At 42.6% G+C, this 71,548-nt stretch overlaps 6 protein-coding genes across 8 annotated transcripts; 1 reads left to right on the top strand and 5 right to left on the bottom strand.

The window, feature by feature from the left end:
• Window positions 1-11,380: 11,380 nt before the first annotated feature.
• On the bottom strand, window positions 11,381-24,686 carry mst1rb (macrophage stimulating 1 receptor b; the record flags this gene model as incomplete). The annotated part of the gene is made up of 20 exons (XM_084440748.1): window positions 11,381-11,612; window positions 12,359-12,495; window positions 12,799-12,964; window positions 13,186-13,295; window positions 13,458-13,639; window positions 14,232-14,312; window positions 14,481-14,693; window positions 14,838-14,927; window positions 15,257-15,410; window positions 15,589-15,735; window positions 15,984-16,202; window positions 16,598-16,697; window positions 16,845-17,024; window positions 17,571-17,707; window positions 17,864-17,999; window positions 18,316-18,476; window positions 18,651-18,821; window positions 18,948-19,070; window positions 19,237-19,413; window positions 23,478-24,686. The coding sequence occupies 20 exons, from the start codon at window positions 24,684-24,686 to the stop codon at window positions 11,381-11,383; spliced, it is 4,125 nt and encodes a 1,374-aa protein (XP_084296874.1).
• Window positions 24,687-28,571: 3,885 nt separating this feature from the next.
• Window positions 28,572-33,594, bottom strand: mon1a (MON1 secretory trafficking family member A). 3 transcript variants are annotated; one of them, XM_084440474.1, is made up of 7 exons: window positions 33,505-33,571; window positions 33,219-33,280; window positions 32,961-33,115; window positions 31,093-31,488; window positions 30,217-30,982; window positions 29,944-30,091; window positions 28,572-29,721 (listed from the first exon to the last, which is right to left on the bottom strand). In XM_084440474.1, the coding sequence occupies exons 3-7, from the start codon at window positions 33,085-33,087 to the stop codon at window positions 29,581-29,583; spliced, it is 1,578 nt and encodes a 525-aa protein (XP_084296600.1). In that variant the 5' UTR covers window positions 33,088-33,115; window positions 33,219-33,280; window positions 33,505-33,571; the 3' UTR covers window positions 28,572-29,580. The 3 variants fall into 3 exon arrangements, with proteins under 3 accessions (XP_084296600.1, XP_084296601.1, XP_084296599.1); XM_084440475.1 differs by lacking the exon at window positions 33,219-33,280 and having other exon boundaries at window positions 33,505-33,594; XM_084440473.1 differs by having other exon boundaries at window positions 33,219-33,587.
• A 377-nt stretch (window positions 33,595-33,971) lies between these two features.
• Window positions 33,972-37,757, top strand: traip (TRAF-interacting protein). Its single transcript, XM_084440577.1, has 16 exons — window positions 33,972-34,111; window positions 34,259-34,371; window positions 34,494-34,551; window positions 34,786-34,875; window positions 35,137-35,176; window positions 35,298-35,425; window positions 35,535-35,629; window positions 35,749-35,862; window positions 35,971-36,058; window positions 36,208-36,297; window positions 36,427-36,515; window positions 36,639-36,794; window positions 36,911-36,956; window positions 37,090-37,191; window positions 37,398-37,448; window positions 37,630-37,757. Exons 2-16 carry the CDS (start codon window positions 34,274-34,276, stop codon window positions 37,741-37,743), a joined length of 1,359 nt encoding a protein of 452 aa, XP_084296703.1. The 5' UTR covers window positions 33,972-34,111; window positions 34,259-34,273; the 3' UTR covers window positions 37,744-37,757.
• A 2,179-nt stretch (window positions 37,758-39,936) lies between these two features.
• On the bottom strand, window positions 39,937-54,223 carry grm6b (glutamate receptor, metabotropic 6b; the record flags this gene model as incomplete). The annotated part of the gene is made up of 10 exons (XM_084440991.1): window positions 39,937-40,176; window positions 42,266-42,577; window positions 42,761-43,384; window positions 43,647-43,786; window positions 44,574-44,774; window positions 44,893-45,033; window positions 45,373-45,527; window positions 45,639-45,774; window positions 46,095-46,311; window positions 53,681-54,223. The coding sequence occupies 10 exons, from the start codon at window positions 54,221-54,223 to the stop codon at window positions 39,937-39,939; spliced, it is 2,709 nt and encodes a 902-aa protein (XP_084297117.1).
• Window positions 54,224-56,229: 2,006 nt separating this feature from the next.
• Window positions 56,230-57,632, bottom strand: comtb (catechol-O-methyltransferase b; the record flags this gene model as incomplete). The annotated part of the gene is made up of 5 exons (XM_084440990.1): window positions 56,230-56,409; window positions 56,540-56,671; window positions 56,792-56,985; window positions 57,092-57,209; window positions 57,462-57,632. 5 exons carry the CDS (start codon window positions 57,630-57,632, stop codon window positions 56,230-56,232), a joined length of 795 nt encoding a protein of 264 aa, XP_084297116.1.
• A 2,801-nt stretch (window positions 57,633-60,433) lies between these two features.
• Window positions 60,434-65,545, bottom strand: LOC311311309 (SRSF protein kinase 3-like; the record flags this gene model as incomplete). Its single annotated transcript, XM_084440989.1, has 15 exons — window positions 60,434-60,618; window positions 60,768-60,860; window positions 61,010-61,079; window positions 61,284-61,391; window positions 61,550-61,647; window positions 61,873-62,278; window positions 62,668-62,724; window positions 62,956-62,981; window positions 63,169-63,334; window positions 63,482-63,588; window positions 63,840-63,927; window positions 64,047-64,134; window positions 64,241-64,349; window positions 64,585-64,730; window positions 65,508-65,545. The coding sequence occupies 15 exons, from the start codon at window positions 65,543-65,545 to the stop codon at window positions 60,434-60,436; spliced, it is 1,785 nt and encodes a 594-aa protein (XP_084297115.1).
• Window positions 65,546-71,548: the final 6,003 nt, after the last annotated feature.

Raw genomic sequence — 71,548 nt, 5'->3', positions numbered from 1 at the left:
GTAACTGGACGGAATAAAACAGTAACCACACAGGCACTTCATAAATCATATGGTTTATAGACATATTTTAATCAGATTTATTGTAGGTTACCATTGTAACAGCTGCTGTTTTCTGTTATTTTGATTGGCACTTTTTAGGTGGCTGGAGGAACATTAACGCAAGCTAGTGTTAGTTCAGCCAGCCAAAAAGACCGTTTCACAATCCATCAGGCAGCGCTGTACCTGACTCGCACAAAAGTTGCAGAACCTACTCGCGCTTGTGGTGTATGTCTCCTTGACAATGCTCGCTTGAAGGGCTGACTGACAGACAGACAGACAGCAGCGCGTAGCTCAGATGGAGCAGGCTCCGCTTCGGCTCAAACTGTACTTTCAGATAACGTTACGTAACGTTAGCAACACAAGGCCAATTTATCATATTCATTTTTTACTTGTCCGATCAGACAACTGCATGAGGCATTCCTCTTGGCCGAACAGAGTTTACTGGTCCCTGGGAAGCGGGCAAAACTGTTAGCCTACTACAGGTAGCTTGCCTTGTTCCTTAATCGCCCGGTGTGAATCATGGCTAGCCGGCAATAACCTAGCCTACCTGACTGGTCTCATCATTCTCCTCTCTTCCTCTTCAAAAATCGTTGTATGCCCATCTGGAAAATTGTATTGATATATATTAGGTTATAGGATCTGCTAGTTGTCATCAGGTAATTATAAAACCAAAGGCTTTACCAACGTGCGCCTACCTATCTTTCGCTGTAACCTCATGCCGCTCACTGAAGAAAAAATCCCTTCACGCGCCGAGTCTTCCGATCACCTCAGCAAGGAGCAGCATGGAGTGGCACAGAGTGCGCGGCCTATAGGCTCTTTACTGAAAATAAATAGCCTAGTCCTAATGTGGGCGCAACAGTGGTTTTGAAAGCGCATTTAGGCAGAAATATTTAGAAAGTTTTATTTATATATAGCCTAATTTGTATTATTGTTTTTTGTATCAAATGTTTGGTGTAGTGGCAAGGATCTTGCCGTGGCGGTGTGCCACGGCAAAACCTTACCAGCGGAAACGCTGGATACAACACCACTGAGATCTGCTGTATTATTGGTCCTATTACAATACTGGTCCTAGATGTTAAGTTTAGATGTACTGTATGAGAAAAATGGCTCAAAAAGCCAACAAGTAACATTGTTTAATTCTGTACCCTATTTTGTACATTGTTTTATTTTACAGCCTTCCTAGATTGTGTTTTTGAAATGAATCCTGTGTGTGTGTGTGTGTGTGTGTGTGTGTGTGTGTGTGTGTGTGTGTGTGTGTGTGTGTGTGTGTGTGTGTGTGTGTGATGCAATCGGTTAGCTGACAGCACAGATATGCTAGTGTACTGTAGGACCCCTGGGCCTCTAACAGCGAGTCCCACACTTCAGTGATTTAACACTCTCCATGCTCAAGCAGAGGTGAGAATAGACCTGACTTGCCCCCCACACTCCTGTTTACGATTTACTGCTACTCAGGAAGAAGCCTGTAGTACAACCACAGCTTGATAGAAAATATTGACGGCAGGAAATCATTAACCCTCCTCCTCCATCTTTAATGCAGGTAGAACTTGAAAACCGAAGTCTATTGGAGGGTGGTTTGTGGGGACAAGAAATGTGAGGTCAGGAATCTGACCAAGCAACAGAGGGAGTTTCTGTTTGTCCTTAAAATATGGCACTTCTTAAGTTGTGTCAGACAAGCGCAAATAACAATAAGCCAGCAGTGAGACATGTACACCAGACCGTGAATTGGTCATTGATATGTTTGTGTTGACTACAAGGAACTCAATTTCTGATCCACTAACTTTAAAAGTGCTATACATAAAACATTTTATGTATACTTATCATAAAAAAAGACATCCACAGTTTGTAGAAACATAAAATAAAAGTGTTGATTTTCCCCCAAAAAAATATTGATAATGAATGTATCATTTTAAAAATGTTGACGGGTCGGAAATGAATGTTGTTTTTATCTCTGTCGGAGATGTCTGAGGTTTGGTTCCCAGCAAAACTCTAGAAAACATGGGCATTGGGGCAGAGCCAGCGCCTTATCTTTCAAATCCAGCCGCATTTGAACATATTTCATCAGGATCATATAGTCAGGACTGAAAAGATGATGAAAAGAAGAAAACTGCAGCCAACTCCATGAAGTGAATTAACGTGGAAGAGAGTCCAAGTAGCCTAAATCGCACTTAATGTGCCAAATATGTCAACAAGTGTGCAATGGGCATGAACACACATACACACACACTATAGGCTGCTGCCAATGAAATGTTATCTGCACCTAACCCATCCCTTTGTCCTTCCCCCAAGGACAGCCAGGAGCAGACAAGGGTGTGTTGATGAGCTGCATCCAAGTGCTCCTGCCGCCTTCACCAGAGATGGACAGAGTTCTTCTGCATGTTTTTTCGTATTGGGTTCTGGGGAAACCTTTGCGAACACAGGGAGAACATGCAAACTCCACACAGAAAGGCCTGGGAGACCATCTTGCTGTGAGGTGACAGTGCTAAGTATTGTACCACCATGCTGCATATGAGCGATTTTGGAGCACAGTGATTTGCTAAGGCTGTCAAAAGATTTTAAAAATGATCTGTAATTAATTAATTGTGATTAATCACAAATTGATCGAATTTCCATTGTTTGCTGGCAAAAGCCCCCAAATGAAGATATTTCAATTCAAAGACATTACATTACTGACCGACGTCCAGTGATCAGAGCAACGTTCGGCCCGCATCAGTAGGCCTACTCCCATTCTTGTCGTCTTTTATGTGTCATACAGCTGGTCGATGTTTGTAACTGCAGTGCCTCTTGAAGGCGGCTTGTAAGTTGCTTCGGAGGAAGCAATTTGAAACGCCTGCATTAAGCCCTTGTCCTCTACCATTGAAATTGGCCTGCAGTCCACAGCAATCCACTTTGCAATGGAGTTTGTACTTTTTTCAGAGGTAGACTTGCTCATTCGGAGCCTGCTCAGTGAGTGTGGTTTGGCGAAGCCCGCTAGTAGACTATTGGAGCTGACAGCTGTTAACAGATGATAATTTAGAATAGAACTGCTCTGATGGAATGCTCTTATTAACTGTCCCATCTGAGTTAGGAGTTTTTTGAAGGCAAAGCAAAGTTTGATTATCCGCCTCCCTGAGTTTGTTTGAAGGCTTTTTTTTATTTTATTCAAGCAGCATAACAAATATATATATATTACAATATAGTATATATATTGTACTATAATAGTATAATATTTGTACTACATATAGTACAAAAGTGCACATACTGTATGTATACAGTACACATTACAGAAAAAATTTATAAAATAAAAACAAACAAGAAAAGAAAAAACAGCTGGACGAAATCGATGAATGAGATTAATTTGCGTTAATTTTTATTAATGCATTCATGTTCGCATTATTAATTAATCTAATTAACATGCTAAATTGACAGCCCTATCAAGGACACTTTGGCACACTGCCAGGAGCTGGGATCAAACCAGGGACCTTCCAGTCCCCAACCGGCCAATCCCCCCAAGCTACGTGCCACCCCATCATCCTCCATCACCCCATCATCCTCCACACATGAAGTTCAACAGTTTTCTCATTGGTGCCAGCGCACCATCAATAGCATTTGTCGGGTTGTCACTCTCTCCCTCCCTCCTTCCCTCCGTCCCGTTGTTGACCTGCTTTTCTATGCTGCCACCACAAGAGGCAGTGGTCCCAGCACACCAAAATAAATACACTATGACATTGCACACTGTCAAGTTCCTCGGTAGTGTAGTAGCAAAGTGTCTGACTCCCATGTAGGAGATCAGGGGTTCAAGACCCCGGTGGGGAAGATTTGGGGAAACAATACCCACACTCTCTGCTAGCCTGTGGGTTTATTCCTACGTTTACTTTCAGCCTTTCCATCCCTCTCCCTCCCTCCTTTCACTCTCCTTTCCCCTTTTATTTTTAAGGAAATGTACAGTCTGTTTTGCAGATTAATTAACTGTGTAAAACTGATTGCAGAAACTGGGTGACCAATTAAGTGACCAATTACAAGTCCCATTGATATACTAGACTTGTGGTTACTGTTATGTTTCTCTGTGTATGCAACTCTGTGTTTTGTTTTCTGCTCCTCCTGTTCTCGGTCCCACTCACAGATTCCTGGGTGGATCCAGTTATAATTAATATAATTCAAAGCATTTTAATAAATATGAGCATTGTGATTTGTCATTTGTGTTTGTCACTGGATGTTATAGAAGTTATGTAAAAATGTGGTTACCTGGTGGTGCTATGTCAGTTATTGAATTTAAGTGCAGTAATAGAACATTTGAAATACTCCTGTTTTGAAATTATACCTACAGTATAGGTGTCTCAGTAATTACCTATTACTTTGCATGTATTTACCAGGTAAATGTTTAGTAATTGGGGGACTGTGAAAGGAAGGGTTACCAAAATAATGTTCAGAGTAAGTTAATTTAGCAATAGAAATCCATAAGCCAATGGGCCTAGGATATAGACAATAAACTACCGGTGGAATGGTGGTGGAGCAATAGCGGGAGCATTTCAGATAACTAGCAGACCACTGTCCCTTACACTAATAATCCACCAGAGGTCCGCTTGCCATTCGATGTGCAAATGGCCAGGAACCCGCCAGCGGATTCGGCCGGAGGTCCGCCAGCTCGTCCATCGGGGACCCGCTGTAGGTCCGCTAGCCTTGTGTTATATTCCGCCGGAGGTCCGCAAACTCGTCCATCGGGGACCCGCTGTAAGTGTTATCTGGGTGATGCTTCTTGTCTTTGAAATCGAGAGAAATCGAAATCGTTTTTGAATGATTTTTCAAGGTGTATGTATGACCAAAACGGTGGTAGAGCAATTATCAGACTTTCTCAAAAGTGCTAGTTTTGTCTACTTTGATCTGAAACATTGTGTATGAATATACATAAACATGCATTTTCCCTTTACTACTCCTTTAATTTATCAGACATTATTTCATGTCATTTCAATTCACAGCTATTTCAGTGGCATGACTAGCTTCCGTACTACCAGTCCTGAACAGAAACAAGCCAGCCATGCACATAAGCCATGCTGAACCTGGCCTGGTTCCCAGAGGTTCTCCCAGCAGCTGAATGGTCAGAATCTAGAACCTGTTTAGTTATGTGTTTCTAGTGTGTGCTGCCCTCTTGGCCAGGTCACTCTTGAAAAAGAGATTTATTTTTTATCTCAATGAGTTTTATCTGGTTAAATAAAGGCTAAATACTTTCTTCTTTTTTTTTTTATATAAGTGATGCCCTCAGTCAAGGTTCTTGGCCAAGGGGACTTCAAATGCTCTCCACTGTCAACCACAAGCTGCACATCGCACGCAGACTCAAGTGTGTTGGTGTAGGCAGAGTAGATCTGGTGACCATCTTCAAAACATACAGTACATACAACCCATCATTGAGTACTGTACTCCAGTGTGGCACTCCTCCCTATCAGACCTCCAATCAAGTCAGCTGGAGAAAATCCAAAATAGGGATTTCCACATCACTCTTGGCTGAGAGTTCAATCACTACCAGCCCTCCCTCACCACACTCGGCATCTCAGAGAGAGCCCTCAGAGAGAAGGGAAGACCTGAGTCCGAGTTATGCTCAACATCACCAAAACTCACATCTGAGAGAACTCCTTCCCTCCTCCAACATGTCTGTTTCTGGCCACAGTGCAGGCCAGTCAGCCCAGCCCATGAAAACAAGAACTGAGCACTATAGGAACTCTGGGTGCGTTAAGTAGCTGAGCGCTCAGTGATCAGAATTCACGGGTTGCTCAGTTACGCTCAGACTGATCTGCTCAGAGCACAAGTGAGCAGTTTTGAACTATGATCTGTTTGAGCCAAACACCACGTCATAATCATCATCATCACCTGAGCAAAAAAAAAAACAAGTGGTGCGTTTTGGCTTGGGAATTGTTGGGACGCTGCTCGCTATCAAATATGATTGACAACAGGTGAAAAGTTCACGTCTCCTAGCAACTCAGCGCTCGGTTAGAGCAGACCGTTAAGTGGTTTAAAAAACCGCTCAGCGCTCCAAGTGAGCATTCAGAAGAGAGTGAGCGCTCAGTTACTTAATGCACCCTCTACCATCCCCTCTCTGAGCTGCTTAATGAAATTGCATAATCTGAATACACCTCCTTTTAATTATGTCTACCTTAATGTAGTTTATTATACTGTCTTCTTAACCTTTCTATTGTAAAGAGCATGTAATTCATCTTGTGTAAACCTGATGCAATTTTTCCTTAATAAACTTGAACTTGAACAAAGAGCACCTATTTGGCCAACCCCAGACGATGCACCACCAGTATATTTGTTGCCTCTACTGTAAGTATTGGTACCCTAATGTCACTGCGCATGCTGATGACATGTATCATCAGGGCGAATGCGCTCTCCAAGCGACCTTCTATTTAGAGTTTTTTTATGTTATCTATAGCACCTTTAATGAACAAGACTAAAGCCAATTGACCTGGAGATTTGAAAATTACTTCCTTAGGCAACAGAGACAACAAGGAATGTAGAACTAAATGCCGCCACTATACAATTCACTTACCCCTTCATTAAAGGATGTGTAAACTGAATTTCATGTTTAGCCCTATTCCTGGCTTCCCTGGCATGTATCCGACTAGTACAGGTTAAAATATTTCTGTTTTGTCCAGTACAGAGTTCTGTGTCAATAACGTCGGCGCGCGCACCCTGGCTCGTTGCTAGATATGGGCACACTCGAAAAACTCAAAAAAGTATGATATGTGGATTTCAAGCTCAGGAATTACATGGTTTATGCTTACCAAGCTCTGAAGTCATCCTGTAAACACCATAGGTCCTTTCACTTCTGCATTTCGAAACAACAGTAGTAACAACAGTAAACAGTAGGCTAATTCACCGAACATACAACGGCCATCCCTTCAGGCTGTAAACCTCTGTGAAATTCGGATTCAGATGAATTTCGCGGAGGTTTACAGGGTGAAGAGATGGTTGTTGTATGTTCGGTGAAAGTAGTACTGTTTACAAGTTAGCCGTTGTTTCGCCAGGGAAGCCAGGAATAGGGCTAAACATGAAATGCAGTGTGCATATCCTTTAATAAATGTTACTGAGACTTTTTTCAAAAAGAGAAATGCATAATTGCAGTGCATAAATCCATTGCAACCACACTTTACATAGGTCTACTTGTTTTAGTTCTGCCCACCATAGCACAGGCCATGTAAAATACAATATTTTTTTGACCTCACACATGGGTGAAATAACTCTGGCATGTTGCTGTGAAATCAATAGCTTTTAACATCACCATATTTCAAGGCGTCGCCCCAGAACCTGGACCAATACAAGCCTGTCAGAGTGAATTTCCTCCTCGCTGTTGACACAGTCTGGAAAGAAAAGGTTAGATTTTTCTGCTCCCCTTTCAAAAATACCTGTAAATTATTCATGGCTTGTATTAAAGATGCAGGCTGGATCCTCTCTGGAGAGTAAAGTTTTTCCTCTACGAGGAACTGACAGAAACCCAACAACAGTGTGCATTCTTCTCATCTGGCCTGGCCTCAACAGTGCTGGGCCTGGGGGGCTGATGGACACCTCAGACAAACCCTGTCAGCAAGCAGGCTCATTGACACACACTTAATACCACCAGATCAGAACAATGGATGGTATAATGACCTGGTCAGCATTATACAGTAGGTAGACAATGTCAATAAAAGGGGATTGAAACAAATATTTCAACTGCTGTCATTATCATCAGTGTTTAAGTAAACAAGTCAGTTAGAGAGAGTTCGATCTTTTTCCATTAAGATTAATCTACAATACCCTTATTAACAGCACTTCCCCTCTCCGTTAATGCTTTTGGACAGGAGGCACTTATATCCTACTGTATCAACAGACCAAAAGAATAATCAGAACACAATATTGAACTGACACAGCTGTGTTCACACCGGGCGCAAATTTTTCCGGCCGTGTGGCGAGTTTACATAGAAAGTCAATACAATTCGCGCGAACCGGGCGGCACGGGCGGCGCGAATCAGGCGAACTCGGCGGAGCGGCGGCCAGGATTCGCCGCGCGGCGACATTCGCAAAAGTTCAATTTTTTAACTTTCTGCAGCGGATTCGCGCGGCAAACCATTGGATCCCGCGGCGAGATTGGGTCGAACTGGGCGGCGCAAATGTTCTCATGCAGGAAGGGATGGAGCTGATGACAGCAGCGTTCACAGGGGCAGCAGACAACATGCAGCGGAGAGAGATGCTACAGGGCTCTTTTCTCACTGCCATCCCCCTGAAACCCTGGGTTGTGCCCTGCGGGATGTTCTCTGACATGCACACACTTTTGACAATGTGAGCCCTTTCTCTATCTCTATCTCCCTCTCTCTCTCTCTCTCTCTCTCTCTCTCTCTCACACACACACACACACACACACACAACCTCTCTTTCTCTCCCTTCGTATCAAAGGCCCAGTCTTCTGGGAATGCACTTTTGTTCTTGGCAGCACGAAAAAAGAGAAATCTTTATGTTGTGTATTTCCCTCTGGTTTTATTTGTCTTTGGATTCTTATATGGGGAAAGTGGGATTGTTGCATGTGACTTCTGTTTCTTAGAAACACAAAGTTTCAGAACTTTGCTGATATTTGTAAAGGACAGCTTCCTATTCTCTCAAAGCTATGAGGTTGTCTAGGTCTTTTTGTGTAGCAGCATCTACAGAAAATAGTCCACCTGTTTGGGCTTAGCAACTGAAAACCACAGACATTGTGCGTGTCCACCGACAAGTTGTATTTTAGAGCAGGCGCTGTTTACAAAGAGTAATGAGCATAGGGCACCTATAGAGATGAGAGCTGTGTTCCAAGCACTATAGCGCCATTGAGCTTTAGGCTTTTTTAGCAGTTGAAAAAACTTTTTGGCCTAGAGCGCAAGCTGTAAAGGGCTGTTGTGACAATGACAACGGTCGGTTTTTGGCGAAACTGCTGAGATGGCGAATGTTAACACAAGCCAACATTAGCTATATACGTGGCCAGTTAATTTACAGTCTACAAAAACAAAACACTCGTTGCTAACGTAGGTGTAAAACATCGGTAGCCTAGCTCTACTCTAGCTTTAGTGCGCTCCACGCAGCTGTAAGCTTGGCGCTGTTCAGCCTACAGCTCGCCAGTGGATACTCACCAGGCCCCCAGGATTCGAAATCTAAAGTGAAGCCCTATTGAACTGCGCCATCTTTGAAAAAAACATGTCACTGATACCTTTGACATGCGCAGTCAAAGGTATCAATGACGCATTCTTGTAGTCCACGAACAGATTGCATTCATGGCTCTCCCCACTCTGAGTTAGCGATGAAAAGCGGCTTGCTTATTAATCTACTTTCGTCAAATATATCCGTTGGAAAACTTATTTTTTTATCCAGGCATCTTAGTTTTAAAGTATAATTGTGACTTAACATGTTTTGTTTGCTAGTAGGTGGTATTCATTCTGTTCACAACAACGCGATGGGCAGCCAGGCGAAATAGCTCCAGGGGACCTGGTCCCAGGCGAGTTGAACAGCTGTCCACCCAGAGACGGGATCTCTCGTTGCGGCATGAAGTTCGCGGCAAACCCGCCGAGCTCGAAACAGAATGAATACTAGCTACTAGCAAACAAAACATGTTCAGTCACAATTATACTGTTAAAACTAAGATGCCTGCATAAAAAAATATGTTTTCCAGTGGATATATTTGACGAAAGTAGATTAATAAGAAAGCCACTTTTCATCGCTAACTCAGAGCGGTGACCCATGAACGCAATCTGTTCGTGGACTACAAGAACGCGTCATTGATACCTTTGACTGCGCATGTCAAAGGTATCAGTGACATGTTTTTTTCAAAGATGGCGCGGTTCAATAGAGCTTAACTTTTTCGAGCAGTCAGTGAATGGAGTGACCCTATCCAGTTCTATTAATACATCCATGATACTCACCCTTATATTAACCGGAAAATGTTTCAGTATGTGTAGTGAGAATCCAGCCTACATGAAATTATTTTCCATTTATTCAACTTCATTTGTAAATGCTTGATTCTGATTGGCTGGGAGGGATACATTATTTCTGTATATCCCGCCCGATGTTTAAGGACAGCTGTAGATTAATGCGCCGACCCGGAGTAATCAAGAGATCAGACGCAGCCTTGCGGTTAAGCCTAACAAGCTAATAAGCCTAACATAAAGCCTTGCGAGTCACGGAATGCATTGAATGGCTGCTTGGGCTTACGAGGGGCAAAGATGAGCCTAAAGGCTAGAGGCGAGGGATGAAAAACTGACTATTGATTTGACGTTAAAAGAACACATCCAAAGAGATGTAGGCTAATTCAGACAGGCAGTAGATGCCTTGCTATGTTGATTGATTGAGGTGCGCCATAGCAACACAGTTCACCACAAAATGGACTATGCAACTCAACTTCTAGCCTACACTTTTTAAAGCAAATATATTTGAGCAATACTTTTATTTTGTTTTCATAATTATGTTTTGTTATGTTTTCAGTTAAAAAGAAGTTGAATAAGCGAATATTTACCTTGGGGCCAGGCAATATGCTGTTTCAATGCCCGAGCGTAGGGTGTTATCTAGCAGTAACCTTCCGCGAGTGGCATTGAAACAGCATATTTACCCCGAGGTAAATATCCCTTAGATATTCCATATATCTCTCTGTTAAAGCAAAATACACAGAAAGTGGAAGAAAGTAGAGCTATATCAGATTTACAATACATTGGAGACAGGTAGGGCTAGCATAGGTTCCATGGGTGCCTTGGTTTGTGTCAATTACGCTGCAGGTTAGAAATCTAAGCAAGCACTGGCCTCTAGTGGAAGACTCCCACAGTGACAGCTTTTCCCAGCAACGGTTGATCCTGTGTCATAAGGCTTGTTCAAACTGTAGCCTAACTTGAAGAATAGCAAAAATAGCCAACATTTACTCTCACAATAACAAGTATATAAACAAATAAATATATACATTTATTACATTACTCTATCTAAAAGACATTGTGTGGGGCAAACATGTTCTGTAACAGTATAATGTCAGCTCACTTTGGAGACATTTAGGGCCCTTTTCTTAGCAAGAAGTATAATCCAAAATATACAGAACACAATCACTACATCTCAAGAAAATGAAGAGAAAACATGGGGACATCATATGCAATACAGGCAAGGCTTTGCTGGCAGTATTCTATACAGTAAGTTCCTACTTGTCATTAAAGCCTAGTGCAGATGGCCTTTGAAACACTAAACTAATGTTAAGCTGTCATTGGCCACAAGACTTCAGGTACACATAGCCCTTCCCTTCCACATGCACAGACTCCAACTGCCCCCAGTAACTTAACAGCTGGTGAAACAGCGGGAGTTGACCTTCTAATTGAGCACCAATCTACTACCAAGGGTGTCATCAGGAGGAGACGGAGCCTGTGTCTTCTGGGTCTGAGGACTCACATTCGTCGGCGGACTCAGTGAGGGCAGGGTAGGGGCGGGGCTGGTCCAGGTTCACGTAGGTGACCTTGAGGCTGATGTAGTGCTCTCCCTCCAGGCCAGACAGGATGGTGAGGACAGCAGACACCAGTGTAGCAAAGCTGGGCCTCATTTCAGGGTCAGGGTCCCAGCACTGTAACATGATGGCATAGCTGAAGAGAGAGAAGAAAGTTAGCAAAGCAATGAGCACCCAATGACAAACATATTGTTTTAGGTCACCATCACAGAGGTGATGAATTTCATAAATCTTGAGGATATAGCTTGTAATCAGACTGAGATGTGACCCATGACCCATGTTTTCTTCCACATGAAAAAGTCAGCCTTTATGTCCTATCCTCTCTCTCCACTGTTGTTCTCTAAATTAGTCATCTATCCTTCCTGTTAGTCACTGGGCGGAAGACAGTAGGATTTATCATTGATACTGGCACTAAGGTGAAGGACAAACATGCTCTCTCTGGTCTAGTAGATCAATGTGTGTGTGTGTGTGTGTGTGTGTGTGTGTGTGTGTGTGTGTGTGTGTGTGTGTGTGTGTGTGTAAGAGAGAGAGAGAGAGAGAGGGGAAGGGGAGATTGAGGGGACCTTTGAGGTAAGACGTAGTGATGATCATTAACTCCATGAGTGCATTGTTTAACCACATTCGGATATCTGAATGTAGTGGTTTATGGATTTGACCTGTCTAACATCCTGTGATTCCTGGCCAGGACTTTTCCGCTGTAGTAAATGAGTGGGATGTGGGAAATTCATACCATATAACTTTCGGACTTTCATGAAGCGTCTCAGTTATTGTTCAACCTGGTTTTACTTGAAGAGGGATTCTCTCTCTTTCCTTATAATGTGAGGTCCATAGAGTACAGCGGCAAAAAGGAAGCATTACCAGGCAATCACTGTCAATACTTACAGGGGGTCAGGACAGTACTGCGGTTGGGGCAGTCTCCTGCCCTTCAGTAGGTAATGTGTGATGTCATACGGGTCCACCTCTGGGTAGGGGCTGGCTCCTCTGGTCAGCAATTCCCACATCAAGACTCCAAACGACCACTGCGACAGGACAGACGGGCGGAGAGAAACATTGAAGAATACGATGTATTATCAGCAATTGCTATATTACATAAGCAAAATGTTCTTCCTTGAGAGAAAGCTGGAGCACACCCTCTCTTTAGCGAGGTGCCGACTGATGGTGGGATAACTAGAGGAAAGTAGGAAAGTCGCATTTAATGCACCATAATAAACACCTACGCGTTTCGGCCTGTAGCCTTCGGCAGGGTGGTGTTACACTTTCCTCTATATTACATAAGCAGTCATGAGTCTTCAATCAGTCTTCGGCTCGATTATTTTACTCACCACGTCAGACTTGGAGGTGAATTTCTGTGTCTGCAGGCTCTCGATGGCCATCCACTTGACTGGTAGCTTGGCCTTCTTGTGGTCTTGAACACTGTAGTACTCCTTATCAAAGACATCTCTGGCCATGCCAAAGTCTGCTACTTTCACTGTGTAGGACTCATCCAGCCTGAAGGGGCAGCAGAGAGGTGTTACAGAGACAACTGTGTAAAATATTATATTGATGGACATGGACAGAAGCCACACACAACTATTTCTTAAAATGAAATGGAAACCAAACCAGAATCGTTTCACCGTATCACATCTAGATGGTGTCCAGCTAACCCCATGTGGCAAAGAACTGATTGCTGATTGCTCTCTTGCCTCTGGTTGATGACTAGTAGAACTCACATGCAGTTCCGCGCTGCCAGATCTCTGTGCACAAACTTCTTCTGTGCCAAGTACTCCATCCCCTTGGTAACCTGAAGGCCAAAGCCAATCAGGTCCTTCACTGTGGGGTTCTGGAGCAAGAAAATGCAATGTCACATATACCTTTAGATATATATTAATACATTTTCTAGACAAGCCCTGTTACACTGATCAAGTCAAACAATGATAGTGTTATTCTACGATGAAATGCATTGTTTTGAATTGTATTGTATTGCATTGTGAGTCTTCCTTACCCTCCTCTCACAGCGTATGAAGTGGCGCAGGTCTCCGTGCTTCATGTAGGGCAGCACCACCAGGGGGAGCCCCTCGTCAGGCAGCAGGATGCCCAGCAGAGACAGCACGTTGGTGTGGTGGAAACCCTTCATCAGGATGCCCTCCTTCAAAAACTGCTCCACTTCTTCCACATCTGTTATCCCTGATAATACAGGTGTGCATGCACACATGCATGCACGCACACACACAAGCACATCACAATTTCTGGATGATACTTCCCCAGAGCCCCCCTAATGTACACCTGATGGATTTTGCCCCCCCCCCCCATCAGGTGTATGTTAGGGTACACTGAAGTGCTTCGCCAGTGTAGCGGTAATATTAATGTTGACACAATTCATTGTCTCAGATTAATTTGTAGAATTTATATGGTTTTATTGTGCTGTAAATACAAGGCTTTTTGGCCCTTCATCAGATACAGTATAATCATGTATTTTGTAAAAAAATTGCTGTGCCATGTCAATAACATGATTCTTTGACAAATATTTAATTTGTTAATATAATAATTTAATGTTAAAGTTAATATGCTAATATTAAGGCCTCAAATTGTCAGCGGACTGGTGCCCCCAATGAGATCGTTGGCGACCCCTAAGGGGGGGCCCAGACACCAGGTTGGGAAACCCTGGTTTAGTTCATGTTTACCCAGCTGGTCACATGTACCCGTGTCTATAGCTCAGGACACCTGGTGCTGCTCTAGTGCATTGTAAATCATTGTACATCATGGGAAATATGCTCACTGTTCAATGATTTAACCGCACAGTGGATTTCTCGGTTGCTGTGGTCTGTGAAGTAGCCATGGTAAACAGTGCCAAAATGACCTGAGGGGAGAGATGAAAATATTAGGATTTCTAGAGAGATGACTCTCTGTCTGTCTGTCTGTCTGTCTGTCTGTCTGTCTGTCCGTCCGTCCGTCCGTCCGTCCGTCCGTCCGTCCGTCCGTCTGTCTGTCTGTCTTTCCCATAGGTAGCTGCTGAGCTGTGACATACCTTTCCCAATGATCTGATGGTGCTGGACGATGAGCATTTCCGCCGGGATCAGGACGTCTTTCACCTCTTCTAGGAGCTCCGGCCTGAAGCTGCTGATGGAGATCTTTTCTGGGGTCATGAGGGGGGTCAGGGTGGGGTCAATGCTGCCCGCAGCGTAGGACAGGCTGGGGAATGCCAGCGGGAGTCCGAGGGAGGTGGAGGGACTCGGAGACACTACTGTAATAACAGGAGCTAGGATCACTGCCAATAGTGTTGCAGAACAGAACATCATTAACATCATTAAAACATACATTTAACATCATTTAAATAAATACATTGTGTGAATGGTCCTATTGTCTTAACCAGCTAGTGACTCACCTCTTCTGTAGTCCCCTACAGGTGAGAGCTCCACACTGCTGGTCCCAGAGCGGTTCGGGTTATGAGCCAGGCGGGTCTCCACCATGGAGGCTGGGAATTTTCAACACAGTTTTTAGTCATCAACCATAGCAGTGAAATACCCCATTAGAAGGAGCCTGGTTATGGATTCGTGCAGTGTGTGTGTGTGTGTGTGTGTGTGTGTGTGTGTGTGTGTGTGTGTGTGTGTGCATGTGTGCGTGCGTGTGCGTGTGTGCGTGCGTGCACACGAGTGTACATGCGTAGGTGCGTTCGTTCATTTGTGCGTGCGTGCATGGTTATGGATGTTGTAGTTTAAAGTTAAGTTATCCTAATTCCCAGTGTTTGTGGCTGTGTAAGCTGCTCTAGCCAGAGTCCAGAGAGAAGCCCAAGGACAAGCCCACCTTTCTTCTGCTTCCTCAGGTGTTTCATGACCACGAAGGCCAGCACCGCCCCTGCCACCAAGGCTCCGAGGATGCCCAGAACGATGCCCACCATGTAGTGGTTACTGACCAGGACCACTGTCCCTACGTTGTGAACATCCCCATTGATGGTGATCTGCCAGAGACCAGAGAGTTAGAGAGTTGGTCAGATGCAGACTGCTGCCAGGGGCCAACTGCCATGTCTTCTTTTAACATGAAACTTCCCATATAGGTGAAGACAATCAAGTGGAGATGTATTATGTAGATAATGGGAACTCTCCCTTAACCGGCAGCCCTACCATGATCCTACGAACCTGCACAGCCAGTCCCTCACTAGGGATGGTCATGTTTTTAGGGATCCTGCAGGTGATCTCATTATCCAGGACTTTGGCATCACAGTCAACTCCTCCAACGGTCATAGTGATGGTCATGCAGGAACTTACCAGGTTGAGCTTTTGATGCTGTGAGGAAAAGAAGATTTGGAGGTTTATGAAAAAAATGTCTTAATATTACATAAATTGCTCTATCTAATCATTTTATTCTACTCCCTTTAATTCTGTGTGGTCGAATCATTTTCCCCCTTTTGATTGATTTGTATTTCATTAAACCCTTATTTAAGCATGAATCCCACTGGGAAAAATATGTTTTGCAAAAGTGCCCTGCGTACAAAAAACACATACATAAACTATGATGAGACAGCTGCTCTTACATGCAGTGACACTTCATCTAGGCCAGGGTACAGCTTCAGCAGTTGGCCGTCATTCTCAAAAGGTATGGGTTTGCCATAGGGGTGGTAGGAGAACTCTCCATTCCACAGTCGAACAGCCCCATCCATGTCAAAGGAGAGCTGTCCTTCCTCTGTCTCATCCCTGGGGAATTCAGGGGTGGTGCACTCCATCCTCGTGGGAAGGGACTTTCCTTTACACTCCTGGACAAAATGAGAGGCATATGCATAGGTTTTGTATGAGCGAGTTTGTAATAATGTGCTAAAAATAATCACACCCAGGTGGTGAAGTAAGCGGTGCAAGCAGTTTATGAGCAATCTCTACTGAACTCTAGTGCTGGTGTGCAACAGTATTGGCATGATTGGTATCATGCTACAAACGGACACACATGGACACATATCATAATATTATAGGTTATAGAAGCGGCTGCACTTAAGTTTTATGTCATGTTTTTTTTTCCCATTGAAATGAATGATGGAATGTTCAGTTCTTAGACTGGTGGCAGTTGGTGATTTGAAAACATCCTCACCATAATTTTTGCAAACTGCCGCTACTCCTACAAATTTCACAGTACTTTCACATATTATTAATATCTCACCCTGGTAACAGGCTTCAGATGACTCTCGTTGGGTTTGAAGTGGATGATGGTCCGGTAGACAGAGTCCAGGTTCTTCCCTTCAATGATTATCTTTGACCCCCTGGAGTTCCCAGAGGAAAGCACAGAGGGACAGAGAGAGTATTATTATGAATAAGCTCTTCATAAAGTCTAGTGCACTTCTCTTTGTCATTTTGACTGAGAAGGGGAGGCCTATCAAACAGATGGTAGGTTTGACTTGCTAGCCTACCTGTCAAAGCTGCAGTCCGGCAGAACAGCTGTGATCTCTGGGTTCTCTTTGTAGTAGAAGACTTTAGTGGTGAGAACAGGGGACTTGTCAATGAAGACACTGAGAGGGACGTCCCTGACCTCTGAGATGGGTTGGGACAGACAGATAATGGACGAGACGTTGCCTCTGGGCCTGGTGACACTAGAGAGGGAGAGGAGAGTGGAGGTGAAGAAGGAGAGCTAGCTACAATAAAGTACACAATACGTTAAAATCAGTATCGAGTCAGGTCTCGAGTTTGATTTTGTCTAAATATACAGTACATTAAATGTATGTATCTACCATAAAACATTCCACAGAAAAGAGTACTGAACAGCTCATGAAAACAGTCTTACAACACCTTCTTCTGTAATTGAAACGTTAACTTGAGGGCGGTTTCGTCTAGAAACAGGCCACAGTGTCTCATACAGACAAATACAATACTGAAGACACGTTAGAACAAGTTAAGTAACGAGCACCAGAGAACCCAAGACATCCCTCTGGGCATATTTTTCAATCCTTCAAATTACGTTACAAGATCATTACATACAGTAAAGTAATGATACAGGCAGCTGTTTTGGAAGGATCAAAATTGAAAATAATTTTCAGGGATCAAACAGAAAGATTTCAAACAGAAATCAAACAGGCAAGAGAGAGACAGTCATGTTTCTGGGAAAAGGCTTTGGTTGAAGACTTTACAGAACAGCCCACCTCTGAATGGGACAGGGCTCTTCGTTCAGAGTAACCTTCCTATGCCTCCCGGCATGCAGGTGAGGCCCAGTCACAGTGATGAGGGTTCCTCCAACACGAGGACCATAGTTTGGCTGGATCTCTGTGATGTTGGGGATCTGACGGATGTGGCAAAAGGATGGGCCACTTAGACCAATTCAGAAGTATTAAGACAATATGATTACACTATCTCAACAGGTACTGTATATACTGTATCTTTACTTGTCACAGAGGCTGGCCTAATTAAAACAGTTGATTGAGTGCAGGTGCATTACCACAAACATAAAGCCTGGCATCTCCGCCTTCCCGTCGATGGAGTACGGCCCCTCCACTCTCTCCTCACGTACTTCCACAGTGATGTTGACCGGTTTGGACAGCTCAATGGCCCCAGAACGGATCTTACACACCAGGCTAAGAGGCAGCAAAACCAACAGCTGCTCAGCATGTCAGAGGCAAACTAAGACGGACGCAGCAGAAACCACAATGGGACCTCAAGCTTAATCACTGCACTGCTCTCTGAGAGCCAAATACCTCCTTAAACCTGACATATTATCTCTCCTACCAGAATGGTTGATTCAATTAATTACCACCAAATGAACCCCATCTAAAGTGTTTATTGTCTTAGCTTAAAATAGCTTGTGTAAAAAGTATTTTGTATTGAGTACTTAATGACATGTAAGGACATAAAGGTAGGTTGGGTCTGTGACGTACACTGTAGGCTACTCACTGTGTATTGTTGCTCTTCGGAGGCAGCACCGCGCAGCCCGTCTGCCCCAGTCTCACCTGGTGGGTTTTGGAGCTTATGGCCGGCCGCTGGGGCGACTGGAACTCCCAGCCACATAGAGTGAGCTCTGTCTGACCATCGGGGGGCGCTGTCCTCGGGAAGAACTACACCACAGGGAAATAGAATCAGTGAATGGACATGGCTGTAAAACTGATCCAGCAAGGTTAAAAGGGGGGGAAAAGGTTATTGTTTTGGTTGTCTTGTATTTGCTTTGATTAAATAAAAAAAGAATTGTTCGCAGGCAAAACACAAACTGAACCAGCAAATCCAGCTCTCACCCCAGTGATACCCGGAGGACAGGACTGGTTCCTCCAGCGACTGCGGCACTCACTCTGCCAGGAACACTCTCCAGAGCACCAGCCGCAGCCCATGAAGGTGGGGGCCGTCAGGCACATGGCGCAGGTCAGGAAGTGCTGGCAGCCTGGCCCTCGCTGCGGCACCTGGATCATCTGCCACACAGCCGTAAGAAATCAAATCCATGTGTAGAGCTCATTACATTCCATTGTACCTGAAAGTACAATTTCATCTACTTTAAAAGATGGAACTTTTTATGTTGACTTTTAGACCATCCATACCTTGTCTCCAACCACAAAGAGAAGAGATTCTGAAGAGTACACCGCAGCGATGGAGGAAACTCTCTGGTTCTCCACCAAGGAGTAATTGGCAAAGATAGTGGGGCTTGATCTTCTCAAAACGAGCTGTCAAACACAGGATGCCACTGATATTATCAGTATACAATACCATTTTAGTACCATCTCAGTTGAAAACAGATACATCTCTGAGTCTGCAGAGCTCTATTCCTCTCTGAGTTATTGTTGTTGTTGTTTTTGTTGTTGTTGTTGTTGTTGTTGTTGTGTACAGTACCTGCAGCAGCCGTCCACTGGAGGTGCCAATGTGTGCCACCGTCTTATTGTCTATGGTGGTCACCAGGAGGGAGGTGAGCAGCACATCCCTCATCTGCCTGTTGAAGAGGTCCACCCTGTAGTAGGGCTTGGAGACCATGGTGGGCTGGTCCCTGCATGTGGCGTTGTTCTCCATGCTCTGGTCAGGGGAGGGTGGGGCGCGGCAAACAAGAGGGAGATCATCAGTATGATGATACTGTATACTGTTGGTTTTGTATGAAGTAATAAATGAAAAGTTCACAGGAGATACTAATGACGTTGAGAGCTCATTGAACCACACTTCATAAAAGGAACATAATGCGCTTCTGCTCTTATGCTTGCAACAGTGTGTTGCAAATGGCAATAATTTCTATCATCATGGATGAAAATGCACAAGTGCGAATTTTCAAATGCAATGTAAACGTTTTTTGACACTTATATTCCAAATTTCATTCAAGAACGAAAGCACCTGCATGACTGGCATGCCCTAAATGTAATTTATGTGGACACCATGATAGTCTGAGACATAGCACTGCTGTTGATTTTTCTCAGCTGTGTGTTAAATCTTCTAAGAACAAGAACAAGAAATGTTTCTCTTGTAAGAGAGATAAGATATGCAAAATTCTTGGACAACAAATTCACCAAAGCCTGTTATGTAATGTTTCATTACTGTTCAGACGTCTTGCAGTTCCCTTACACTGTCATGTACATCATCATGTCAGTTCTATTCTTTGCATTTAAATTGTAATGTTTCACACCGGTTCTCTGGGACCAGAAAACCTTGATATGACCAACAATGACTCACAATAAAACTTCCTGAAGTTGTATACTGTTGTATAAAAGAGTATACATAACAATTGTATTGTTATGAGAAGGCTATGGCATCCTTTTCCCAGACAGGGAAAGGAATAAGATAAGCCAGGCATGAAAAAATACACTCCCCCAAAAAACTTTAAGAGGAGGGCTCACAAGACAAACTTCCTCAAAAATATGAGTAATTCCCAAGAAATGCATTTGAATCCATCAAACGTCTGGAATGAGCATCAGATTTATAAAAGAAAAAAAATCTGATAATTGCCTAAAAACATGTCCTCATAATTTGAGCGGAAGTGAACAGAACTACATGTTCTTTTCACAGAGAGGTTTTGCTATTTCATATTTTTCTAATTGAAAGAAAAAGAAATCAAAAGAAAGCGAAGATCAAAAATAATAAACCTGGGTCTGGAGTTACATTCATTTACACCACAAATAGTAGCCTAACGACCAGGTTATAGTCTAAACTGGTAAGAGGATGGGACAATGCATTTCCTAAATGAACACCTGTGCCAGAACATATCACTGAGCAGTTCTCCATCAGAGTGTTTTTCCAACTGTCTCCAGGCAGGACCCCTGGAAGCACATTTTTCTTCCACAATACAAGGAAAAGGCTGGCTCGGGAAGGTGGGCTGTTGTTTCCATAGTTTCTAATCATCTGGGCATATGGGAGGAAGACAGGGCAAGTGGACACAGACAGTGTGCCGAGAACCAGACAACCATTAACACTTTGGGGTTAAGATAATACACACAAACCCAGAGCTAACCTTGCCTACTGTAGAATACAGTCCCAACGGAAGTAAACATGCACATGTGAAACATACACTGAATGTTATGTTTTATGTTTTTACAGCATCTGTGCTCTGAAGACCTTGTGGAGTGGGAAGGACTAAAATTTCAGATTCCAGGAGTTTCCACTTGGCTGATCCCTAGGCACTACTGCTGCAAATTGAAAAAGCATACGGGAGCAAAGCCAAGCAACACAGAGAAGAAGTAGGGGACTTCGGTTGCCTCCACACGGAACTTCATGACAAGCAGATCAAAACATTATGAATATTATAATATCTCACACCTAGTGTAGCAGTTTCATGGCACTCGGTTCGACATCAAGAAAATGTGCTCGTAGGTTGGGAGGAAGAGCGGTCAGCGGGGGATCGCAAGGCCCCCGGTTCGATCCCAGCTCCCGGCATTGTGCCAAAGTGTCCTTGAGCAAGACACTGAACCCCAAGATCGCCGCGTCACAGTAACTACTAGTACTGTCACCTCACAGCAAGAAGGTCTCCAGGCCTTTCAGTGCAGAGTTTGCATGTTCTCCCCTTGTTCTCAAGGGTTTCCTCCCCAAAGAAACCAATACGAAAAACATGCAGAAGGACAGATCCCTGGCGAAGACAGACAGGAACACTTGGATTGGCCCCCGGGCGTGGCTCACGCAGGTGCCCTTGGCTGCTCTTGGGGGAAGGATGACGGGATGGGATAAGAGCAGAGTGTGTGTGTGCGTGTGTGTGTGTGTGTGTGTGTGTGTGTGTGTGTGTGTGTGTGTGTGTGTGTGTGTGTGTGTGCATGCATGTGTTGGGTCGTGTGACACAAATAAAGCCTTCTTCTTCTACATTCCTTGTATCCATCCATCACTGGCTCTGATACAGACAACAGGGGGTTTCCTGACCACAAGTCAATTAAAGTCAAATGTTATTATTCATGGAAAGAGAGTGTAAAATCAAAGATACCATTCCACAAGTCAGGGCAGTGGTTTTCTAGTGGTTTGTCTAAGTGAGTCTCTAATAAAAAGGTCAGGATGCCTATTATAAACGTTTCCACACAAATGAGACACATTGACTGGTAACAGCATTGCCAAAGTCAGCCTTTACTGTAAGTCCATCTGCAAAGCAGATATTTATTCAAAGATTAGTTCAAAAGTAAAAACTCCCAAATAAGTTGGCCAGTGTCCAAAATCCTTCCAGCTGGTTTCTTCAGCATAATGGCAAGTGTGTACTTTTTCCATAAAGTCGTTTTTCCATCCCAAAAAAGCTTCCGGATAAAGTAATTGCTCCCTCAAGGTATCATGACTTGAAATATGTGGCTAATTATAGGTACTCTAAATGTTAATACTTCTGGTATCACTTCTGGAAACTGTGGTCAACCCATGGCCAGTTAAAGTGTGGCCTCTCCTGAATATACTGAGGAGGATAGAAACTATGATATTTCAATAGGAACACTTTACTTGGCATTCCAGTGTGAAGAATGTGATTATGTTTCTGAGGAATTCATTTTTGGCCATTACATTTCCATTAGTTTAAATACCTAAATACCTTCCATTAGTTTAAATGCCTAGTTTAAATGATCAAGGCTTTCCTTTTGATAGACGTTTTACTGCCTTCCTCTGCTCCTGTGAAAATTAAACTGAGCAGGTGAGGACAAAGTATACCTTATAGCTTCATGTTCTGTCTTTGTTCAAGCCTCTCTTACTCTGAAATGTAATTTAATGTAATGTATTGCTTTATAAATGTTCTTAGCCGGTAGACAAACATACTCCAGGAGCTTGCTCGATCGCCTTGTTGAGAGGGGTCAGGGAAGAATTTTTACAGCTCACTTATCTGGCCCCCGAGTGATTACTGTTTTTTTGCTTCCCTCTGGAATATGTAGAGAGTGGGTCGTATGCCCACCTCCCTTGTTCTCTGTAAAGCACATTGTGTAGCCTCTGGGTATGAAATGCGCTATACAAATAAAGCTTTGATTGATTGATTGATTGAACATACGTACAGTGTAGCATGTCCATAATGATACTGTACATCATCACTCAGTAATCTACCACACTTATGGCATTCCAATGACTTTGAAGATACAGTATACACGCTAAGTCAGCCCTAATATGTCATCCTGATGAATGGTCACAATCTAAAAGATTCCTTTCATCCAGAGTGGAGGTAAGATACTCATCTGACCATAACATATATTCAGATGCAGCAGAACAGAAGATAAAATCACCTCAAAGTGCACCATAGCAGTGTCTCACACATCTACATAAGAGAGATGGCAATTATTTGGATTTGTGCCAAACAGTTCAGATGTTCCACTGGAGTTCTCTTGGCAGGTAAATATCTCCCATCTTTCTCTTTCTATGATCTTCTTACTGTCTCTCTAAATCATCATTACATCAACTGCTCCCTCTTAACAAATCTGCCAGAGCCAAACACACACACCTGGCCTCTCTCAGTTCAACTCATGCAGAACCTCCCTCTCACAAGATCAGTATATGACACTGGATGTAGGAACGCCTAGAGTTGTTGTTTTGAGTAGTAAAGGCAAGCTCAACAGACAAGTCAATTCTAAGGAGGCCATTCTGAGACTGAGTGATGTGAGTGAAGTGAGTGTGATTAGTTAGCTAGCTACTGTAGTGTTGAATGACGAGCTCACCTCATGGGGACAGCTCTCACAGTACTGGAAGTGGCACAGCCCTCTGGAGAGCTGCTCAGGTCCGGACTTACAGCAATCATCCACCCCGTCGTCAATGGCAATGTTGATGGTGTCCATAGGAAAGGCACACAGGGCTGAGTCATGCTCCGTGACGCCATTATCGTCTGTGACAGCAAACACCCCATATAGGATGTCATCCTCCTCCTCGGCCCCTAGTTCCTCTGCCAGCTCCCGGCCAGCCTTGCCAAAGTGTGCTGCCTGGACCACGTTGTACACCACATCCTTAAAGGCCTCGCTGCCCGTGTTCCTCCTCCTGCGGCGCTTGGGCTCAAAGCGGCACTCCAGAACCACCTCACGGTATCTCCTCATCTCCCACTCGCTGCGCGGCAGACGGCCGAGCCGCGTCTGAAACGGCGAGGACTCCTGGTCAGGACTCTCTCGCTGGACAGACAGGAAGTAGACAAACTCCTGGGTGAAGAAGCTGTATATGTACTCAATACTGTATGTCTTGCGCAGTCCTGCCAAGACAGTCAGTCCTCGCACGTCGCTGTAGAACCCGTCTTCGGTGGCCAGCGGCCGGCGCACGGATATGGACTTCCTCCCGTAGCGCTGAGTCACACTGTCATTGACAGTGGCGGCAACAAAAAAGTACACTGTCTGACCCTCCTCCACCATGGTGACTTTAGTACCGAGGGGGCTGGCCAGGCAGTCAGGACAGTAGGCAGCAGAGTTCGATTCCTTTCTAAATAAACATTTAGAGGGAGATGGTGACTGTCCATCAGTGTTAAGTTGGTGGAAATGGCACACGCCATATTGAGAACTCCCACAAGAGTATAAATACATGAAGAATGTATCCAACAACAGGACCTCATTGTCCGTGTTCTCTAAGAAGTTGGGATCCTTGTCAATGTCACACAAATCACAAACCGTACACTCTTGGCTGCCCACTGGTCCTGTGTGAAGCTCCCACACCTTCTCCAAACTCCTGTTCACAGCTTGGATGACATTCTGTGAGGCCACGTACACCTCCTGATACTGCGAGTTGGTAACAATGTTTTGAATGGGACTGTGCGCTTGAAAGAAGGGCATGGTGTAGACCACTGAGAAGTTGACAGGGCTGGGGGCTGTGGAGGGACACATGGCCAAGGCAGAGGCCAGCAGGGTCTGGAGCCAGACACATGTGACCCACTGTGAGGCCCAGTGGACCATCTCCACTCTGGGGCACAGGAAGACAGCAGCACAGATGTCTGTTGGTTACCTCCAGCTCAGGTTGTTGGGCAATGGCATCCTCAAGACCGGTAGGTAACTGATAAGATAAGAACACAGTACAGTATTCAAAAGCAGGAAGCTAAGCTAAGTACGGTTTCTCATATAAAACATGAATTAGAAAACTCAAATCCTACAAAATTAAAGTTACTCACTGTACAACAATATTAAGGTTAGGACAATGCTTATTGAATTGTAAGACTGGGGTTGCACTGTCTGTGTCTCATGGCAATGTCTCAATGCAACTCTGAGATACACAAGAAGGCAATCCATAATCCTGTTAAATATGTTCTAAGCTGTTCTAAGATTAATTTATGTTCTAATACTGTAATGGGGTTTATCTTTAGTAGCAGAGCAGTGATGGTGATGCAGAGATGTGTGGTCATAAAGTGTGTATCGTAAAACATTCCGCAGACTCTGAGGAAATATTGACATAAACTGGTATTACACAGAATGTGTTTGTGAAGATGCAAGCTCTGTCAATATGACATGGCCTACAAATACAGGGTTTAATTTCCAAATCAAGCACAATACATCTAATAATGTTTGTGCTAGGTCAGATTCTACTCCGTGCTTTGAAATTCCTATTGTGTTGTTATATAGCCTTTTCCTCTGAGCTAAATAGTCACATGCCAAGAACGTGATGAAAATGGCCAGATAGAGGCCTACCCATTCCCATCACATTACTGACATGTTGCAGCAAACATTTCTCAATAATTGCTATACTGTATTTACATTAAAATGAATATACTTTATTACATTCTCATCACAAATTCAAATTCATACATCTCAGTAGTATTGTACTGAGTGGATCTCAGTGAACATTGCCTTAAACGCTGAACATAAGCTTTCCATTGATCTCTGGTTGAGTGGATCATTAACTGGAAACATCACAGAAAAGTGGCACTCAGGGATGTGGGCCCCTCTACTTGGGATTCCTGTCACAAACACTACGTGCTTTTCTGAGTAAAAGATGCGCACGGACTGATGGTCATACCTATAATGTGTGCCTGTTAAAGTCAAAGATGAAGGGAGGGCGTGTCTGAGAATTTCAACGATTGCTCTGTTCTTATTCTCTATTTTCTTGGGGAAGTGGGGAGTTATAAGAATCTAATTATAAATAATAATGCAAACATACAATAAACCTGATTAAACTACTGATTAGAAGTAATACTCAGAATGTTGGAGGCTAAGTGCAACAACAACATCAATAATTCATAGAATTGCACCGGCATGTTACATTTTAACATTTGCAACTTCATGTCAAACCAACTCAAGCTTAGTGTTTAAAAGCATGAAGGACATGGGTACACATATTTATAGGACTGATTTACTTCCCTCATGTTCATGGTTAATAAAGCAAGGTTTGAATGAGTTTCCATCCATTGTAATTTAAAGGTAGGCTAAGCATGCAATGCATTGTAATAAGATAAGATAATCCTTTATTAGTCCCACGGGGGAAAATGCAACATTACAGCAGTGAAGTGGATAGAGTTAAAAGGAATCATACATGAATTTTTTTTTTTTTTTAATCACACACTGTACATTAGAGTGCAGCCATGGTCAGTTAATCTGGTCCTGTTAATTGAAAAGCAACAAATGACACCAACATTTCAGGTGAAATATGTGCTTCTTTGTTTTATATGTTCTGAGCGAATAATTGGTGGAGATAAAATCAATTTAAGTATGAACAGTGAGATAAAGCACATAGCCTACATTCAGACTTTTTGAAACACTGTCTTTAGTTTCAGTTTCAGTTTTATCCAATAGGTTGCTAAATTAGTTTCTAGGATCTTTCTTGCCAGAGTTCCAGAAATGAGAACTATGGCACAACTATTTCCCATCCAACAGTGAGACTTGATTTAGAGCTTTGTAGTTCCTACAGCTGCCCTGATATACCCATTCAAATGTAATCTGTGTAGATCAGTCCATAATCAGGATGGAGTGTTACACACAGTTAACTATAACTTAGTCCACATTTGAGTTAGCCTTGAATGATGAGAATAAATTTGTCATTACAAGGTCTAGCCTACATATGTATGCATAACAATACAAAATGTAGTCATATTGGAGTGAACACACCACCTAAACAATTGCTAAAGCAGTCTTCATTACTCACCTGTACAGGTCGATGAGACTAACACAGAAAAACTGATTTGTCCTCCGATAGCATTGCCAATTAGTCAAAAATATCTTTGGTCGTGAAAAACTGGCATTTTTTATCCCTAAAACTAATTTACTAAATAAACTGTTTTCAACTTAGATACGCCATTAAGAATATAGGCCTACATCCGTGTAAACATTTTGATGTACTGGAGGTAAAACTTACAGTAATTGAGCACCGACTCCGAGTGACTGCTTTTCCCTGTTGTGCAACGTGCGTGCATGCATGGATGAACGCTCCTCCCCTTGGCAACCCAATAGGTAAACGTTTTCATAACGTTTGCTCAAGGTTCTATTTTAAAGGTTATATATTTTAGTTTAAGGTAATCTTCCCAGAACTTTCTAGGAACATTACATTTTGGCTGCAATTAATCAAAACTATAAGAGATAAAATAATATTATGAATATATATATATGAATTTGGGGAAATAAAACTGAATGCTCTCCTGAGCTTCTTAATAGATTTTTTTGGCAACACTTTGTTAAGGTCCTCTCATTAAGCATTAGTTATTAGGCTATAAGATCCCCACTTGTTTCTTATTTAAGGGTTGTGTGCAATTTTGAACCTTTAGCCCTATTTGTGGTCTGTCTACCATGAACCTGAAACATAGAGACCATAATTTCACTGATCGTTCCAGTATTGAGCTAGCTGCAGTTTTTATGCAGGCTCTCACTAGGCTACAATGGAAGTCAATGGGGCATACGTAAATGCATTGGAAAAACTATGATAAAGTGGTTTTCTGAGACGGGAAGCACAGGGTGTAATCTTACCAGTCTCAGTATGCTCTCCTGTGAAACGTATTGCAATCTGAATGTTTGGCAAAGTTTGGACATAAGCATTGCCCTGGCGCTTATTTTCACTGTTCCCACAGAGGACTATGTGCAAGTCATTCCAAACATCTAAACATATTCGGATTGCAATACATTTCACTGGAGAGCATACTGAAACTGGGAAGATTACACCCTGTGCTTCCCGTCTCAGAAAAGCACATTCATCATAGTTTTTCAACGCATTTACATACTGTATGCCCCATTGACTTCCATTGTAACCCAGTGAGAGCCTGCATACAAACTGCATCTATCTCAATACTGGAACGATCAGTGAAATTATGGTCTCTGTGTTTCAGGTTCATGGTAGACAGACCACAAATAGGGCTTAATGCCCAAAATAGCACACTACCCCTTTAACATATGTGTTAAAAAACATTTATTGTTAAATTAAGATATTTATAAGAAACGTGTTAACTGTTTATAAACTGCTTAAGAATGTTAAAAAAAAGCCTTGTTTCTTATACATACTTATTAGCCGTTAATTATGCACTCATTATGCATGTTACTATGCATGTTGCAGCTACGGGATCTTAAGTGAAAGTGCCTTATTAAGGTTAATAAACCCTTTATTATGCACTTGTAACCAATTTCAACTGCATTGTGTATTTTTAGTGTACAGGGGTGGATTTGAACCCAGATCTCCCACAGGAAAAACATTGTTCAAACCAGCGACGGCACTTAAAGCTAGCTATAGTATAGCATATAGTATATGGCGCCTCTGTTGTGGTCCAGCCAAAAACATTTGCTTGACTACAGTATACAGTACCAAAAAGCTTAGTTGCATGCATTTCTTCAAATAAGTTGAAACTGCAGTAGTATTTTATTTACATTATTGTCTTTTAATGCAAGATAAACACTATGAAGGCAAATTAGTCTGATATCAATCTAGTTAGAGCAAAGCCAGCATAACAAACTCCATCTGTCACATTCATTACTTTAACAAAGTTCTAAAGGCTGTAAGTTAATGCATAGCAAGTGCAGGAAGACTTTTAATCAACATGAAAATGAATGTGAAAACACCACTATTTGTGCAAACGTCATGGACCCCAAGAAAACACATCTTTAGTGAAGTAAACTTGCATAATTAACGCAACAGAGATTCATATTCTCCATCCTACATTAAATTCCAGACACAGCTGGATTGTCTGAGGTGGGAAATCATCTTTAAAATACTTTAAAATACGTTGTTCCTCATCATTCCTCAACAGTGGAAACAACTGAAAACATCTAATATGAATAATAAGCAACAATAATGATGTTACAGTAGAAGTTTCACATTCCTCTTGAAATATGCAGATAGGCAATGGACTGGAATTAACAGGGACATTTTACAATGTATGTACATTTAAGTGCAATTATGCTAACAGGACCGAAGTGTAATCGTCAAAGTGAGATCAAAATTCCTTTATATAAATGATTGGGCCAACTGTTAGGCTAATATGAGTGTCATGAATGTGGTATAGTTGTTAAAATACTATATATACACAGTATAGCTCTTCCCAAGAATACAATTTGGCCTCTTGATATAAAATAATATCCCCATAGAAAATAAGCTAAAACAATAAAACATGGAACAGCATCAATGACAGCATTCTTATTGTTATTAATTGAAATGCTTGCTGCACGTAAGCAACTTCCCATTAATATCAATGACTGAAACAATTACAACTGCAAAATTCAGCTTTAACCTCATGGTTTCAACCCTGTTGCCAACAGACTGTTGTTGGACTTAAAGAATAGACACAGCCATCCACCCTTGTCCTCCAATGACACCCAATCAGCTCAGTGGGGCTCTCTAGGGGAGCAAACCATGTCCACCTAGGTCAGTTGGGTGAGTGAGGGCTCAGTACGTCAAAGGACTGAGGATGAAGAGGCGGTCCTCCTCCTTCCTGATCCACTTCAGCAGCTTAGTAACCGCAGCCACAGCCAGGGCCTTGGTCCCCAGGGGGCTGAAGCAGAGGTAGAGCTCAAAGCCACTTGTTACCTGTGTGAAAGAGGGGGGTTCGATCCAAGCAAAGATCACTGTCAGAACCTTCTGACAATAACGTGTATCATTTACTAATTACAATGTCAGAATGTAACATGTATTGTCCACAGGATACAATGTAATAAGGTATATCGTTACAATAAAAACGTTTTCATCGGCGACCAGTCATATTTGAGTGGATGCAAAATATACACTGAAATCTCAGTGGCTCAGACTTACCCAGGCAAGCAGGTTTTCGGCCTCCCCACAGTGGTAGATGGAGCGGAGCTGGCGAGTCGGATGGTGCAGGCGGCTGTGCAGGTACTGGTACAGTCCCATCAGCCTCTCCTGCTCCTCCTCAGACTGGTATGGCATGGACATCTCAGGACTGGCACAACGGAGAGACAGAGAAGAGCAACTAGGAGGTGAGCAGTACTTTGGAGACTGGTAAAAAAAAGTAGATGATGAATCCTGAGCTGTCATATAGTAACATCAGTCAGTTGGGTAGCTCACCTGGTGTAGAGACCGGAGCTCTTCGACTTGTAAATGAAGTGTCTGAGTTCTGGAATGCCAACCTGGGCCACAGAGTAGCTGGGGCTCTTCAGCGCCTCCTTCAAGGACTGATAGGCACTGCGTCGGCTCAGTCTCTCCATAAAGCGGCGCTTGCAGTCGGACAGGTTAAAGAAGTCCTCCCTGTCTGTGGAGACCAGGATTAAGCACAGTTCTGAGGCCGGCTCCAGGTAGGAGATGTGGGCATGGAAGAAACCTGCTGTATTGAACTTGGGCAGACAGATGGGAGTCCAGCCTTCGCCCTCGCGGAAGGCCGAGGAGGAGCCCACCAGGTTGAAGAGTAAGTGCAGGTCCATGTGGTGTAGTGACTGGTCCTTTTTGCGCACCAGAGTGACCAGGCGGTCTCCCGCCAGCAGGATGGAGAAGACCAGGCTCTTGGACTTAGCGGCCTGCAGGCTGGAGGAGACCACATCGCGGCTGGAGCTGGTCAGGGGGAGGCAGGTGACGGCACTGAGGAGCAAGCCTGGATCCCGGTCCAGCAGACGGAGCAGGTTATCAGTGAGGTGCTCAGAGCCAGCCAGCAGGCGGCGCAGGTCGTAGTTCTGCTTGTGCTGGAAGATGTGGTTGAGCTGGGTCATGGTGAGCAGGCTGACTATCTGGAAGTAGATGTACAGCAGCTCACGCGTCAGCTCTCTGTCTGACTGACAGGTCCGCGATACACCCACAAGGACCAGAGGACTCTTGCGAAGGAACACAACTTTGTAACCATCTAAAAAAAGAACATTTAAATGAGAAAACCAATTAGCATAATAATATACATTTATTCCTACTGTATGATTAAAACATTTTTGGAAATGGTCTCAAAAGGCAGTTATTAACCTGCATGGATGGAGCGGATTATGTTCTTCTCAGCCTCCACAAAGGCCACGAGTGCCATCATGACCCCCATGGTGCTGGAGAGGGCCTCCTCTGTGCCGTAGCGAGAGTAGATGGGCTTGCCTGCCTCACTCAGCACAAACACGTGCTTCCTGTGGCTACGCCACGCCTCGCTGCTCACGTCCTCCTCTTTAGTCCTGCTTTCGGGGCGTTCCTCCTGCTCCTCCACCTGGGGCTCCTCCGCCACCACGAGACCCTGGATCTCCTCTACAGACTCCCCGGACCCCCCCAGCTCTGAATCTCCATCAGGCTCTGCCTCAGTCTGTACCTCGCCGTCAGCAGCCAGATCCTCAAATGACTGTGCATGAACAAACATGGCACTCTCCTCCTGGCCAGCACCTGTGGAGATGTACATTCTCTTGACTTTCCATACAGAGTTATCAATCTAGCTCTATGACACTTCCATCTGCTGCAGAAGAGTTGCTACGTTCAAGCTTTTGATGACTTTGAGCAAGGTCAAGTTTGGGATAGACATTCTAGCATAGCAATACAAAAATGAATCCACAGCAGTAAGGAAAACAAATGCTTGAATTGATATTAATTAATATGTATGATTTTAAGTGTTTAGGTCTAAATATTTCTATAATGCTATGACAAATCGAGAGGGATCAGTCAATGAGGACCTCAGTGAAACACATGTCTTCGTAGACTGCTGTTTGGCTCTGCTACAGCAATTTATACCAGACCTTTCGGGAAAAAATGCAGCTTTGAGCCAACCCCTTAAACGGTAACCCTCAAGCAGACTAAATTTACACTAGTGGACAGAATTAAGTGCAGCAGGTAGTGCATAAATTAGCTATACTAATATGAATGGAATTATTGGCCACTTTGCAGCACCATCGACTCTCTTTCAATGTGAAATCAATTTCCATGGCTAAAACTCACAAGAACAAAGCTAACATCTATCAAAATACCACACTGAGCTACAAATCTGTCATTATAATTAATATAATTCAGCTTTGATTTGGTCATACAGATCTGAGCTACACCCGTATGAATCACCTACGTAATTATTATAATCATTAGGCTAAACATCAACATTCCACACAGTCTAATCCAGCAAGCATCACACTTCAATCTACAGTAAAATAAAGAAACTATACCACAATCCACAAATTACCACTTGTTTTAAATCCAGAGAGCAAAATATGCGGCTGAGAAAGAATACATAGAGCTCTTCTTGTGCAAATTCCTGTACCATCTCAGCCAACAAGCATACACTGACGGTTTGTTAACTAAGAGCTCTATTCACAAAGGTTGCCTATTCAAAGCCGTGTCAAAGTGGTTTTATGGAACACATGGTCACATGATAAAATTCAGTTAATTGTAATTTTTTCAAGTAGGCTACCAGCAATTTCAAGCTAGTCTTTCATGGGAAGTTGAGGGAAAGCAAGTATGGAAGCAGTGGATAGTGTTATCACGCTGTACTATCACTCTATCAACATAGTCCCAGAAAACAGAGTTGGAGGATATCAGGGATTTGACGGATGCATAATTCTACTGTATGACTCAGATCATTTTTCAATAGGCCTATTTGTCAGCTTGCTGGTTTCCTCATTTAAGCTCTCGGGGAACAGAGTATAAGGTAGCCAATTGAAATACCCACATGTAGTTCAGCAAGTGAAGAATGGAATGTTGTTGGAACAAGAAACAACTTGGGATGTATCATGTCACCCACCACCCAAGTCCATGATCAAACAATATAGGTCTACTTGTGTATGGATGAGGGGGAAGGATATTCTAGTTTGAACAAGTCAACATTGATAGTCATTGTCATATCATCATTGACACTGGAAGACTGCCAAGTTCACCTGGTTCTGTCCCCTCCACCAAGCCAGGGGTGGGACTGTCAGACCTCTCATTAAGGAGACGGTCTAGATGTGCCAGAGTGCCATTCTGGATATCCCATGGCACAGCCTGGTTGACGTCTACAGCCATCAGTGCAACCCCAGGCAGGGACAACTTCCTGAAACATACGACACCATGTTGTAGGCTAACAGAGAGACAAAGGTTAACTTCTTGCTTTGGCTAAAGTTAGTTAGCTAGTAAAAAATGAAGTTTGAACGAACTTTGTTCAGGGGACGATCGTCTTGAATAGAACATATATGGACAATGTTCGTCTAGTCGCCAGCTAGGGTAGTTAGTGTTAGTTCGATGGCCAAGTTAGCAGCAGGCAGGCAGTCATTTAGTCATTGTCGAAGCTAGAAGACACTTGGCTTACATAAGCTAACTAGATAAATAGCCAAGAAAGGATTTGGCATGACTATTCACATAACATTTACATGAAACACATTTCGTTAGTCGTAACACCTCGGGTAATTAGCTAGCTTTCATTTTCATAAGCCGTAACGTTACCTTTCATTGCCACAGGAAATGTATGTATTTAGCACTGGCTAGTTTTACTTTTGAAAGTGATCAGCATTCATTTGGCTGACTGAGATTGCGGGCACGAAAGCGGAAAACGTTTAGCTACTGAATTGTGGGAAGTTGAGTTTCCTTCAACAACTGGGGGCGTTGTTGTAGGCCTATGTTGGCTTTGCCGTCGTTCTTTCTCACTGAAAATGCTGTAGCTAAATCTTGGAATGCAAATTATCAGTGTTCAGGTCCTCTAAACTGCGTAAGACTTAAAAGTTTAGTCCTCCAATGAATCTTTAAAGGCCAGAGTCATCGAATCTGGCCTGGCGCGTACACCCCGGATGCAACGTCCTCTGTTTTCAAACCTGGTTCAAACTCGTACGGATTTACGTTCTTGAACGCACCCTATGGGTTTACATCACATCCATGGTTTAAACTAAGCGCGGCGCACGACTCTTCGGCAGAGCTAGTTAGCTAACGTTAGTTCTACTAGCAAACTGAATGTTGCCATATGATTCCGAATGTTGTCTGAGAATATAGATTGTTGGCGTTAGCTCGAAAACGCATAATCTAAAACGAATTTTACGACCTCGTGTTCACCTTCATCGTAAGTATTTGTTTAGCTATCTGTTTTGGGTGCTAGTAGCTATCTATGCTAGACTGGCTAACGTTAGATAACCTGCCGTGAAGTAACGAACTAGCGACAGCATGCACCTAGATATAACGTTAAACTCCCTGTTTTGTTTTCACGCAGTGTTCTTTAAAAGGAATGCCTATTCGAGCATATTGCACCATCTGCTCAGATTTCTTTGATCACTCAAGAGATGTTGCTGCCATCCATTGTGGGCACACCTTCCACTATGAATGGTGAGTTGCCAGCCAGTTGACAGTCGGTACAGAAATCATCACCGTATGTGTTATGTCTTAAAACATGCTTTGATTAGTGCGACTCATGATGTCAATGTAATTACTTAATCTCTCCATTTCAGTCTTCTTCAGTGGTTTCAGACAGCTCCTAACAAGACCTGTCCACAATGTAGAAAACAGGTAGGCCTAACTAACGGGTAGCGATGTGTTGTTGTGCTGTATACCATGCATATGCACCAATCCACACCCCATAGATTTAGAAACTCTCCAGGAAAGAGGAATTTGCGTGTGGGTGTGTCTTGGACCTGGCACTATTTACCTGGCTTTTCATTCTATCCTTACCATGCTAAAACATCTCGGAGAACTGCGATTTAGCTATATTAACGTGTGTTGCGACCCCCCACCCCCCTTTAGGTCAGCACCCGACACATTATTAATAAGCTGTTCTTTGATATTGGTGGAGAAGAGGAAGATGGATCATCCATAGATCCAGAGAGGTTGCAGGTACATCTCAAAATTGCTGTTCATGTTTACCATATTATGCGGCCTTATCACATCCTGTCAAAGATGTAAGGATCTATATGTACAATATGTGGGTATCATGCACAATGAAATGCTTACTTGATACCTCACATAGACAATACACAGTGTATATAGGATGTATATCAGCTATAGACTTAACATACTGCACTTACATGTAGGCTATGTCAAGAATATAAAAGTGTTTTTGTCATATGTTTCATTTGATGATTTATTTTTCCTCAGAATGAGCTGGACAGAATTAAAGCCCTTTCAAGTGCTAAAGGTACAGTAAGTAAATGGTGAACTGAAACTCAATGTGGCCATGCTTGATGTGCTATTGTGTTGATATTTTAGGTTGAATAATAGGTCTTGTAGCCTGTGTTGTGAACGTTTTTCATTCCCAGAGCGAGACTGGAAAGACAGACAGAAGGTGATAAACAGCTTGAAGGAGACAGTGGACAAGCAGAAGAAAGACCTGGATAGCGTGCAGAAGGAGATTGGAGAGAAAGAGATGATATGCTCTGCTCTCAGGGTAAAATGGCAATGCCACACGTACAGTATTCTCAATGTACTATCTTAGTCATTTGGCTAACCATAAACAATGATCTTATTACCTGTGGTCAATGTTTTGTGTTTTACAGAAACAAATGAAGTATTTAGAAACCCAGCATAATGAAACCCAGGCTGCCAAGGAGGAAGTTCGCCAACTCAGGACCAAAATGAAAACTTATGAGAGGTACAACACACACACACATACACACACACTTTGACTACTGAGACACAGGCATAATACTCACATATATGAAGAAGCATTTCTGTTGATCCGCTAAGGTTGTTTGTTTGTCCTCTCTCCAGTCTTGATGTGGTTTTGCAGGGCCAGAGAGCTGAGGTGGAGTCCATGATCACAGACATGGGTGTGGGCCAGGCTGCCGTGCAGCAGCTCTCCATCTACTGCATCTCTCTGAAGAAGTAAGGACCTCCATCTCTCTCCCCCAACAAACTGGACCCTTTTACAGATACAGATTTTACAGATATTTCCAATGATCTACAACACATCTCTCCATTTCTCATTTTCAGGGAGTATGACAATCTGAAAGGGAGCCTCAGATCTTCAAATGAAATGTGTGAAAAACTCAAAAAAGAGGTGTTTGCCACAAACAACAAGGTAAAATTAAACTATACACGCAGTGAACATAACCCGCATAACATTGATTACTGTGAATAACCTGCAGTGACCTATGCATTTACTATCAATAAGAATGCAACACATGTCCCTGATCAGTTTTAGACTAATCGTTTTTCATGTCTCTGCAGTTACAGAAAGCTACTATAGAGATGAACCGTACCAAGGATTGCATGAAGACTGTTCAGAATGACCTGACACATGCCGACAAAGAGATCTCTGTAAGGCATTCCATTGGACAGTTGCATGCAATTCCACTGTACAGTTGCATTCTATTTTGATATCAAAACTTTTGGATTGCCATATTTCTGTGATTGTGTTATGTGATGATTGTGTTCTTCTTTGGACAGAGTCTGAAGAAGAAAGTGGAGATCCTTCAAAAGACCCTGAGCACACCTACACGCACAAATGAAGCACTGAGCCGGCTTGTCTTTGAGAGGTGTGTTGCATCACTAGATTGTCCTCCTCACGCCTCCTGCTATTCTTGAGTACACACACACACACACTGTCTAGATGTTGTTGTGGAAGTCACTGTTTGATGTCTTGACTCCTTGTCTGTTAGCCCTGTCCCGGAGGAGCTAAAGCAACCTCGTCTCCACCAGCCTACCAACTGTGAGGAGATTGACTTCGACATGACCTTTGACATCACCACCCCTGACCCTGTGGTGAAGAGGCCGGTACCAGTACCATCCAAGAAGATGCGCCTGGACCCTGCGGTGTGAGTCTCCCTTCCTATGAGTTGTTGACAAGACGGGGCTGCTCATACTTGGTGGTCACATAGGTTGGATGTATGTGACATCAACGCAATACAATATCATTTGTGTGGTTTTACAGGTCATCATTTTCCAAACATGGCGAAAACACCTCTTCTGGAAGCAAGGTAGTAAAGACATTCCAACCAATTTGGTGGCGTTGATAATGCTGTGAATGTGACAGCTGGCTAAGTGAGTTATGTAAATGAACAAAGAGCAGCTGACATACTGAATGTAAACGCATTTAAACATTCCACTCAGGTTAAAGAGGAAGACATGGATCCCTTCTTCCGGAACTCCCTTCTCTTCAGGAAGAAGACATTCGGCAGCATGCTGGATCCCCAGAGGAGTAAACCAGGAGTTGTACGTGTTACACAACCCTTTCTCTTTCCTTTTTCAGTACTGTTCTAATCCTCAAACACTCCCACTCTTCTCCTCTTGTGCTATGGCCGCACCCTCATTTTCAACATTACAGACAGTCACATATTGAGGGGACAGAATTCTAGAATGAGACCTAGTTCTTTCTATTTCTGTTCTATGTCCTAACCAGTGACACGTTTCTGTTCCAGGTGAGAAGTGGCTATGATGGACTGGGAGGACGGACCAAATTCATCCAACCTGTATCCTTCCACCCATTCATTGTAAATGCATTGAAATAGTGATGAAGGGAGTTTGTATACATCTAGTTAGTGACAAATATAGTTACTGTATTAGGGTACCGTGGGAAAGGTTAACAATGTTATCATTGTAATTTGTACAGCATGGGTTATCATTATGCCTTAATGTCTTGCTCTCCATCAGTCACCCCTGTCAGTGATTCGGCCACTTGTGATGAATGGCAAAAGGAAGAAGGTGTCTCGACCTCCTCCTCCCAAGATTCACGGCAACCTTACACTCAGCGGCTTCCTGGAGTGAACTCTGACCTATCCCTCTACTGTTGTCAAGTCAGGAGACTGGATACTGTGGGAACTTCAAACCTGACACACAGGACCAGTCCATTTTTGTAGTCCCTTACATTTGTTTACTTGTTTGTACTACACTATAAAGGGCAGGTTCCATGCTTTGAGAGTGGGATCTTACTCGCTGGTGTCCAGCATGTTTATAATTGTGTTGTGAATCTAGAGTAGGGTCATCATGAACTGAACACCTGCTTCTTCCTTTTGTGATATTGTATCTGTAGATAGATACTTTTACTTGTGATTATTTTCAACAGATAATAAATTATTTTTTTTCAAATTGTGGGTTTGTTGAGCATGCATTTCAGTCACAATTACTTCCATAGCCCATTGCTCTATTATGAACATATTTTCTTATGCACATGACATCTCATTCCACTAGTTTCTGTCTGGACTGCAAAAACGGGGCCAGCCCTCAAGAGATTTAAATCTAAATTAGCTTTTTACCTGGTTAAATAAAGGTTTAAGAAAAAAAATGTGAATGTCTCTGACTTGGTGATGAAGTTACACCATTGGTCTGCTGGAAAAAGTTATGCAGATTTGCATGCACAGCCATATACTTGGTTTTGACTTAGTCTTGTTTTTCTCCTGCAGGGGGCAATGTTGGCATTTGATGTTTCACATGAGAGGAAATTGCAGCTCCAGCTGTATCTTCTGGGTAGTACTGTATACAGTGTAGCTGTACCATCATTGCAACAACAAAATATATTTTATTGTTTCATACACACCGTTTTTCTGAAAACCTGAGTTACATTTCATGGCTGCCTCCACAGTTAAAATGCATCCCTATCCCTCTCACACACATGCCTACTTGTGATCTAGAACTGAATAAACTGAACTGGGTCTTTCTTAAGAGGTAACAGAATATCTTTGAATCAAGAGGGATATGAGAGGACATTTCCATACAAAATGATCATATGGCACCACATTGAAGAACATTAAACTTTGACGTTATAGTCTTTTCAGTGAAACTAATGTTATGTTGTCATCCAGTCCCTAACCAGCACTGTAAAGACATTAATACAAAACAATATGGGGAAATGCCACACATTGTTGTCATTAGTACTTTGTATTTCTAGAAATTCTCTAGCGCATAGGGAAAATATCCTGCTCATGACCGCTTGTATCCTGTTTAGAGTCTTGTCAGTAGGCTACTGTTAAAGCAATCACCAAGTTAATTGCAAAGTCAAATCCATTTGAATGTGTATAGTAAATTGTACCATGGAGGGTGGTGATAATGTTTGGTGGTTAAATTATGCTGCTAGTAATCAGCTTGCCTACAGCTGGATCATACTGTAATATAATAGTACATCCCCCATGAATTCTGCAGTAATTATCACAGGAGCACAAAGTGAAGCATATACAATACATGTATAAAAGCTAGTTCCTTCCTGTGTAATCAGTAGAAAATAACAATGATGCAACCTCCCATACAAACAGTACTGAAGAAACATTCATATTATATTACAAACAAACACACAACCCATGCAGTGCTGTTGGATCAAGTAGACAAGACAACTCTTCATTGTACCCCAAGGGGATCCCACACATCTTCCATTTGGGAAAAGGTCATAGGTCATATCATCAACTATATATCTTTAGATTAATTGTCCTGAGGAGACTATTACCTATTCAAATGTCACTCATAGATACATTGTATAAGGTGATTGTTACAATCCAAGCAAATCTGTTTGAAATGTCCTTGCAATCTGTTCAGGATGATGCAACCTTTCAGTTCCTTGTGTAGGTGAGGTTCACAAAAGTATATTTAGTCAGGTCACCTCAATTGTGCCGTGGTTTGCTTCCTTATCCTTACGTTATTTGACAGCAGGCATAATGAACACTGAATAAAAGCTGGTATTCTCCATGTGGGAGAAATGTTACCCTAGAATGAATATTAACATAGCAAGTGTGGGTTTGTTCATCACTGGTTGCCCACAAGGTTATCTGAGATTAAAGAGAGAGAGAGACAGACAGACAGACAGACAGACAGACAGACAGACAGACAGACAGACAGACAGACAGACAGACAGACAGAGAGAAAGAGAGAGAGAATCAGTAACACTATAATATTCATCATCAATCAATCATTTAGAAAACACATCCCAACAATCTCACATTCTGGTGAGCGTGACCCCCTGCCCTGCGTTACTCACTGTGATCTGTCAGGCTCTATCTTGGACTCTCCATTCTGCTTGTCTTTGGACTTCTGGGACAGCTGAGTGGACACTGTGGCAGCCTGCGCTATGGACTTGAAGCTGCGCTTGCGTTTCTGCACATTCTGCTCAGGGTGGAAGATGATGACGTAAACCTTGGGGACGTAGAGCATGCCCAGGGACACGGTGGCACTGAGGCTCATAGACACCGTCAGGGTGGTGGTCTGGATGAACATCTGCAGCGCAGAGATCAACAAGCCTTCAAAATCTACCTAGGACTTTCATATACAGTATAACGTTATACAATCCAAACTGAGAATAATATCAAATCATTGTCAATTCAATTAAAAATGGATGAAGGTGCTGTCATGTAATACTCTTCCACTGCAGTACTTTAGTGCAAGATCCAGCATATTGGAAAATATAGGATAACTCTCTCAAGTATAGACATAGACTTCCCTTGGTCTGAATGTGCAGTGGATGTGTTTGTTGCTCAGGATAAATGATTTATGGCCTGGTGTTTATCGAGTGTTTATTTATGGATGTCATTTCCAGGATGTTTTTCTGCTGTCAGTCTAACAACAAGAATTGGAACAGACTTGTGGTCTAAGTCCAATGCAATTATTATTCATAGGGTTATATGCAGTACATACTGTATATGTTGTAAATAAATAAACCATGAAATGCAAATTAAAAATGCAGATGTTGGCTGTGTTGCTCATTGTTGTCTATTCATATCGTCTTCTCCTTTTTGGTCTTTGTCATGGTTGTCAATGGCCCATCCACGTCTGAAGGGGTTCTGGTCACACATGGATAACCAGAGAGCAGCTTCACAATGGTCCACATTAAACTATCCATGCTCACCAGAACCTATATACTTGCTGTGCATCAGTAATCACATCAGTCATCTGTGCCAAATAATGAACACAAAGAGTAGGAGCTAGGAGGTATACTGTATGTCATATCATCCAGGAAGTCCACAAAGCTCTCTCAGCCTGTAGAAAGGTGATCTCCAGCACCTTTTATACACGCTATTCTTATTATCAGCTAGTAAATATTAGGGGTGTAACGATACACTAATTTCACGATACGATACGATACACGATATTGGGTTGACGATAACAATACGATACACTAAGGGAAGATGTGAAGCGTTGCAGTAGCACTGCTGTTCACACCAATAGTGCATTTCTCCACATATCTACTCCACTACACTTTGTGAATTTAGAGCTTAACTGTTGTAATATCATGGATAGGCCTTCACAAAAGACGTGTTTGTTACCAGCGTTGTGTAGCCAGCGTTCACTGATATACAATAAACATATCACAATATTGTTTTCACCTTGACGATACGTATTGTGACGTTTCTGTATCGCGATATATTGTGTCACGATATAATGTTACACTCCTAGTTAATATACACATGCAATTATGCACAACTGAATAAATAAGTCAGCATCTTGTTTGTAGATATTTATATATGAAAGTTTATCATTTATCTTATCGTAGACTCAATTGACTGTTTAAATTATTCAACATGAATGTGATCTGACAAATCAAAGTTAAAGATGCTATATTTAAATCTAGCCTGCCTTTAATTGAATAGAATATGAGTTGGTCTGACAGAGAGCTATGTTGTCCCTTAGCTCATCTGACCTCTTTTTCCTCTTTGATTCATTTCATTACCCTTTGGAGAGGTCAAAAGAATTTAAAAGCACTTGGGGGTTGGATAATTTCAGCCTGACTGCTTTCTAATATAGCTCTTTGAGACAGGATACACTTCCAGTTTTAAATCCTTTCCATTGTTCCACTGCTTTGTGAGCACAGAAATAACCCCCACGCCTGACCTCAGCACTCAGGGAGGAGGATACTTGAGGTGGTGTGAGTACTTCATACACAAAATGTGATGTGACAGATAACAAATCAGTTTCAACATCAGCTCTTCAGCAAAAACATTGCAATCTGAAAGATCCCTCTGTGGACTGTGTATTAGGGTTGGGATCAATTCGGTTTAAATTCTGAATTTAAATGGACATAATTTATTGATTAAATAGACAAGTAATCTAAACAGATTTTGCATAAGACTACAGTAGCATAAAATATGTTTTACATTTAATGTTTTGTGTTTTTTTTTTTGCAATTCTACATTTAACTCCTGAATTGACTGAATATAAATTAAGTTAAACCCCAACCCTGCTCTGTATGTTATTGCCTTATTTGAGTTGTTCAGCATTTTCTTTCACTAGAAAATTCACCATCTCTGATACTAAAGTGCAAAAATCCATTTACAAACACAAAACATCAGTAACACATTGGCTTCCAAACCTTCTCAGTGGATTGTGCTGTGCCAAAGAAGATGGGCACGAAGGCCAGCCAGATGATACAGGTGGTGTACATAGTGAATCCAATCGGCTTGGCCTCATTGAAGGTCTCTGGTACCCCTCTACTCTTGATGGCATAGACAGTGCAGGTCACCATCAGCACGATACTGTAGAGCAGGCAGCAGATCAGGGACAGGTCGGACATGTCACACTTCAAGACCCCTCGTGCAAACTCTGGATTGGGGGGTCTCTGCTCCTCATAGTCTATAATGGTGTGAGGGGGCACCACAATGAACCAGATGAACACTCCAAGTACCTGCGGGGACACAGACAGTTAGCCAAGTATTGATTCGTAACAAGACAGGCTGTTGATAAAGCAAACAAACAACCACTAACTGCTTTCAAGCATGATGTTATTGGTGACTGAGCATAACAATCAGACACATGATCTCTTCGAGGAGAGAAAGTGTGTGACCAAACCATACCATACAGTACACACCTGCACTGAGATGAGTATAAAGGTGATGATCAACTGAGAGGTGGGGCTTATGAACTTAGGGGGCGTGACGGACTTCTTGCCCTGCTCAAAGATGCGGTAGATACGATTGGTCTTGGTAAGCATAGCCGAGTAACTGATGCACATGCCCAGTCCCAGCAGCAGCCTGCGGAACGCACACACCGCCACGCCGGGCTCAGCGATCATCAGGAAGGTGATGAGGTAGATGAGGAAGATGCCGGTGAGGAGGACGTAGCTGAGCTCCCTGCCGGAGGCGCGCACGATGGGCGTGTCGTTGAAGCGGATGAAGGTGATGATGCATCCGGAGGTGGCCAGGATGCCCAAGATGGCCAGGAATACGGGGATGATGGCCCAGGGCGAGCTCCACTCCAGCTTGATGATGGGAGTGTTACGGCAACCCGTGCGGTTCTTCAGAGGCCTCATGTCGAAGGGGCAGGTGTCACAGTTCAGCTCATCCAGTTGGTACTGGTAGCCGTCACACAGCTCACAGTGCCAGCAGCACGGAACTCCTTTCACCATCTTCTTCCTCTCTCCAGACTCGCAGGGAAAGCTGCACACCGAGTCAGGGATCTGACGCTCCCCCCCAGACCACTGCATCTCCTCAGCCTGGGGTACACGCACACACACACACACACAAACACACACACACACACATACACACGCACACACATGCACACACGCACACACACACGCACGCACACACACACACACACATGCACACACGCACATACACGCACGCACACACACGCACAAACACATTCAGTTAAGCTGAAAAGTCATTAACCGAAGCAAAGTCTTCAATGCATTAAGAATTCTGAACTCACAGCACAATACCGTGCATGTAATATAGCCAAATACACATATTTACATTGAGTCGGAGGTGATTGGTCCATTGGCCAATCTCCCTGTAGCCAGGGTTAGTGGTGTTGGAGAGTTGGTATTGGAAGATATCATAACGTCCAGGAGCATCCCCATTCTCATTGAACATGACCCCAGTCCCTGCACTTCCTGTTTGACAGAGGAGCAAGGGTTTAGCAGGACTTTTAGTGCAGTACTAACACACACCAGCAATGACTTTTACCAAAGATAGAAATGGACTGGTAGATGGGATATGGTGGTAAGGATGTGTGGTGAATGTATTATTATCAGTAAAATCAAGGCATGTACCTCTATCTTACTAGAGGAAAACGCCAAATCAAATCTGCCATGAGTTTCCTCTCTTTGGTCTTATGCAACCATGTCAAGGCTGGGAACAGAATGCTTCTTACTAAGGTTTCCTCTTCGTGCAGGAATACCGTCATTCTATGCTCTCTGGTCTGTTGCTCTAACATGATTGCTTGTTCCTTCAAGGTCCCTTCAGGCATTTCAATCAGAGAGAGGTCCCATACAGGCCAGAGACACCCACTGAGAGGGGTAAGTAAATAGCTATGCTTTTTCATAGAAAGCTTCTTGAACTCAAACTCAAGACGAGGATGAAAAGAGGAGTGTGTCTTCTGTATGGAGAGAGGCAGCCCTGGGGAGGGAGAGTGTACTGTAGCTCAGTACATTAGCAGAGATCTCATGGCTAATGCAGAGTGCTGCCTTCAAACAGACCATCCTTCCATATTACTCCTGTTAAAACCATGAACAATGATGGGGCTATCTGAAACCAAACTGGTTAGCCATTGTTTTGGCTTTCCTATAGGATTTTTTTAGTATGAATTATTTCATTTCAAGATCAAATGTTTGTACACATGTAAAATCCCAAAGTAAAGGGCCATTCTCCCTATTTTACATGTCTTATCTTACAACTCACCGTTAAAGTTGACTGAGCGAATGTACTGCAGCAACATTCTTCCCTCTACCGGGTCCATCTTCTCACAGACCCCCATGTAGCCGGGGCACAAGTCTATATGCATGCTATGTAAGGCGTGGGCCATGGCGTACACTGCATCAATCACAAACTGCACCTTTCCCTCCTGCTCGTACTGAGAATCTCGACTGATTCTCTCCTCACCTGAAGAAGCAATAGAGTGTGAACAATGGTAGAATAAGATGACAAACACATGAACATGCAGCTTGTTAGAGGATCTACTACTGTTAAATATCTATTCGAAATGTCTCCCTGTCCTTACCTGTACATTTTCTTCTCCCAATGTCATACTTGATACCCGGTTGAGTTAGTTTACACTTGAAGTCATCCTCCCAAAATTCAGCAAACCAGATGTTCCTTCTGTTGTTTTCAAGAGATCTTGAAGTGAAGTACTGGTCGAACCCTGAGCAGTGTAGAGCATATAAACATGTTATACATGTTGTCTTACCCACCAAATAAGATGATACCGAGTAATCACAAGAACATCAGTTAGTGTAACCGGGTTGAATTGGTTTAACTTAGTCCTCAGTATAAATACCGCTAAGCCGCACTATTGAATTGCTAGCTTTTCAGTGGCATAGCTGACTAAATCAGTAATAAGAGGTGGTCACATCTTGGTCTCTTCTTTCAGGTGTGTGATAAATAGTACACAATAATTTGCAGTTCACATAGATAAGAATCAATCCCAGACTGTTGTACATAATGGTGTGTGATAAATAGTTCAGATTAATTGGCACTGTACCATCGATGGAGGCTCTTTTGGGAAGGATGGTGACGGCCCCCTCAGCCACGTCCTCCTGGTCCAGGATGGGGGAGCTCTTCGCCCCCCAGCTGTCAGAGCCCACAAACAGGAAGTGACCTGTCAGGTTGGCCTTCTTTGCTGCCTCCAAGACTCGTCTGTAAGAAGAGACACACATTGGTTCTTCCACACATTTTTGCTGTAGCTGTCATGCTGTAGCTGTCATGAGTTATTTTCACTGGTAGAAACAGTCTCAGGCTAACACTCACTTGATGTCGTCCTCATTGGCAAAGATAATCACCCCACGAGCATTGGACGTCTCCATCAGTCTCTTGATGATTTTATCAAACTCTCCTGGTTTGGGCTCTCGGGGGATCTTAATGGATTGGGCGATACAAAGCCCCCCTGTATGACAGAGACACCATCATGCACACCATTAAGGCAGCTCCTACTTTATATTTCCTCCATGACAAACCTCTGTAGACTATTAAGCATGGCTGTTATAGCTTACGTAATAATACCTGAAAATGAAGGCAAACAGGAGATTACAGTAATGATGCCTGGTCTAGCTAAATCTATTTTTAGACACCATCTTTCTCAGTGACATGACCTGCACTCGCCAGACTGCCTGTGTTTTAGAACATGTTGTTCTCATCCAGGCTGCCCATCAGATTAAAGGACATATTAAAGAAATGGAACTCACAACAACTAACTCAGGTACAAACCTGCCTCTCGAGATATCTGGAGGAAGGCGTCGACTCCACTTTCTCCATAGTTTCCCTCAGAGGCCAGCGTGGAGACGTAGTTCCAGCCCATGGCCTTGACGATGTCCACCATGGCCTGTGCCTGGTAGGAGTCAGGAGGGACCACGCGAGAGAAGAACTCATAACGGCTGTTGTCACTCAGCTCCGGCGCCGTGGAGGCGTAACTGATCTGGGGGATCTGAAAAAAAGCAGATAGTGACAAATCAAATGAAAGCCAAGAACAAGTCACATGTCTGCATGAGACCTCATTCATTCATCAAATCATCTGGACAGAAAAATGTGACATTGGTAGAGTAACTATGCCACATAATACCTTCTGACAACAGGTCAAACATTGATTTCACTTGCCGGGCCAACGCATTAATAATCCACTACTAAAGAGCAAAATTCCTACAATGCAGCAGTTTTAACAACTGGTTTGAGTTGGCAATGCAGCAAACATCATAGAGAAATACAGATGGTACAAGCCACTGCTGTAAAAGCATTTGTTTGGAAAAAAAAAATGGATGAGAAGATTAATTTACTGGTGTACTACTTCTTTAATGACAGTTGATGTCAGTGGGCTCGACTCTGACCCTGCTAATGCCTGCACATGGCTTAATGAGAGGTTCTTTAGAGGGAGGTGGAGAGAAAGGTAGACACAAGGGGTTGTGAAGGGAGAAGGAGAGAGGAGGGAGAGAACCATTTCACAGATTATCTAAGGATTATAAGGGTTTTAGTCAAATTATGTTAAGCACAGAGGGAGAGAGACAGAGATCAAGAGACCAGAGAAAGGTTAACATTTCTCAGCTGTAAGCCATACAATATATTTAATTCTGATGGCCACATGCAGCTTAGATTTGCTGCTTTACTTTGAAGGTCTACTGCAACAGTATAAAAAGCTACAAATATATACAAAACAGAAGTTGTTGAGCAGATCAAATGTAATGTTATCCTTTTGTTCCCATACATGGCTGACTATTAAAATACTCAAATTGAAATTCAACCAGTATCTGTCTATGGTGATTAAGACATCACAATTCTACTTGTATCTATGTTAGCCTAACCTGCAGGAATCAGAACCTATCTGCAGATAGCATAATGGAATGTTGACATACAACATCTGATGGTTTTAAGCAGTTTTAGAAATTATTTTGAGAAATATAAGTGATTTTTTAGAAAACTACAAATTGAATTAATTGTAACAACCTTAACCGTATATCCTCCTCCATAAATAAATCAAGGACCACATTGCTCCCATGTCAATACCATGTCTCTGGATGTTTAAGTCCTGTTTTACATGATTTCATAATTTCAATGTAGGCTATTCTACGAGCACAAAGCTGATAACTACCCCTGACTCAAGTGTGTTCTGAATATCATGCCGAATCAAGACACATTCCTTTTCTGTGCTAGTAGTATTAATTCATACAGACAGTACACTTGTGCAAGCAAATATGTAAAGAATAAATAATTAGGCAGTACTGTTCTGTGGGTGCGTTATGCATTTAACTGTCCCTTGTCCTTGTTACTGTACCCTGCCCTGTTTTTCTCCTTCCCTGAGCTCCAAAAATGCACTCATTGATTAAGGGAATTCCAATGTTGGGGTTTTGATTTAGTGAAATACCTCTATGATACACAATTATGCGACATTTACAGAGATTAACAGTGTTTTGCCAACAGAAGTGGAGATAGAGCTGGAAACAGGAGATGCTGTGTAATGACCATCACACCAGGGTTCTGACCATCCTTACAGCACAGCAGCATAATGGACTGTAGAAGCACCATTTAGTTAAATCTGCCATACACCAGTAACAAGTTTCTGATATCCTAGAACCCTGTCATTCATCCCTCTGGCTTGATGCTCTATTTTCAGCCCTGGGTCCTGAGCTGCTGAGAGGGGCTTAATGGAGGAGGGATCTATAATTCTGTAGTTAACATCTGCCCCCATGCACATGCTGACTCCTTGACTCACGGCTAATAGCCTAGCCCTCTATAAAGAATGCTCCAACAAGTGAGAGCCATGTAAAGATGGGAGATTGCTTCATAAGACCAAAGAAGGCAGATTTTACCCAGTTGAGAGCATTTGTTTCCAACAGCAACATTTCTGGATTACTAGTGGGTCATGTCACTAAATCACTGATTATATGACATAATGTGGGATTTGGACAGACTCGGTGTCCTATTACTACAATGCGCAGTACAATTAATTATCAAAGGTCAATCATCTCTAAACAGGTCCCTACATTAGACAAACACACTCAACAAATGACATGGATTAGTAGTTTAGAGCCATTGGTGATGGATTCACTCCCAATGGCATATCATTTGCTGCAGGACAATGAAAACAACAAAAGGCATTCAGAAAAAAAAAAAAAATCTTTCAGTGTGATTTCCCCCAAAAGAGAATAACATTAATGCTGCTTTCAACCATTCCAGCTTCCTTCCCTTCCCTTCCATTCCATTCCCTGCTTAATGAAAGATGTTACAATGCATACACTATTCTTTATTTCATATTTGAATGATTTCATATTTTAATGCATAGTAATGTATATGCTGGATATCCCTATGTCACTGATTGTGTTCTGGTCTGATGAGAAATTGCCATGTGGAATGGATGCTGATGTACATGTAGACAGCTCATGCCGTTATTGTCTGTACATGTTTGAAGGCCTACACGATTTATTTTCTAAATTGAAAGGAAGGGTGATTACTCAGACGGGGAGGAAGTTTGTAGGACCATGGTTGGATTATCAGTGAGTTTGTGGAGGGTGATGAGGACAGGCCTCAGTGGTATTGCAAGGTTGTGACACATTTTCCTTGCAAATGGAGGAGGCTAAAAGGTTCTCTATTCTCCTGAGTGTGTGTGGCGCATAAACCTACAAGCTAATTAGAATGTAGCGGCGCCATGGAACCCAGGAAACGTTCCATTTGATGATCGGGTTCTTCTTGTTCAGAATCCCCACAATCCAAAGCCCTCTGTGACAGTTCAGAGACTCAAATTCCATAGCCATTTTCTGAAAGAAGGACAGTCAGTAAGTGCAATGCTCTGCATTTTTTTCAGAACAATTCCTATCTTCCTTGTATTCCCTTGTATTACTTTACACGTTCCTTACTAATTAGTCAGCAACTAAAACAACTTTAGGCTGAGATTCTTATTTTGAGTCGCTACTCTACAGCAACCTGTAGCCTATTCAAAGACTAGTCTTTGGTGAGCACTGAGAGAGAGAAATACTGTGCACTAATGCTGCCGGCCCTGAATGTTCACTTTACTCCAGGTGCAATACTGGATTGCTATATCTGTACATTTTCCAGGGTGTATCCAGCGTCACCCATATCTATAATTTAGATATAACCATGTACAGCCTGGCCTTAGTACTTCACTTCTATTGTGTATATATTTTTATATTTAACTTTTTGTTTTTTGCTTCTTTTTTATATGCAACTCCTCTGTGCACCATCCACCGAGTCAAATTCCTCATATGTGCAAATACTTGACAAACAAGTGCATAGTGAACCTGTCGTCCTCCACCCATGATGCGTGTCGTCAGCATGTACAGTTGCTGAATGTGTAAGTGAAGTGGGCTTTTCTAGTTTATAGATTTATGAAGCCAGCATTTGCCCATCATATTTTTTGTTTGGTCTAAAACGTAAGCATTTAATTCACAAGTAGTGAATTAAAATATTAGTCATTAAAATAGTTAAAGGAGTAGTAAAGGGAAAATGCATGTTTAGCCCTGTTTTAAGGTGACTTATGATCATATACAATGGTTCAGCTCAAAACGTTGACAAACTAGCACTTTTGAGAAAGTCTGATAATTGCTCTACCACCGTTTTGGTCATACAATGGATGTGGGTGGGCACCTTGAAAAATCATTCAAAAAACATGTTAAACTCTCAATTTCAAAGACAAGAAACTCACTGAGGTGTTAGTTGGCGTTCTGACATATTATTCACCATAAAGTAAGATTCTAGTTAATCTGGAAAGGCTTTTTTAAATATTTAGTCGCAGCACATACGTGTGTAAACTTCCGCAAACTAGGTAGCCTAGCAACATAAACAATAACAATAGCTACCGTAAGTAGCTCCGCTTCCTGAATCCCCTCTGCGGATTGATCTACACATCTACAATGGTCGCTTCAATACAAGTCAATGGATTTCATAAAATGATCAATAAAACCCTACAGGATTCATACTTTGCGGCGAATTTGATGTCAGAACACCAACGGACACCAATTACACCCTCGGTGAGCTTCTTGTCTTTGAAATCAAGAGTTTAACATGTTTTTTGAATGATTTTTCAAGGTGCCCACCCACATCCATTGTATGACCTAAACGGTGGTAGAGCAATTATCAGACTTTCTCAAAAGTGCTAGTTTTGTCAATGTTTTGAACTGAACCATTGTATATGATCATAAGTAACCTTAAAACAGGACTAAACATGCATTTTCCCTTTACTACTCCTTTAATATAAAAAGAACCTCAAGCAATTGTAAAGGTGATATAGATAACATTTTATTGAGATTAATAATTAAAAAATAAAAATAGCAAACATCCACAGAGCTTTTAGAAAGATGCAGATTGCAAATGGAAACACACCAACAGACTTTGCACTAACATAAAACGAACATCGCTTTAGCATCCATGATTATTAGAGCACGTCAGAGGAGCAAAAACACTGTAAACAAAGGTCGCACACCTGACGCAATGCATTTTCTGTCGTCTTCCTCTGTTTACATGCAAACGAAAAAACATAGTTTTCCTAAATCTCCACTTTGGCCGGAGTTTTTAAAACATTTGTTTTCAGTGGGTTAAAACCTCCGTTTACGTGTAAACTACAGGTACAAACGCAGATAAATAGCACCGTTTTCCCAGATCCCCGGCTACGTGTAAACCATGCCTCAATGTAAACTCCCATAGACCGAATTTTCTAATAATTACTACGAAGCCATTTCGGTGAAGTTATCAAAACAAAAACTTGTGAGTGTCTTAACAGTAATAACCTACTAACTGTGAGAATTTCCAACAGTATTTCGCCTTCTTTCAAATTTTGGAAATTACTACATTCGTTTCATAAATGGACTGCAAAGCCGGTTAAGTACGTCACTCATGAGAAAAATGTTGTGCTTTGCGCCAGATTGCTTCCATCGGTATGCGACGAATGGTTGCAAATTCTACTCAATTCCAAGAGATCCCAAAGAGCTGGAAAGATGGATAGGAATAATAAGTTGAGTTGAATTGCATATGGACATCGCACTGTTGTGAAATGTCATAACCAAAGCCTCCTATTAACGTAAGCTGGTTAGGATGGTATTAGCTGGTCAGACTGGTCTTAGCTGGTCTGATCCGCAGGTGCGCCTGGCAATTCTTACTGGTCCGTAAACCTAACCTTAACCCCTAACCATAATAGGCTCATTTATGATGCTAACTCACCTTAACATGATATGACCGGTCTTTCATGCTAGTCCTGACGACACATAACAACTCCCCCTGCGAATAGCGGCATTTTTCTACATGGCCAGATCTAAAATGATTGTCAGCACGTGGGATGCACTTCTTGTTATTGCTGAAGTATTCTGCCAGCCATGCAATGCATATCTGCATTTTCGTAGGTGTACTGATTTGTAATTTGTAATTTGGTTGTATTGTGTTAGATGTTAGCTGGTAGAGTCAGCAAGCTCGCAGAGGCGCACAAAATGATGTTGTGCATACCGTATGTAGTTCTTTACCACCTCGTTACAAAAAATATAGACTATACAGAATTCAATTGTGATTGAAAATTAACTATGATCACCAGAATCAATAAAGTTTGTCTCCAAGTATATCATATTTAATGCATTCTACTAACTTTTCGATGTAGACCGAGATATAATTTTTCAGAAAATGTGCTATGAGAAATCCCATTCATTCTCTCGGCATTAGGAACACTATCGCTAGGGGGCGATGAGATTACTTTCCCTCAGGCGGTCTGCCTCCCTCTGCTGTCCATATAGTGTTACTGCTGCCATAGTGGATCTACTCAATGCATTCTACAGGGTCTAGGAACAAATCCCAAAAGAGCTATTAAAACCTAAAGCTCTGAACTCTGTGGATTTAGAAAGTAGACGGGCTCCTGAGTAGAATAGACTATACTACTTTTACTGAGACACCAAGCATAGTTTTTTATGTTCAAAGCAAAATTTATGAGCAGCATGTAATGAATTGTTGCGAGCGCCCTCAGGTGGTAGGCTCTGGTACATCAAATGAACACCGAGCTCTGGACGAATGAACGAACGTACAAGCGCACACACAAACACATGCGCACACTAACGTAGAGTGGTCAAATTAATAACCCCTCTCTCGGTTTCTCTCGGTGGAAGACTATAAACCAAAGTCTGTTTCTGATTCTGAGAGTAGAATAAAAGCTACGGTAAGGAGATCGACCAGCTCCTGTCCTGGTACAGCCAATACAACCTGGAGCTCAACGCTCTCAAGACAGTGGGGATGATTGTAGACTGTAGAAAGAAACCAGCCCCCTCCCCCTCATCACACTGAATGACCACTGTTGACTCCTTCCACTTCTTGGGCACCACTACAGTACCTCCCGGGACCTCGAATGGGAACTAAACACCAGCTCCTTCGTGGAGAAGGCACAGCAGATCCTCACCTCCTCCATCATCATCTGGTACTCCGCCGCTACATCCAAGGACAGGGCCATACTGCAGCGCATCATCCAATTCAACAAGAAAGGATTGATTGGCTGCAACCTGCCCTCCCTCCTTGTCCGGCACAACTCCAGGACCCTGAAGCAGGCCAGGAAGATTGCGGCCGACCCCTCCCACCCCAAACATAATTTCTTCATGCCACTCCTTTCAGACAGGAGGCTGCAGTCCATCAGAACAATGTCTGCATGCCACAGAGGCAGCTTCTTCCCCACAGCCATCAGTCTCTTCAACAAGGCTTGTGTCCCCCCGACACCGTTAATAGACACTTGTACATGACCTGAATGTACTGTATACTGTAGGACGCACCGCACTCACACATCATGCCGCACGCACATACAAACACTTGCACATGACCTGAGTGTACTGTACTGTATCGGATGCACCGCACTCACTTATCACGCCACATACAGTACACATACTGGATAACTCATCCTTTTTTGCACTACCATTTTTCACTTGCTCTTTGCACTGTCCTGTCTCGTCCCTGCACCCTGTCCAATGTTGTCTCCATGTTATGCACTGTGACCGAAAGCAAATTCCTAGTATGTTGAAAAAACGCATTGGCAATAAACAAATTCTGATTCTGATTGTTATGACTGACAGGAAATTGTAGAGAGACAGAATCAGAACTGGGGCAAAATACGATTTTAAATACTTTCAATCACTTCAATGTTTTGCTTCAGTTTGCCTGGAGTGTCAGTTGGTTGGGGTCTGTATATTTAGGAACAGTAGGAACAGTTTGTTCCATTGTTCCAGACAAGACCAATCATTCACAGAAAAGTAAATGAAAGTATTTACAGTAAATTGCTATTTACAATGTCTGGGTATAGTGAATATTGCATAATGCCAACACAGGATTCTCACCGAAAAGAGTCTCAGCACATTGGCCACCATGATGGACACAGAGCTTCCAGAGGCCCCGATCACTCCGACCACCCTCTCTGGCTTGGCGATGATGGGTGGCTCACCGTTGGAGCAGCGCACGTCTGAGTTGTCCTTCTGGATGAGGGCCTGGACAAAGGTGAGTGACTGCTCCAGGGCATAGGTGTCTCTGGAGCAGGTGTCCAGGATCCTGGCCCCTAGCGTGATGTTAGGCAGCAGGTCAGGGTCACTGTTGATCTGGTCCAGGGCATACAGCATGGCCTCCATGCGGTGGACCCCTTTCTCCCTTTTGATCTCCCCACAGGGCACACCGGGAGGGCCACGGGAGTGCACTGGGAACAGTCCACCCAAGGTGATGTCCCCCTCGATCTTGATGGAGTGGGGCTGGATCCCCTGCTGAGCCCACAACCCTGGACTTAGACCTAGGAACAGCATCCACAGCAGTGGGGGCCATGTTGTTGAATGAAATCCAAATGGCGTACTGTGTCGGCAGTGAAGCTCGGACATGTGGCACTGTGATGTCATGGTGACGGCCACCAGAACCTCCTGTGTCCAGTGTGAAAGCACTAGGCCTCTCCTTCTACGTTTGATACCTTAGAATAAATTAGAGAGGAGACATTTGGAGCAAGTGTTAAGTCTGATTCAAGAGGGATGGTTTACCATAGCGTAATCTAACAAGAGAGAAGTATGAGTAATGACTGGACAGTTAAGTGCGTGATCCATCCTTTGAAATATGCCTTTGCATCAATTCAGGCAAGTACAAACTGTATGATTGACTGAAATGTACAACTACAGAGAAAGAATAATAATAATAATAATAATAATAATACAGAATTACTTTGACCGACACTTATATCATATAAAACAAAGAAAAATAACTAGCTTCAGTAAATCAAGACCACATTCCTAATATAGCATATTCACAAATATTAGTATGTTTTATGCTTTTATGAATCTTAACACTGACATTTTTTTAATTTAACATGCTGCTGACTTTCATGTTATGAATCTCATATTGGCAGGAATACAAATATAAAGATAATATAAATATGAATCCTATTGTACAATGGTATGAGACGGGTGTACTGAAAAGATTTCAAGAAGAATTGGGAATGGCTTGATGTTCAATGCATTGTACCCACTGATAAGTTTAACTCAATATTTTCATGATTTCAAAAATTGAATCAGTTGTCCAATCAAATGGCATTGTTTTAAAAGAAAATCTAAATTCAAAACAAAAATGTAAAATGCAGTCTAAAAACAATATTCTGTAAATACTGTGAATTCAAAGACAAAACAGTGAAACAGTCTTTGACCAAGTGAAATAGCAAAAGATAAAAGGTCAATGTTAACACTTAAAGTTGACAAACATCCTATGCAGGGTAGTGTGAAAACGGGTATTACCTGATCATTCCATGTTGACTGGTCTTCCTTTCTTCCATTACTTGAGCCCTCCAGAGCAGGCCTATTCCCATACTCAATATTTGATATGTAGACTGTGCTGTCCTCTTTTATTTTTGAGCAAATAGTAAATCCACTATCATGTTAAAAATATTACAAAAGCATAGGAAAATGAGTTTTAACTTAGTATCTATCATCATGGCAGAATCACAGAAAAGAGGAAAAAGCACATCATGCCAGTGAGATTCTACAAATCACAGCCAAATCCCTTAAAAGCTCTCTCTGCTACTCTCCCTCACTCTGTTGACCTCCCACACTCCCCTGCTCTCTCTCCCTCAACAGAACCCTCTCTCGCTCTCTCCGTCAGTGCACTAATGGGCACAGATTGGGATTATCATGTGGGCGACTGTAAAGAAAGCCCTAGGTGGACTAGCCTATATATTTTCATGCAGCATAAGTATATGTAGTGCCCTCCCCTTTATGATGGAATTCAGTGACTTTGAAAGGAGATTAGATGTGCAGTGATATCATTCATACATTCTGATACACACTGTTCAGTACAGTGCAGAATATGTCAACCAATGGTGGTCTGCCAGTGACAACAAACAACTCATTGATTACAAATCACACACCAATGGTTGGTCTTATTATCTGCTCTGCAAGCAAGATATTGATGTACAGGATCAGTTCTGTTAATACCCAGCTAAGATGTATATCTTTAATGATCTGTTATCAATGATATCCACTGGAACTCATTATCTGCAAAGATTTGATAAATTACCCTGAACATTTTCTCAATGTAGCTCCAGTTTACCCATGAACGAGTATTCTAAAGTTATCAATTAATGGCAGTGTGTTTTAATATCAAGTTAGGACAATCAACATTTGCTGCATTTCAGTTCTTACACTGAATCCTGAAGGTACACTACTGCCACCTGCTGCATAAGACCCATGTCTGACATGAATTTCATCGCCACTGGCAGTCATGATACAAACACAAAGGTTTTCAATGGCACGTTTCATTTTAGCTCTCTATTAGGTACAATCTGAAATATATACTGTAGAGAGAACAAAGGGAATGTATGTAAAATGGCAGAAAATACATTATCAAGAAACGGCACCATGTTTGGCTAGCCTAAGAAGACAGATTTCTCCAGGCCGTCCTCTGCTTTGGTGTACTCCAGGTGGGATTTGAAGTAGTGACTGTCATAACGAGGGCTGTTGCGCACATAATCCAGATAGTCTGGGGTTCCTGGGCAGATAACATTGTCTGCCAGCAGCACACTGCCTTTCTTCAAGAGACCACACTCCTAAAGAGACAGAACCACAGAGAGAACCAGAGTTGTTTTTTTGTTTTTTTAAGTGAACCCACAATATCAAAGCAAGGGTCACGTAAAACAAGAGTTAACACTGAAGAGTAGTATCATTTATTCTACTGACCTCCAGCAGTTTGGTATCAGGAAGGTAGCGATCTTTCCAATGATCCAGGAAAACCAAATCGAACTCCTTTATATCAAAATGCTCTTTCATTTTAGGGATCCAGTCCCCAGAAGCCCCCTCTACCAGCTGGACCTGTCCAAAAGTGAAGATGACTACAGTATTATATACAAAAGTCCTGTATCCTGCTCATAGCACTTACGCAATTGACATGGATCATATGCTGTTCTGTTAATCCCTCCCAATCTCTTTTACCTTATCCTCCAATCCTGCCCATGCAATGACTTGGCGAGCGATGGCTGCGTAATCTGGGTTGAACTCCAAAGTCAAGAGGCAAGCGCCAGGGGGAAGCAGGCAGGCAATGCGCACTGATGAATAGCCACAGTAGGTCCCCAGCTCCAAGACAGTGCTAGGGTTCACCTCACAGATCACAGAGTCCAGAATGGACCCTGTAATAAACATGGGACAAATAGACATTTTTAAGGACTCAAGTGGCACTTGAATGGGATCAAACTAAGCTACATAGAAAAAGCATAATTAACCCATTTAGTGTACCTTTCTCATCCCCAACATTCATGGCCCATTCCCTCTGTCGGCAGTAGTTGTCGATGGCTGTGATCACGCTGCGAGGGTTCCCTCTAATGGCATCTCTGTGTACTGCACTCAGAATCCGCTGGCGTGAACAGGGAATGCGTGAGAGAAAGCACTGTGCTTGAGTTTACAGTGACCCAGGGAGAGAACTTTATTACATTACATTCAGAAAAGAGACACACTAAAGTTTTATTCAGTGTCCAAAAGAAGAAGTCTGTTCACCACGATACATAATAAGTTTGGCATGATCCGTACAGAATGGGATGGAGCCTTGAAGTCTGGCCATAGGGAGCACTGTGGAAAACACAACAACAAATCTGCAGTAAAGGCACACCTGGGGACGAGTGGATCGAGTCACGGCATCCAGAAGCCGTTCGACAATGACGTCATGCCACAGTAGTGCCAGTCCTCCATGATACTGCACAGCTGTGGGGATCACCCACCGGTACAGAGCAAAGATGACAGCAGCTGCCACAGCACAACCACAGGGAAGAATCAGCCACATCCTAGGAAACACAAGGGCTGTTATTTACATCAGTTCTTTATGATACAAACAGATGGAGAAACAACTCAACATTCGATCCATCTTTGTTTTGGTTTTTAAAGATTCTGTGCCCCTGTCCTGATAAAAGGGCCTCATGAAAATAAGGAAATTTATGGAGATCAATGGCCACATCAATCAGGCCTCTCACCTCACCATTCACTCCTCCTTTTGTGTTGGACTAATGAGATGGGTGTTCACTATGCAGCGTATGACCCATTCTCTCTTTTTATTTTCATTCAGCCATTCAAAACCTCAAACCCACACACTACTATGGAGAACTTACCAATTCATGCCATACATACACCAAAACATGAACTAAAGATTAGGCTAATAATAGTAAACACACAATATACATCCACAAACAATATTTTTAAGTGCATATCTACAGTCATCTAATGGAAAACTTTACTGAGTGGTTTGAAGAAAAGAGAAAAACGATAGAGAAGCTTAAAGTACCGGTGAAGAAATCTTAAGTGAAGGATTCTTCTGTGGGAAAATGAAAGTGAGGTGAGAGACTCTTGAACCCCTTGTTGGTAAAGCTACAGTGATACACCAGGAAAGGCTGACATAACACCTCTTGAGTTGGGCTTGGAGTTGCATAGTAACCAGCTGTGTTACAAAGCACTGTGTGACTAAAGGCCATGGCTTAGCGGCTGTGTCCTTTATTAACTAACTTTGACTGGCTGGCTGGGGTGAGATTTTGCTTTCACATGCACCCTTATTGTTACCCATATTTTCCAACCGCCAATACTACAGGCATTTACATTTCACATCTTAAAAGGGTTAGGATCTAAGATACACATAGCCGATCTTCAAAGCTGATGCAGAGTATAAAAACAGTTTGGGGAATGTTCAGAAAGTAAATCCTCAGTTAAAATACCATTTGAAGTGAGGGGAAAGATACAGCTTGGAGTCATTTAACCACAGCAACACTACTCAGATCAGCTAAAAGCATCCCGAGAAATGTGAAAGGGTGTGCTGAGCACTTGATACAATTAGGATATTGAAAACACATGGAACACATTTTTGGTGGACAGAATCTGGCTCCATCAAATATATGATTACATTACCCAACACATTCTTTAAAACAACAAGTCCATTCATATGTATCATATGCTCTACAATAATTATTTGAAGAAGAATAAACATTATGGTGCACTATTCTGGAAGGGCAAAATGTGAAAATGTAAAATTGCATTGGTCAATAAGCATGTGATGGTTACATTTCTTCTATGTCAAAAAAGGAAGACACCAATATAAAAATACAAATAAAAAATGAAAAAAGTAAAACTTAAGATCTTAATCTTACTTGCATGTGCAGTCGGTCTACTGTTGGTATAACGGTATTCCTCCTCTTCACTTCCACGTTTTCCTTCTGGGTGCCTCCTCTTGTAGAATATAATTCTTTCACACCTAGGAGCAGATCGTTTCTGTCTCATTGTGCTCACATTCATTTTCATGAGACTAACCCCTCCCCCCGCCCACTGAATTAATATGAGCTGAGAGGAATGCATGACGATCTAGCTCTCACTGGAGGCAAAGAGGCAAAATTCCAGTTAGCAACATAACCACAAGGACCCACCCACCCACAGGAAAACAGAGAAACAAACACACACACACACACACACACACACACACACACACACACACACACACACACACACACATACATACATACATACATACATACATACATACATACATACATACATACATACATACATACATACATACATACATACATACATACATACATACATACATACATACAGCACACACCCACACCAACACACACACTTAAATTAGACCACAAGGGAGGGGTTAGCTTACTTTGTGCTGTGGGGTAGTATAATCAGTCCAACTCTGGAGTCTCATAATCCCCTTCCATGGTGTTACTTCTCGGAGTGTCTCCAAGAAGCATTTTTACAGAGTCAGGGAAATCCCAAAGGGGGCTGTCCTGATAACACACTATCAGCATCTTGTACAACACAACCAGTAAGCAACCAACAGAAGAACTAAAGGCAGCCTGCAGGCAAATAAAACAATGTCAGTGCTCAAAAAAGCATCCATCTAGCATGTGATTTAACTGACCAGATTAACAGTGGCAAGCACTGTACCCGTTATCCATCAAGACTAGGCCCTGTGGATTGCAAAGGGAAATAGTAAAGATGTCTGAGAGAATGGGATCACTGCACATACATGTTTATTCACTGAAATCAGTGTACTTTTTAACAGACAGTGGTCCACACTGAATTTAATCTCCACATAAAGATTATTGGTCATCCGTGTGCTTCAACACACAAAGCATAGTTGTTGCTTTTTGTTTTTTAACCTTTATTTAGACAGGTAATCTCATTGAGACACAGAGGCTTATCCTCAAGAGAGACCTGAAAAGACAACTGCAATAATGATTTGCTGATCAGGTGAAAGGTCAAAGCAACAGAATCTCAAATACTGAAATAACAAGACCTCTACACTTTTCAAATTACTTATTCGCAGTAAGTCAATGTTAAAAACTTCAGGTATACTCATGTGATCGGTGGCATGGTACCACTGAGCCACCTCAGATAAGCTCCTTGAAGAGGAAATAGTCTCTACTCTGTTATCGTCTGTAACGCTGTATTCTTTCACTAAGTGTTTTGGTTTTTAGCAAAGACAAGACCAGCCACCATATCGAAAGATCAGAGTTCAAACCTGCTCAGATGCTAAGCAAAGTGGACACTGTGTGTGTCCTCTGAGACACGGGTAGGACAGAGCAGTGTCTATGAGTACATCCAGGGGTGCTTCAGCATCTGGGCTGCGGTGGCTCTCCTCTCTGGGACTAGCTCCAGCATGGTCAATAGGAAGGAACTGAACTGCTCTGCCTGCTCCTGTGGCCACTCAAATTTATCCATCAGTATCTCACACAAACTCCATGGCTTCAGTCTGGAGATGTGTCGCAGCTGCCCTAAAGTGGAAACATAGCTGATGAAAGGTTGCATTTGTTCTGTCTTGATAACATTTTGTTACTATGTAATGCCATATTGCCAAGTTGTAAAATACCAGAATGAAATGCACGCGTTCCAAGAAATATGGTTGAAAACAATGCAGGTTTACCTTTGTGGTTAAAGTAGCGCCTGGAATGTCTCCCAGAGAGGGCAAAGTGAGATGGTAGGGGCCCCAGTAGCTCAATAATGTGAGCAATGTGATCTGGTGATATACATACACAAGTGTTAAGGCTTCACCACAGCTAAATAGCATAGTATCCCAAGATGCAGACAGAGAGATCATAAAACACCGAGGTCCAACATGAGCAGAAGCAATATCAAGGAGAGAAACCAGTAAGAGACAAGACGAACCTTCTTCTCGAGAGTAGTTGTCCCCTGATTGAGGTTCAAAAAGATATTCTCCTGTGGCCAACTCAAACGCCTGAAAAGAGTTAATGTACAACTCTGCTCATTGTTCAAACAGACAAAACCATTTTTTTTACTGCATAGATTCCATTAGAAAGTATATGCAACATATTGTATGCATACTCACAAGTCCATAAAAGCCATTAAGACATTGACCAGAATACCAGTTTTAATTTTGAATGTGCTGTATTGATGTGTGGAAGGATTTTGTGCTCCCCACCATGCAGGCGGTGCTCCAGATGTCTGCTGGAGTGCCATAGTCTGCTCCAATCAGGACCTCCACAGAGCGGTACTGGCATGTCTGGATGTCCTCTGTGAAGTGTTTGTGCTGGAAAAAAAGCATAGTGTGGGGTTTATTTAGCAGATGCTTAGTCATTATGTTTAGCAGAATGTGTTGCACCAACATTATTTACTGTAGCACCATTGAATGCATTCAAAGTCTGTGATGTATGTTACTTCATGTGCAATTATCAGTTAGTCACTTACAACCCAGCAAGCATTTCCCAGGTCTGCAATCTTGATAAAGATCTTTTCAGCATTCTGTGGCTTCAGAGGATTCACAAATAGATGGGTTTCACTGAGCCCTGGAATCATAACCAATAACTTTGTCTTAATAATTCTACCACCAAGATTAACATGACTGTGCTGGTGTAATGTGATTTCTATATAATGTACTATTTCAAATGTATCAGATTGTTAAGGGAATTGAAATTATAGTGAATTTTATATTACAAACAAGGGTCTAAATTAGCCTTAGGTGTTATAATACATACAATCCAACTGATAACAAATGCTGCAACCTGACTGACCACTTGGCGACGGAGGTTGATTGGCTCTTTCTGGAGAAGGATGTAACGGTGCAGATCTAGACCCAGAGGCTGCTAACTTCGCAGTCCTCGTTGGTCCATGGCCCGAGCTGTGAAGGGGTCTGACGGGAGGGTCTTGGCTGCTGTGTTCCATCTGAGGGGGGGCGGCTGACTCCCTCCTGTCAGAGCCTTCCTCATGCAGCAGGCTCTGTCTCCATGCGGTATGCACGGGACCTGGAGGCTTAGGGGGAGAGATGGACCTAGGGGAGCTACAGGAATTGGTGACATCAGAGAATGACACGTGAGGTTTGTCTCTCTGCTGGAGGTCAGCGCCACTCCCCCCACCCTGTGGCCGTTTCTTCTCCTTCCTCGTCAGTCTCTTCCTCCGGCTCCTGGACACCTTCCCACTCTATGAACACCGTCAGTTCAACAGGAAAGAGTCAGCATCAGTATTTGTAGACCTTATTTTGGCACTCACACAGCAACACCTCTGAAACGGAAATGCAATTCATCATGCGGGTTAATAATCTATGTATAAAACAGGATTCCATTATTGATAGAATGAGTATAATCTCAACAATATGATTATACTGTATAGTTGATTACACCCATTCAATATATACAAATTCATATTACACTCATTTATATCAGATTCCACTCACACTGTACATACAAATGGATAAGCAACATAAATAATGACAGTTTCACAAGATATTAGTATCACGTTCCTTCCTAACATTTCCCCACGTCAAAATGCAGTGAAAAGCATCCATGCCCAAAATGCCAGCACCATCTTACCCACACCCCAAGGGTCTGGAAAACCACAGTCAACTTCCCCAACAAGTTGGACACACTCTGATATATAAGTCATGATAGGAGGGGCAGGAAGAGAAGAGCGGAAGAGACACGGCGATCAACAGAGGAACAGAAACAGAAAAGAAGATGGGTGGGTGGGAACAAACACAGGGTCTACTTGTCCTAAGTCAATTACAACATTTTACTCAACATGCCCTTGTGATCTAATGCTTAATTTCATACAATGAGAGCCCATTGTGAGAGGAGCTGATTAGAATGAATGTGTCATACCTGTTTCTCTCTTGAACTGTTGTTCACTGGCATCCGTAGGAGAATAGGACATCAGAAGGCAACAGGAAATGAAAGCATACTGTAAACCACAATATTGGCCTCTTTTTGCATCTAAATCTCTTTTTACCCACTTATTTTCAAAAACAAGCATGTTGACAAGAGGAATGTGTGGTTGTTTGACAAACACTGGCATGTAGGAAAATAGAGAGCAACCTGAGGAGCTGGTGTGAGCAGGGGACACTGGCAGTTGCCAGAGCTTGGTGTTGGCTGCCAGCTCCTGGATGTACACCTCATCCATCCTCAGAAGGATGTTCTCTGGCTTGATGTCTGTGTGGATTATCTTGCATTTAGAATGCAAATAATCTAAGCCCTGGAGCACCTGTGATAAGAGACAGTAATGATACACTGCGGCTGCGGGACTTATAGAAGCACAAAAAGTAGATTATCCGTTCACGAAACCAAATGAAACTGCTAGGTTGTGAATGGTCAAATGCAGGCAAATTGGTAAATGGTGGAGACACATCACCTGTCTGAGGATGCTCTTCACACAGGGCAGTGGGAGGCCAGTGTAGTTGGATTTTATAATCCACTTCAGCAGCTGGTGACCCAGCACTTCAAGAACCATGCATACATCTGAAATATTGTGGAATCAAGGAGGCCTTCTCCGAAAAATATATCAAACATTACTCAACCCTTGTAATTACATGTAGGTGTAGATGTATAGACAGATGCATAGATGTACAGTATAGATGCCATCCATATACTGGTAGGCTCACTGTCCTGTACCATTTCATGTGAAAGGTCAAGCCACTGACTTCATAGCTCTGTGAATGGTTGCCTCACTTTCTGAAAGGATGTTCTGTAAAACTTTATGTAAAGGATACGCTCTCCATTCTCTCCAGAAATGTTGAAGTCATCGATGAGCTGCACAACAGTCTCTCGCTTAGGATCTGTTGGATCACTGTCCCTTACCTACAGTACAAGCAATTGGTGAGTGGTAATGTACTGAAATTGTATTACTGTGGCATTATAATGTATAGTGTACTTTGACACACTGATCATATCAAAGATAATAACAAGGATTTACTTACACATTTAAGTAGTTTGATCTCATCCAAAGCAGTTTCTGTGAATGTTGGAGCACTCTTCACCACCTTCAGAGCCACAAAACGCCTCTTCCTACATAGTTACAAATTATGTACAATGTATGCTTTTAGACCATTGACCGTTAGGACAGTTATGAGTCAGTCAATAACCATGAGACTGATTTGACTGAGGTACTTACTCAATATCCCAGCACAGCCATACAGTGGAGAAGTGACCCCATCCCAACTTCTTAACCACTTGATAACGATCAATGAAAATGTCTCCAATTTGTACTGGGTAGTACCCACCTGAGATGGAAATTGCAGCCTCTGTTGATAAACTTAAACTGGTGGCAAACGTATTTACTTTCAGACACTCAAAAAAACAGTCAATCATGAATTGTGGCTCTGGTGTGTGTGTGTGTGTGTGTGTGTGTGTGTGTGTGTGTGTGTGTGTGTGTGTGTGTGTGTGTGTGTGTGTGTGTGTGTGTGTGTGTGTGTGTGTGTGTGTGAGAGAGAGAGAGAGTTAGTGAGAAAGAAATACCAATGCAGTAATCTGATGGATTCTCCTGTTCCTCGTCATCAGATCCCAGTGGCTCAGGTGAAAGAGGATATGAATTTATAGGGAGTGGGCTGACAGCCAGGGGTTGGCTGGGGCTAACTTGCTTGGGAGAAATAGGGGGCTCAGGACTGAGGGGTGGTTTAGGGGTGAAGGGTGAATTAACAGCAAGGGCTGATATAGCAGCAGCATATCCAGATGACGGTGCATTGGACATGATCAAATGCACTATAAAAGGTTGATGCTGGACCAGAGGCAGGGCAGGATATCTGAGATGATGATACTGATCTTTGAGAGACCTATAGAAAGAGACAAGTAGCACTTTACAGTGAGGCAGACATTTCTGAAATTGAACAGCCTACATATTGACAGGCCTAGGCACTATACAACTGCCCGCAAAAAATCATTTTAAATGGGACAAACAGTCAATGCGCAAACGTGTTTATTTTTAGCCCCGTTTCAATGAATGGCATCGGCATGTCAACGTAAATAGCTCTTCGAAGCTGGCTCGGCTCCGTATCAACTCTCTGAGCGCGTGTTATCGCCCGAAATAGCCGAAATGTTGTTGTAGCTATGACTTATCTTAACTCCGTCATATCTGTAAACTTGTGTGTCACACTGAAAAACGGCACTACATAACGTTAAATTAGCTTTAGTGTGTATATTGTTAACCTTTGCTATTGCCTATAAATCCAATGAATGGTTAATAGCTAAGCATATAAGAAGAGCTATATAAGAAGAGCTATTTACATGTTCATATGTATCCACAATGAACAACCCAAGGGTTATAGCATGTTACGTTTGGTTAATTAGGTTTTAAATAACGTTAGCTAAGCTTAGCTAGATATAGCCAGTTAGGGTTCGGTCGTGCTGGACTGGTCCTAACTTCTTGTGGCAGCGTAAATTACCTTTGGAGAACCAGCTGTCGGCCCGAAGCAAACACCATACATACCAAAACAATAAATGTAAAACACCATATAAAACTGTTTAATTTTTTAATGTAACGCTAACATTAGGCTACTCACAAGTAGGCTATCTCCTCGCTTCTGAAAGGAGAGTAGGCTACAATTCTACAGCTGTCGAGGTGCGGCGTTCTTTCCTGACACACGTCTCGCGTGCATGTACGTGCGGTTTCGAAAATAGATCTTTTTTTGAGGGGGTGGGTTATTTTCTGGACTCAAATGCTTAACGAAGTGATAAATAGCCTTTTTAGCAGTTGCTGCACCAACCTCCCTCCCACTATGTTCAAAGGAAGATCTTCTACTTTACATTACAGTAGTTTAACAGAAGCATTTATCCAAAGCGGCAATAATTGCATTTAAAGCAACATGGCATGAACTGTTGAAGTACTACAGTATAGATTCTGTAGTTTCACTAGTGATCTATGGCTTAAAAGGCAGTCCCACGGATTCATTCGTCTCAACATGCAATTTAAGACTTGGGGAATTGCCCCCGCTGTTCATGGTGCCCATAGGCGGCCTTCACACGGGACTAGTGTTACATGGGAACCTCATGTGATTTAGAGATGACCTAGGGCTTCATTGATAAAACTGTGCGGTGAATCCACGTTATTAAGCTTGCTTACCTAACAGTGTTGGGCAAGTTGCTCAATGAAAGTAATCAAGTAAAGTTACTGATGACCTTCTCTGAATAGTAATTAGATTACTTTACTGATTACTCTCCCTGAAAAGTAATCAGATTACTAATTACTTTGCTTTAGAGTGACTTTCTAAAACCAGGTCTTTCCTTTACGAATCATAGAAGTGCTGATCTAGGATCGGTTTTGCATCTTAGATCATAATAGACATAATAAAATCTGATCCTACACCAGCACATCTCGACCTTGATCACATAACAGTCAGTTCAGCCATGACTACAGAGACCGCATGCGCATATCAACCAAATGAAAGGGAGCATCATAGGTATCTCAAAGTAATCCCATTTTTACTAGGTCAGTAACTGTAATCTGATTACTGAAAATTCTAATGTAATCCCTTACATTAAAAGTTACTGGAAACAGTCTGATTACAATAAAATGTTACTTTGTAATCAGTTACTCCCAACACTGTTACTTAAGCAAGTTTGAAAAAATACAAACAAAAAATTCAGATTCATAACAGAGCGCATCACGTCCCACAGTGACTTACGACACTTCAACGCCAGTTTCCCATTATAAATCACAATCAACCTTAAACTTGGTGCACATGAGTGTGCTATCTTTGTAACACCCTAATTAACGCCAACAATTGCCTATAAATGGTCAATGAACCACCCCTTTCATCCATTCATAAATAGTGACTGCATGACGACAATACTGGTGATTTCAGTGTAAAATAGAAGCTCTTGCAGCAGTGACTAAACCAAGACTGGCATGGTGGCTGAATGACAAGGCGTCAGTCTCGTAAACTGAAGATCAAAGTTCAATCCCAATCCGTGTCACTGTGATAACAATATTAGTTGAAAACTGCATCAGTTCCAAAGCAATTTTTCCTACGGTTTGCCTTATTGTTTGTGAGAATGTCATAACATGCAAGTATTGTGTAAATGATTTGGCTCGGCTAAATGATTAAGCCTATCATTATGAGCCAACACAAACCTGTAGGCCAACGTGTTGGTGGCGCGGTTTTGTACCCTATTCCTAATTAAACCCAGTGGTTTGTTTTAATTTATTGTGATCATTGACTCACACATGAACAATCTAATTCCTAAATATTGTTCAATAATTACAGATCTGATTACAGATCCAAATATTATTCAGGATTACACTACTGTACAACATAACTAAGGGGTTCTTTGCAAAACAAACATCTCCGTTTGTAGATCTATTATCCTAAATCATGCCCATTAGAGGTGAGGAAAGCGGGGTTTAAAATAGTATATATTACTATAATAATCTCTTGATATACAATATAATATTAATCAAAAGAGTGACAATATTGGACACTGACAGACGTTGGCCTATTCATGGAAACATTCACACGCCCTAATATTTATTCAATAGTACAGCACAATCAAACTTCTAAAAACAAGCCGTCTCCGCATCAGAATTGCTGATATAAACGCCACACGTCGGGTCATATTCAGGGAGTTCGCCTATATAATTGAGAGGTAGGCCTATAAGGGAGAGGTAATGTCAATTTATTTAACACAATGTATAGGAGGGGCCAATCAATGTCACAACTTTTCGACTTTCATCTGTCTGCCATCTGCATTTTCATTTCTTTCTGCTTTCTCTCTTTCTCCTCTTTCTTTTTCTGTTTCTCCTCTTTCATGGCCTTCCTCTTCTCATTCTTTTCCTGCTGTTTCATCTCATAATTACGCCTCATCTTTTTGAGGTGAGCACAGATGCCCCCAGATGTCTTAGATGGGGGCTGGTCACTGGTTGCCCGCTCCCCAGAGAGAGGCTGAACAGAGCTATGAAACATCCTGGCTATATTGTAACTTCTACCCTCATCCTCCTTCCTCATCTCCGTCCTTAACCTGGTCATCCTCTCCTCCAACTCCCTGATCATGACGGCCATCACGTTCTCCAGGTGCTTCTGCTCCATTTGCCTCTCTGTGTCCTGGATCCTTCTCTCTCTCTCCTTCTTAATCCTGGCCGTCTCGATCCTCCTCCACTCATCTTCCTCCCTCAATTCCGTAGTCAACCTGTTCATCCTCTGGTCTAACTCCCTGGTCATGAAGGCCTCGTCCTTCTCTCTCTCCTGGTTCCTGACCTCTTTCTCCTCCAGGCATGTATCTATCATCGTGGCTGTCTCGCTCCTCCTCATCTCATTTTCCTGCCTCCTCCTCTGCTGGTCTTCCTCCCTCACCTCCCTCTTAAACTCGGCCATCCGGCGGTTCATGTCTCTCGTCACGTACTGCAGGCGCTCCTCCACCCGGACCGTCTCTCTCTCCCGATGGTCCTCCAGAGCTGCCCTCATCGCCGTTTCCCAGGGTTGGCTCATTCCTAAAGGCTGTGGGGGGTCAGGGGGGGCACAGGGACAACCAGTCAGTCACACAGGGTCACATTCATGCAGTCAATACACTGTAGTACAGTGATCATAAAATATCACAGTGCATTGGCTACTATCATGGCACAGCACTATTATACATAGCTTCAGTGTTGCAAGATGTCACAGTGAACTGGCTACTGCTATTAATAGCAGAGCAATACAATACATCACAGTACAGTGCTCCTACAATAGCTTATATACCAATTTATATTACAGCAAGCATACTGTAGCTATACAGCATTTTACAACACAGAAAAGTGGGCCCATACCTAGCTACTGTATACAGCTAGTTTAGGTGCAAAGCGTCTGAGCGTCAAGAGACTAACAAGCTGAACACATCTGCACACAGAGTGAACAGTCATCATGTATTGCAAACATAAAGGCAGCAGTAAGAAAAGAGGAGAGAAAGGAACAGGATGAGAAGGTAGCAAAGCTGCTGGTCAAAGCTACCAGTCTGCTGGTCAGTTTTGAGTGTCTATCTGGCGCGCTACTGGGAAAATAGTAGGCTAGTGCTGATGATTTCTGTCACAGGCAGCATACACCACAAGCCCTCTCCAGTCCCCTAATAGGTCTTATTTCATTTCTACTTGACTATTATCTTAATCAAGCATGCGACATTTGAGCAATATGATGATAATATGGCTAAAAGGTAGGCTACAATATGCACAGTGCACTGGCTACACATACAGTAACTTCAGTTTTACAAGATGCCACAGTGCACTGGCTCCTGCATCAATAGCAGAACAATACAATACAGTACAGTGCTCCTTCAATAGGTTATATACCAATTTATATTACAGCAAACATACTGTTATATAGCTCTTTAAACATACAACAGTAGTCATAGCTACTGTATACAAGTACTTTACAACACAGCACAATAGACCTACAGTATACCTAGCAGTATATAATTATTATTATCGTTATTATTATCATATTTATATTTATCTTCCTCAGTCTGACTGAGCAGCTCAGTCCTATAGGAGAACAGCTGGTTATTCACCAGATCACTGATGAAGAGGAGGTTCACCCAGGAACTCATATTACCCAGACACATCACTGCTAGTCCTGTAATCAACCAGTATCGCTCTCAACCTCGACAGATTCTAACCTGGTTAAGCAAAGTTCTGAGAGAAATATGTACTCTATTCTGTCTTCAATTTGAGGTGTTTTTGTCAAAGAAAGCAATACAGAATCATTTTAGAAAGTTCCAACTATCCCCATTATGGACTTACTTGTTTTCTCTTAATTAGTGTCAAATGTCTGTCAAATCCAGAAATCACTAGCTACTCTGATGAGGTGGAATGGGATCACTGACTATTTAAGTGTCTGCATCAGTAACGTCTACTATGACGTCATAAAAGCAAGGGGAGATGTAGAGTGACGACGCGCCCTCTAGTGGTTCTTAATAAATAAATAAAATATGTTGGGCTGCATTGAGTTATTATTCACATCGTTTCTAAGACACTTACATTGAGTCACTGTTTATTGATTTTGATTATATGTGTGCAGTTAAAGACAGAATAAAAGGCTTTTCAATAGGTTTTGGGACGCTGGGTGTAAACTGACTACAGTTCCCATGATGCAGACACCCCGTGCTTCCTCACTATGTCAATAGATTAATTTATCTTGTTCTGTCGGTAACGCTTTATTATACAGCCCGTGTCCAACCTGTGTCTTACCAGTGTCTTACACTGTCTTACCAGTGTCTAACCCATACCGGTTACTTACGGGGTACTTAGAGGTAGTTATGGGGTACTTACCGGGTACTTGCTCCAGGTTGCCTGTTTTAATATCCGTGTTGCTTTTATGGCTCTGTGTGCTACTAACCCTTTTCTGCCTCCCCTCTCCCTAGTGCCTCTCTCTCTCCCTCCTATCTTCTAACCAGGTCCAGTGGATGCCCCACTGTCACCAGCAGACCACCCTGAGTCCGATAGATACCCCTGTGTCTGCTGTGGATGTCGTAGCATTAGTTAACACACGCAAACGTACACACAGACATACACCAGTCCACTTCCGGCTTTAGGCCTGGACCTGGGCCCAGTCTCCCTTCCCCTCACCCTAACCCGGGTCCGTATCCTTTTCCTAACCCCACCCTACCCCCGACCCCTGCCTCTACCTGGACCCAGGCACACTCACACCCTCTGGAATATGTAGGAGTGGGTCGTACAGTATGCCCACCTCCCTTGTTCTCTGTAAAGCAAATTGTGTTGCCTCTGTGTATGAAATGTGCTATACAAATAAAGTTTTGATTGATTGATTGATACTTACATGTAAGTACTCTGTACCTACCTGTAAGTACCCCGTAAGTATCCTGTACTTACCTGTAAGTAAAAATACCTACACTCCTGTGCACGCCATGTAAGTACCCGGTAAGTAACCCGTACTTACATGTAAGTAGCCTACCCGGTAAGTACCCCGTACCTACCTGTAAGTACCCTGTAAGTACCCCGTACCTACATGTAAGTACCCGGTAAGTACCCCGTACCTACATGTAAGTACCCGGTAAGTACCCCGTACCTACATGTAAGTACCCGGTAAGACACGGATGAGACACGGGTAAGACACGGGCTGTATTATAAAGCGTAACCGTTCTGTCCTGCAAATTTGGTCAGATTTGTCATGTTCTATTGTCCACCCTACCATTGTACACAATGCTTGCTAATATTAGTCAAACCGAGCTCATTCAGATGGAACTTGCCAGACAGAAAACGTCCACTAGCCATGATGCGATTTAGCAGTTAGTTCAGGTGCAAAGCATCTGAGCGTCAAGAGACTAACAAGCTGAACACATCTGCACACAGAGTGAAGAGTCATCATGTATTGCAAAAATAAAGGCAGCAGTAAGAAAAGAGGAGAGAAAGGAACAGGATGAGAAGGTAGCAAAGCTGCTGGTCAAAGCTACTAGTCTGCTGGTCAGTTTTGAGTGTCTATCTGGCGCGCTACTGGGAAAA

Source organism: Borostomias antarcticus (assembly GCF_949987555.1).
Source record: "Borostomias antarcticus genome assembly, chromosome: 7".
NCBI lineage: Eukaryota > Metazoa > Chordata > Actinopteri > Stomiiformes > Stomiidae > Borostomias > Borostomias antarcticus.
Note: the sequence above shows the minus strand (reverse complement) of the source record. Positions and strands in the feature narration are given on the sequence as shown.

What these genes read in the sequence shown, in the direction of transcription:
- mon1a (XM_084440475.1), bottom strand. Translation starts at nt 33,087, where the DNA reads ATGGCTGTAGACGTCAACCAGGCTGTGCCATGGGATATCCAGAATGGC. An exon ending in AATCCGCTCCATCCATGCAG is followed by an intron (nt 30,983 to 31,092) that starts GTTAATAACTGC and finishes TTCTTTTTTTAG; the next exon opens with ATGGTTACAAAGTTGTGTTC. An exon ending in CCGAAAACCTGCTTGCCTGG is followed by an intron (nt 29,722 to 29,943) that starts GTAAGTCTGAGC and finishes TCTTTCACACAG; the next exon opens with GTAACAAGTGGCTTTGAGCT.
- traip (XM_084440577.1), top strand. Translation starts at nt 34,274, where the DNA reads ATGCCTATTCGAGCATATTGCACCATCTGCTCAGATTTCTTTGATCAC. An exon ending in AAAATGAAAACTTATGAGAG is followed by an intron (nt 35,630 to 35,748) that starts GTACAACACACA and finishes TCCTCTCTCCAG; the next exon opens with TCTTGATGTGGTTTTGCAGG. An exon ending in AGAGGAGTAAACCAGGAGTT is followed by an intron (nt 37,192 to 37,397) that starts GTACGTGTTACA and finishes TTTCTGTTCCAG; the next exon opens with GTGAGAAGTGGCTATGATGG.